Source organism: Dreissena polymorpha, chromosome 2 (genome assembly GCF_020536995.1).
Source record: "Dreissena polymorpha isolate Duluth1 chromosome 2, UMN_Dpol_1.0, whole genome shotgun sequence".
In the NCBI taxonomy this organism is placed as follows: Eukaryota; Metazoa; Mollusca; class Bivalvia; order Myida; family Dreissenidae; genus Dreissena; species Dreissena polymorpha.
Genome location: NC_068356.1, coordinates 1,428,975 through 1,501,063, shown reverse-complemented (window position 1 = coordinate 1,501,063; position 72,089 = coordinate 1,428,975). Strand labels below are relative to the sequence as shown.

Genomic DNA, 72,089 nt, shown 5'->3' with positions numbered 1-72,089 from the left:
TCAACTGGTCTAATTTTTACCGCATTTCAGTTACTCTTGCATAAATACTGCTAATAACACAGCTTAGGTACAACGTTGTCAAGAATTATGGAAGATAAACCCGTTTCATAATTGGAAGAAATGTTTACATTTTTGCAACTAACGTGATGTGTAGCCTCAGAGCGTTGACATATGCTAAAAATAGCCGAAAGAAAATTCAATTTTAATTCTATTTTAACAATTTTTTACCAGCAGAAAGTAACTTATTAGATCACTACAAACGTTTTAACCATTTAGAAAAAACCTACTTTGTGAGTGTTACCGGAAAACGTTAAAAGGCATCGATATATTTTTGGTGACCTGAGTCACTTTCACTTTCTCTTTCGCGAGTAAACAGCGATGTAAATAAACTGATTGTTTGTAAACATAATTGACTTGGAGGACACATTATTTTGAGCTCAAACAAGTTGTATTGCTCATTTTTTTATTATTATGTCCAATAGCATATATATATTGTTTTTTGATAACCTTTATAAATAAAATATGAAAAAAATATTTAAAAATCTGTCAAAAATTACGTATCTTCACCTGTATAGAGCCTTTAAGTGATATTATGGGCATATAACAGTATATTGTAACGAGCCGAGCGGTTCTTTTTTTTCTTTTCCTTATTGCAATGTGATAGCGGGCCTACTCTTGGTGTCAAACCAACTTTTCTTTCATTAAGTTGTATTTAAACATTTTAAATAAAATGGACTATGTTAAAATAAACTGAAGATAATAGCCAGAGTCATTTAATGACTCTCAAATAATAATTATAATAAACAACCAAATAAAGTTCAACAAATTTTTATTCTTAACTAACTTGCATCAATAGTACATCAATGCATTCAACAATTTATCATAAATAATACAATCCTCAAACTCACATTTAAAATGCTCAATCAGTTTTAAAACTGTACGAAAAAATATCCCTATACCTTAGTCTTAAATCATATTCAAAAACTCTATTATATGCAAACATATGTAAAATGTTTCTAACTTGCTTTAAATAAAAATGCCTAAAAATAATATTTGTTAGAGACAAATTTAGTAATGAGAATGTGCCTTTAATTCCAAAAAAACCAGAGTCCTTGACTGTGAAATTAACAGGGTTTATATACTAAGGCTCCGAGCAGGTACGGGCCTTGCGCGGTCATAACATTAATCCGAGCAATAACTCAACTGCGCACCATCCGCGCATCTTCCGAGAGTAATCGATCACCTCAAAATAAACAGAGTTACCGCCTAAAGTTTAAACAATAAAAACTTCATTAAAATTACTGGAATTGTTTCTTAAAGTATAATAATAAGGTTTAGAACATATACTGTACATGCACATGACTGTAATTATTTGACAAAAATCAAACGTCCGCATGATGAAGAAAATGTACTGCGAAAATGAAAGATTAAACCGTCTGCTACAAGTTTGACAGAGGTCGTCAATGTACACTGCCCATAATTCAACAAAAAGGTCAAAAGTCACTTCCTTTTAATATGGCGTCTATCTAAACATGTGATTGTAATCACCAACAAAAATGGATTTTACATGGATATGAACCGTAAAAATGGTAAATTAAGCATAGTAGATATTGATAATAAGATGTTTAGTTTTGAAGGCAATAAGAAATTACACTTGACATAGAGTTAAAATGTAAAACATGGTCATAAAAACAAACATGTACTCATGACCTATTTAATAAAAATGTCAACATGGGGTCATGACATTACCCCCTCCTTAACATAAAGGTTCCTCTTAAAGTAACATTACTGCTCAAAATCAACGATAATTTCGTACAATTGTTCGTTACATAAACTTAACCAATTAAAAATCAGTGTTCCTTATGGCAATTGCCGAAGTTTCAACGCCAGATGTGGTATGGTAAAATAGACGTTTGTAGATACACAATGCTCGTTTTTATTATTGTTTTGCATATCTATTCATACGACACATGAACACTAAAATGGTGTTCGTGTGTCGTATGAATAGATATAATCGCGGGAATTAATTGTGGCCACAAATAAATAAAAACGAGCATTTTGTATCTACAAAAATCTATGTAATCATACCACATCTAGCGTTGAAATTTTGGCTATTGCTATAAGGAACACTGATTGTAAAGGTGTTAACTTTATTTTACGAAATACTTGACGAAATTGTCGTTGATTTTTAGCGTTATAGAGACTTTAAATTTAATGCCTAAAAACATTTAAAGTCTCTATAACGCTCAAAACCAACGAAAATTTCGTTACGTATTTCGTAAAATAAAGTTAACACCTTATTAATAAGTGTTGCTTAAAGCAATAGCCAAAATTTCAACGCTAGAGGTGGTATGATTACCTAGATTTATGTAGATACACAATGCTCCTTTTTATTTATTTGTGGCCACAATTAATTCCCGCGAATATATCTATTCATACGACACACGAACACCATTTTAGTGTTATGTGTCATATGAATAGATATGCAAAACAATAATAAAAAGAGCATTTTGTATCTACAAATATCTTTTTTACAAGGCCACATCTGACGTTGAAATTTCGGCAATTGCCATAAGGAACACTGATTTTAATTGGTAATTGTACGAAATGTTCGTTGATTTTGAATAGTAATGTTACTTTAAACTCATGGTTACACACAAACACATGTATAACAATCTTTAAACTTTAACAACAAAGTTCAACATCTTTAATATATTTACAAAAATGTCAGCACCAACTTTGTGCACTTAAAGAATTAGATTTTCATTTGAGCATCTTTAAATTTACAATGCAATTATAATACTTATTATCTTTTCGATATAAAGGAGATCATTAATAAATGCACAGGATACAAATCCATTAGATATTAGTGTAGTATATAGCAATGTCTGTGATAAAATTTACAAAGTTAAGTTTTATTATTATTTATATTTATAAATTACTGTGATGCTATTTAACTATTTAATTGTGCCTTAACACTGACTGTGATAAAACTATAAACTATAAATCTTCTATTTCCGGTGCAATGGACTGCGATCCCGGCGGTGGTAGTGGTTGTTGTTCTCCTTGTGCCACTGTGGCCGTCTGTTTTCTTTGTGGTCCTGATGGCGACCGCGTTCCCTGATTCCTTCTTCTACTCTCCGCTGTGGGGCCTCTGTCTGCATTGTAGGCTGTGTCACGGGAACGGCAGGAGGCATCTGCGCAGGCTGTGTCCGCATAGAGGTAATGGCTCCCGCGAGATTGACCATAGTCATGGCCAACTGCTGGTTCGTGTTACCCTGCGTCTCGAGCTGGCTTTTAATACTTTGCAGCTTGATGCTTTCCATCTCCTACATTATTTGGCGACAGCCTTCACATGAGGTGTTGTTTGAAGAGAATGATGACGATGAGGAAGAGGAAACTGAATTATTCCACTTCAGCTTTCTGCACTCCTCGATAGTTGGGAGGCTGTCCAGGATTGCTGGAGATGGTGCTGCATTGTATACTAATGATGGCGTACTTGCCTTTGGCCTTGATGTTTCCAGCCTTGCTGCTGATGTTTCAGGGGTGTAAGGTCCTGGTATACATTGCTGTGCCTCCATCATGTTGTCCAGAAAGTCCAATCCGTCTGGGAATGTGATTTCCACTGCCCGTGACAGCGTGTCTTCAGCCACTGCAGCAACATCCCTTGGTCCCACGGTGTATGGGTTGGGATTCCTTACAAGGTAGCTTTCGCTATCCTCCACCCCCTACTCTCGCAGCAACATCCTGTGCCGAGGAAAATTGGTGACATGCCGCTGCAAATCCTCAAGCTGGAAGCAGCGGAACAGGCACAGCTTGCAATGGAAAGGCGCCTTATCCAGCGAAAGGTGCTGGCGTAGAAAATGGTCCATGATCCGGTACCGGGAACCAACTTTCTCCTCACCAGTCACGTGGTAGCAGCGTAAACACTGATACCGTTTCCGGTCGCTCCAGCCATGGCCTGACTTCGTCTGCTCTTCCATGATTCTAAAACAGAAGATTGAATTTACTCTAACCCCTGTGTACTTACATTTTGCATTAAGTCTGTTACATTTGCAGTATCTGGACGGAATAGTTGCTCGCTCTTTAAGTCCTTTCTCTTCTCTCTCTCTCTGTACTCCTTCCAATTTTCTCACCCCGTTTGCAACAGCAAACATCCTGTCGGCTACTCCTTATAATATTAATACCAATACTCTCATACTGCTCTCCGCCATACTATACTCTTCCCCAAACATATACAATTTCCTATTTATCTCGCCAAATATCATTGTATCACAGGATTCTTGTTTTCTACTTTTCACAAGTGCCTTCATAACAGCTTTACATTAGTTATATTTTGAAGTATTGGTCCCTTATATGCAAGTTATAACATCTGATTGAGCATTGTTTACAGAATTAAAATACATAATCAATGGCGCAATAACATAATATAGTTGCAGCAAACACATATCTTCTAAAGTACACATCAAAATATGAAATGACATTTCCATCACATACTGGTATTTATCAATGTCTTCATGTGATTGTGGAGAAACTTCATTGTAAATGCCATCCATGAAACGGCAAGTTGAAAATCTTGTACATATTGCATCTGTAAACTCACATGAATTTTGTAGAACCAATATTCATATACAATACAAAAAATGTCAAGTAATTGAACATTAAGTTGATATAAGACTTGACTACACAAAGTAATGAACTCACAAAATCACACTATTCCTTATTCATCTTGAGTTTTCTTCTTTCAGTTTGCAGGTGCGTTGGTTCCCTCATACGGTTTCAACTTGTTGTGATTGGCGATCCTACAGTATTCTGAAGTTGACGTTCGACAGCGACTGCATTACAACAAAAGGACCTTCATAAGACATCTCCAGTTTATGAGGAATCCCAGGTTTCATTGACTCTTCAAGCAGCCATACAAAGTCTCCAGGCTCGTATGAATGCATACATTGTCTTTTGTCGTATATTTCTTTCTGTCTCTTGGTTGCTAAAGATAAGTGTTCCCTTGCCACCTGGTGGGCGTGGTGCATCTTCTCTTTAAGTGCCGCAACATAGTCACCATATGACGTGGTTTCTTTGCTGTTGGGGTTCATGCTGAATACTAGCTCGGACGGGAGTCTTACTTCTCTTCCCATCATCAAAAGGTTTGGTGTCATGCCAGTTGATTCATGGGGTGTTGACCGGTAGGCTGCAGCTAGACATCCTAAGTTTTTGTCCCACTGGTCCTGCTCACCACAGAGGTATGCCTTGATCATTCTTACCAGAGTTCTGTTGAACCTTTCTGCTTATCCGTTGCACTTGTGGTTCTTTGGGCTGGTTCGTATCTTCATTATCTCGAGGATTTTGCACAACTCTCTGAAAACTAAACTTTCGTAGTACCGCCCCTGGACACTAAGTATTGATAATGGGCATCCCCACCTAGAAATAAAATCATTGAGTATCCTTGATGCACAAGTTTCTGCTGTTTGATCAGGAACAGCTAAAATGTCTACGTACTTAGAGAAATGATCTGTCAAAACCAGAATATATCGGTTTCCCTGACTTATCTGTGGGAAAGGGCCCAGGTAGTCTGTTTCTATAATATCCATTGGAGCGCCTACTTTAATTGTACCAAGAGGTGCTCTGGGTGTCTTGGTTGGTTTCTTGTCTGATGCACATGTATCACATTGACGAACATATAGCTCAATATCCCCTTTCATCCCGTGCCAATAGAAATTATGTTTGATGCGTTCACACGTTTTCTTAACTCCCAAGTGCCCTGCTATTATTGAATCATGGTTCTCAAATAAGACTTCCTTCCTGAGACTGTGTGGTACTATGAGCTGCCAAAATTCCCCAGTTTTATTCTGTTTTACAAATCGTTTATACAGTAATCCGTCTCTAACTTCCAATGTGTCCAACAGCAACGAATATTGTCTTGTGGCAGGGCTCATTGATAGCAACTCTTCCCTTGTGATTTTGGTGTCTTTACTTTTCGCTTGTAGTATAGGGCCAATGTATCTTTGTTTTGTAACTGATTTAATTGGTTTGTTGACCGCCTTCCTATTGATGCAAAAGATAACACTTGAAAATGTATTCTCTCTCTTTTACTTGTATCGTCTGGTGTTTTAGAGGTTCTTGGTAGATTATCTTGGTCATTGTTGACTGCTCTAATTGTATTGGACTCTTTGCAATCATCGTTTGGTGCCAGTGTACTCTCTTTTCCTAAGATTTTTGCATACACCTCCAATGCAATCATGTTGTGTGAGCGCCGGATACACTTTTTACATGGTCCACATTTTAAAATCTCAATAGTGTCCTGCTCCGGACATGAACAATCTTTCGGGTTTTCACACCTAGACAAAGCATCGCAGTGTCCATGCTTATTTCCGGGTCTGTACTCTATTGTAAAATCATAGCAGGAGAGAATTTCGATCCATCTAGCTATCTTGTCCCGAGGTTCTTTGAGTTTGAACAACCATGTTAAAGCCTGATGGTCAATCCTAACTAAGAAATGTCGGCCTAGTTGATACTGCCTGAAATATTCAACAAAAAAACGTATGGCTAATAATTCTTTTTCTGTAATGCAGTAGTTTTTCTCGGCTTTGTTTAAAGCCCTACTAGCATACGCTATCACTCTTTCTCTGTCTCCTTGTAATAGATGTAAGACTGCCCCAATTCCAAGATCAATGGCATTAACATCTAGTCGAAATTCTCCGCCATCATTCATTTGGTACCCCATGATTTCTGGGCTAATCAGTTCTCTCTTGAGTTCTTCAAATGACTGTTGACACTTGTCATCCCACTTGAACTTCTTGTCTTTTTTTGTCAATTCCGACATCGGCCTAACTTTGCTCGCAAAATCTTTCACAAACCTCCTGTAGTATGAACCCATTTGTATGAACTGCCTTAATTCTTTTGCATTCTTTGGTACTGGCAATTCTACTATTTTTGCGATGTTTGCAGGGTTTGGCAGAATTCCCTCTTTTGAGACAATGTGTCTCAAGAATACCACTTCCTCTTTCAACATCTCACATTTGTCTGGGCGCAGTTTGAGTCCTGCTGCCTCCATTCTACCTAGAACTTGTTGAACTCTTTCCATATGTTGCCTGAAGTCAGAGCCAAATACGAGTATATCATCAATATAGATCAGACAGGTTTCCCATTGCAATCCTTGTTATGCTAGTTCCATAGTTCTTTGAAAAGTACTATCCGCGGATTTTAGACCGAATGTCAGTCGGAGCATTTCAAATTGTCCATACTTGCACACAAAGGCACTCTTTGGGATGTCCTCTTCCTTAAGTGGGATTTGGAAATATCCACTTGTGAGGTCAAAAGTACTGAATAAAGTGGCATTTGAAACTGCATCTAAGCAATCTTGTACCCGGGGGATAGGAAACCCATCTGGTTTGACTAGTTCATTGACCTTTCTGTAGTCCACGCACGGTCGTATTGCCCCATTTTTCTTCTTGACAAGTACTATTGGGCTTGCCCATGGAGATGTGCTTTCTCTGATAACTCCCTTGTCTAGAAGCTCTTGCATAGCTTTCTTTTCCGCATCGGCAAATGTTATTGGCACGCGTCTTGGTTGCTGTCTTATAGGTGCTACATTTCCTGTATTTATTGAATGTTCTGTTAGGTGGCTTACACCGAGGTCAAGGTCATCTTTGAAGCGGCAAAGTATCTTTGCAATTTCTAACTTTTCTTCATGACTTCTAATTGTGCATGCGTTTTCATACATACTTTGTAAGTGGCTTGGCACCTCAAAACTCTCCTTGATGTTCATCTCCGTGGCTCTTATTATTGTAGGCTCATCTTGTTTGATAGTAACTCTTCGTACGCTTATAAAATGGTTTTCCTCGTCACTATGCTCTTTTCTACCACTGTCCCTTTAATATGATCTATCTTCTCTGCTTGCCCGTCAATGGTGTCTTGTTTTATTGACCAACTTGTTGGAAAAGGGTTCATTATCCTGATTTTGCATGTTGGTGCATTATTGATGTCAGCCAAAACTGATGCCATGTGCAGAGGGTAGGTCTCTTTGAAGTGATTTGTTGCCTCTATAATGAATTCTGTGTCTTACATGAGGCCGTCGCTTTCTAATCTGTCTACCATGACATCTATTATGACCTCGCTCTGTCCTGGTATGGTATAATTATCTGCAGCCCGAACTTTTCTGATTTCTTCTTTCAGGCCCACTTGAATACATGGTATTTCTATCCCTTGAAAAAGCATCACTCCTCTTGACAGTAATAGGTCTGCTGGCCCTCCTTAATCATTTTGTAAGATGTCAATTCCTAGCAATGCATCATCTTCTATTTCTGCTACTATGATTTCTCTTGTCAAGCTGATGTCCCCCAACATAATGTTAAAGTTTGCCTTTCCAAATTATTTTAATCTAGTTCCCCCTGCCCCTATTAATCAAGCTGTTTTCTTAATTCCGGCCTCTTCTTGGGATCAATCTTGTTGTAAATTCTGTCGGAAATTATTGTTCTTGTGGCTCCTGTGTCGGCCGTAAAGGTCAAATTTATCCCTTGTATACTTCCTTTGACATATACCCCACTACTATCAGGCTTTCTTCTTCTAATGATTTTCTCTTCTTTCTTTTGTTGATCTAGGCCATTATCTTCTATTGGGACCTCCCCCCCGTCCATTTGGTTGGGTCCTTTGTAGTTTATAGGTTGTTGAAAAGTCTGTGCATTTGGGTTCAATGGCTGATTGCTTTGTTTCGGGTTTGGATAGAGGATATTTCTGTTGTTAGGGCCGCAACTGTGGTATAATGGTCTGTTTACTTGATGGTGTTTATATGGACACTCTTGCAAAGTGGTTCTCTCCGTTGCAGTTGTAACATCTCACCACGCTTCTGTGGTTGTTATCTTTTGTTTATTTATTATTTGCCGTCTTCACCTTCTTGCTTAGTTCTTCTATTTTCTGTATCAAAGCTTGTATCACATCATCCTTGACCGTTGTATTGGTCTGAGCCTGATTGACATTTGTTTTCCTTACTGTTTGATTTTCTTTTCTCTTGGTTTCAGTCTTTTCACGACGCTTGACTTGTCTCTTGTTTGCACCCTGAATGCATAGTCAACTATGTCCAAGTCGCTTTCATTTTCACTGTCTCTTTCATCTGTCTCTGTTCCACCTGTCCGGCGCACGGGTCGTTGTCTCCGATTAGAGCCTATAAGATGTCGCTTCCTAGTTTGAATGTAGTTAACTACGTGATAAACTGCCTCATCGATATCCCTGGGCTCTTTCACATACTCTACTTCCCACCTTACATCTTCATCTCGCAGTCCGTCAAGGAACCTTCTTACCAAATCTTCTTTTCTTGTTGCTCCATCCCGACGCTTGTGCGCTCGAGTATACAGCTTTTTGAGTTCAGCGGCGTAGTCTTCTGCTGTTTAATTTTGTTTCTGGTCTCGTTGACTATATTTGGCTGCAAACGTTCTGAGAGTTTCTATTATTCTAAATCTGTTGTTGATTTCCCCTACTAGTTCATCATAATTCTCTAAGGTCTCTTTGTGTAGTTGTGTGAAAACAATTCCCCTGCTGATTCTTGTAGTTTTGGTAGAAGATGGTCTAGCTTTTCTTCATCATTCCATCCTTGTCTATTTGCAATAGTTTCAAACCTGTTTAACCATACGTTCCATTCATCCTTTCCATTGAAAGGAGGGATTTTAGTGCTGTTATTACATTTATGATTGGAGCAGCTTATGCTTGACCTAGGTAATATGTTGTGCTGTATGGCAGGTTCTCCTCCAAAATCATTGTTTCTATGAAGAGAGGGGAGATCATTTTGTTGTTGAATGTTTCTATTTTGCCTTTGAATGCTTGATATCATCTTATTGACTTCTTCGAGTGTTTCATCCATTTGTCCTTGCATGTGTACTAATTTTCCAAACGCTGCCTTTAACCGGTGATCATCCTGTTAAGTAGGTTCTTGTTCTTCGTGGACTTGGTTCTCATCGTTATGGCTAGCTGTTCTTTCCCTTTGCTGTAATTAATCTTTGAAGAAAATTTCATTTTCTTGATCTGTGTCAGTATCTAACATTTTCTTTTGAGGTGTGAAGTCAATCACTGGATGTTACTTTATCCCGCAGCTGCCACCATAAATATGTAACGAGCCGAGCGGTTCTTCTTTTTCTTTTCCTTATTGCAATGTGATAGCGGCCCTACTCTTGGTGTCAAACCAAATTTATTTCATTAAGTTGTATTAAAACATTTTAAATAAAATTGACTATGTTAAAATAAACTGAAGATAATAGCCTGAGTCATTTAATGACTCTCAAATAATAATTATAATAAACAACCAAATAAAGTTCAACAATTTTTTTTTTCTTAACTAACTTGCATCAATAGTACATCAATGCATTCAACAATTTATCATAAATAATACAATCCTCAAACTCACATTTACAATGCTCAATCAGTCTTAAAACTGTACGATAAAATATCTCTATACCTTAGTCTTAAATCTTATTCAAAAACTCTATTATATGCAAAAATATGTAAAATGTTTCTAACATACTTTTAATAAAAATGGCTAAAAATAATATTCATTAGAGAAAAATTTAGAAATGAGAATGTGCCTTAAATTCCAAAAAAATCAGAGTCCTTGACTGTGAAATGAACAGGGTTTATATACTAAGGCTCCGAGCAGGTCTGAGCCTTGCGCGGTCATAACATTAATCCGAGCAATAACTCAACCGCGCACCATCCGCGCATCTTCCGAGCGTAACTGATCACCTAAAACTAAACAGAGTTACCGCATAAAGTTTAAAAAATAAAAACTGCATTAAAATGACTGGAAATGTTTCTTTAAGTATAATAATAAGGTTTAGAACATATAAATGCACATGACTGTAATTATTTGATAAAAATCAAACGTCCGCATAATGAAGAAAATGTACTGCGAAAATGAAAGATTAAACCGTCTGCTGACAAGTTTGACAGAGGTCGTCAATGTACACTACCCATAATTCAACAAAAAGGTCAAAAGTCACTTCCTTTAAATATGGCGTCTATCCAAACATGTGATTGTAATCACCAATAAAAATGGTTTTTACATGGATATGAACCGTTCAAATGGTAAATTAAGCATAGTAGATATTGATAATAAGATGTTTAATTTTGAATGCAATAAGAAATTACACTTGACATAGAGTTAAAATGTTAAACATGGTCATAAAAACAAACATGTACTCATGACCTATTTAATAAAAATGTCAACATGGGGTCATGACAATATTCTATGTTTTTAGGTGTCTATCGCATCTCTTGTTTATTTTTGGTGTTTTCACTTCATAGACACTTATATTTGTTAATGCAGCACAAACATACTAAAACAATATTCCGGAAATAGAAAAATAATGCATACGAAAATCAACCGTTCTTTCGTTTTGACATTGACGACAGAAATGATTCGATGTACGATGTTAGTCTAAATGTAGATTCGTTCATACGACACAAAGACACAATGTTGTTTTACGGATCGTTTCGGTTTAGAGGACTGGGTGAGTCATGTAAAATATCGAATATAATATATATATTTTATAAACAACTGGTAGCAAGATGAGTTGTAGATAATTGGTCAGTTACCACATTTTAGCTAACTATTTTGACCTGTTAATTCTTTTCAGCACTATTCAACAGTGAAAAATGCGCATAATATCACTTATCACCTATTGGTTCGTGAAAATAGTCGGACATATATTTTATTGCGCTATGCACACTGTTCGCACGTCCCTATTTTAAGATAAGGGACGATGCAGAAAAGAAATGTCGAATCGCTGCAAAAACGATAAATGACACTCGATTGTACAAAGGACATCATGTAACTAATAGAAATCAATAAAACGCTGTGTCCATTAAAGCGGGTATATACGATCTTGTGAAATATCTATTTATTAATATAAAATGTGTAAAAATTTATTATACATATATTTCAATATGAACTAAAATAAAAGTTAAGAAGAACATGTGTCGAAAAATGCTAAATAAGCCAGATATTTAATTCTGAAATCGAAAAAGGCTGTACAGCCGAATTCGCCAGCATGTATATCATGCATGTACGATGTGAATCTAAATTTAGTTTAACGGTTCATTTGAAATTCCTGCAGCGATATCGATTCATACGACACACAAACACTTACTAAAAAGACGAATGCATCGGTTATTGTAGGAAAATAATTACGAATTATCTTCGTCACAATCGGCTCAGGGCCCTAATTTGTATTTGCTGTATTTTATGAAGTTCGTCTTAAATGTATCATTTTTCTTGCATATTGTGTGTTATTATAACATATTTGTATCAATATTTTACAATTCAGCACATATAAAAATCGTATATACCCGCTTTAACAATAGTGAATACATTTAATATAGAAACAACACCTATTTATTTCAAATTTATTTAATAAATGTGGGTCATTGAAACAACAGTGCTTGTAAATTTCAATTCAAGACAATCGCGAAGAATAAAAACTCGCCTTTTCAATATATTATCGTATAGAAGTGGAAAGAAAGACATGGTTCTATTATTTATGCCTCAGTCACAAATAATCCGTTCGCCGGCCGATGTGCCCGATCTCCAGGCATCGGAAGGACTGGACACGTCGGAGCCGTCCGCCGTCCTATGAGTGACAAAGTTTAATACCTTATACCTCAGTCACAAATAGACACCGATCACCGTCCGATCAGCGGCCGATGTATTTTTCCGCTCATCGGGCTTGCGACCGGCCGATTATCGCACGGAAACCGGGTCAATTTGTAGCATCGGGTGGCTTACGGATTAATTTTTACTTTCATATTTTGTTTAATCGACATCAGGCCCGGGAAGGAATAGATTCGATATCGGACGATCAACGCACCGTTATCGCCAGGCGTGCGCCCTACATCGGATTCAATGTACGTTTATCATAACGATCGCCGTCTGGCGTCCGTCGGTCATCGTGCGGAGGCAGGCCCTCTGGCAATCAGACGGTCGCCAGCCGATGTGTATGACCCTTGGAAATACCTTTACTTTTGCCGATTCACGTTCAATGTATCCGATGTCGGGTTATCGCCGGGCGATAACCGTGCTTTAATCGTCCGATCTTTTTTCGATCTCAACTCGAATCCTTCCCGGGCCCGGAGTAAATACTCACCTTTCCCTGTTTTTTTCCTTATAAAAAAGCCATGACTGTACCCCCCCCCCCCCCTCCCCCAAGTTGGAAAACCAAACCAACTTTATTGCCAACAAGTACGCTAATAGTCTAAATAATAATCGTTAAGTAGCGCATGAAAAAGCCTACGGGACTAGTCATGCAAAGAGAAGTGGTATCGGGTTCTAAAAGCGGTGTAAGGTATGTGTTATAAATACCTATTTGATGTCCTATGCGATCTGTTAGTGCCGCAAAATGCCCCACCGTCTGTAAGAAATCCGATAGCCCGCCTTGATTGCGACATAGATAACGTCCTCTCATCGATAATGATCTGAAAATGGTCATGAAGGTGTCCGCGTATGCGCTTTGGGATCTATGGCGTACCATTTGGGTCGAAAGTCTGTGTAGCCTTTTAGGTAAACATAAATTTGTACTTCGAAGAACATATTGTACTTCGACGTACATGTTTGTACTTCGACGTACACATTTTCTGAACAGCCAATCAAAACACTCGTGTCTTGAGCCGCTTTTCCTTCAGATTTATTCATAATGAATGTTTAAAATCTCATTTTTAATTGTGGACAAAATGAATAAAAATATCAAAATTGAAAAAACAACAACAAAGAAGTTTCAGGTATTTAATTAATTGAAATAGATTATATACCAATTTGAAAAAGATTCTAGGTCACCTTTTTAAAATTAAAATTATCAAGCATATTGTGAGTAGTTATTGGCCATGCGGGCAGAGTATCACGGTCCAGCGCATTACTGTGTAGGAAATTCCCAACGGTAGCCAAACAGTAACCAAACGATTACGGGATTAAAAATGTATAATAACCTCCCTCGTTTGGTCGTTTTTTGTGATAACCATTAATTGCATACGTCAGAGGTTAATTCCGCCACGCCTGGTCAATAAATACGCACAATATCTATGAGTTAGCGGTCGATAGTCGCATAATTTGGTATAAATAATAATATTAGTAATGTTCAACAAATACGCACAATATATATGAATTAGCGGTCGATAGTCGCATAAATTGGTATCAGGCCCGTAGCCAGAGTTTTGAAAAGGGGGTGCGAATTTTTGCCGGCGAAGTGGGTGTGCGGGAAGGGATGTCCCCCTTCTGCAATCGGGGGCTTTGGAGGTCCTCCCCCTAGAAAATTTCAATAATGAAACATCATTTTATACGGTGTTTAACCCGACACTGGTATGCGCGCACACATTTTGTTTACATATGCAACAACAAATTTATAGAATGTTAAATCAACAATAAGGACGGTATAAAATATCATTATTTATTGGAATCTTGGAATCTAAGATAAAATTGGTGTGTTTTATCATTCCAGCATTCTACCATTTTAAATCGAGCAAATCCAATGAAAATGTTTGCCTTATTTTACAAAACAATTGTTTGTCTGCTGCTGTGGATAGTACCAGAGGCATAGCTTTGCTCTAAACGTGCTTATAGTGTATTGTACAACAAACACTGATTAACAAAACTGGGTCTTCTCTAATCTGCACCAATACTTAAAATAAATCAAAATGGTACAACTGGTTACTTTAATTTTTTTTTATAACTATTTTTAACAAATTAGTTATCTTTTTTCTAAACGTATTTCAGAAACATATAACACTTAAGGCTTCAGTAAGACCCAATAACCACAAACTACTGGCCCTATGGTCTCAAAGTCCTTAACAATGTATACCAGGACGTTGAAGAAAAAAGATGTACTTATTTGCCCATTATATGCTCAAGATCCGTCACAGTTGATGAACATTTAACGTTGACGTCCACCTGATCATATGTTATAACGTTTTAAATTCATTATAACAACTGTTTAAGGGTAGAACATGCCTAGTGTCAAGTTTGACATTAAGTGTTGGTTTACTACAAAAAAGCTACATTGCTTTGTAGAAATGATTTGTTTTCTTGTCATTCAACAAAAAATTTTCCTGTCTTGACCATAGCTGATATTTTTGTTGCTGGAAACCCATTTAGGGGATCCGAAAATGGTTGTACGGTGATATAACAAAAAGACAACGCATTTTGTCGGAAATGCTGTGCACCATGTGTAATTGTTATAAATCGTGGTAAAATCAAAGTTATTAACCAGTGACTCATTAGTCTTCGGCAATAGTCATAGGGTGTCCTTTGATTTCAGTCATTTTCGAAAGCTGACATAACATTCCATTAATAATCAGCTTAAATGTATTTTCATTTTCATAGGATTATTTATTTAAGTAAATCAAATTGTTTTTAGATAATTGTCGAAAAAGGTTATTGGACTGGGATTTCAACCCACAATAAGTAGGCTTCATCATTGTGTTATGATATCTGTTAAAGTTATAGCTTTTATGCAGACATTAATAACGATGACAAAAGTTACAAAACAATCATTCAGTATCAAATATCCTTAAATAAATATCGATTTTATTACGGATTAGGGTGTAATAATTTTTTATTATACAGAAAACAAATATCCATTTATAACAAAGATTCAAATTCCATTTCTCGCGGACCGGCTTCTTAGATCTTCTCAAATTTTGCTGTCAAAACTTCTGTTGATTTCAAAAATTCTACGTTTAAAAAATGTAAATAAAAATCATGCGCTATATAGGAAATGACTTAATTGAGATATGAATTATATGGTGACCTGTCGGTTGCATATTGAATACATTATTTTAACGCTTAAATACGAAGACTCACTGGGTTCCTGGAAAAATAAATAACCGTTTTTGCGTCAAATAAAGTTGTGTGCAACTTAAAGTACAATTTTTTTACTTGTCAAAAAAAGATTGGGTGCGAACGCACCCAACGCACCCCCCTGGCTACGGGTATGGGTATAAATAATAATAATAATGTTCAATGTCATATATCTCAAAAGCAACATATGTAAGGCGTCTTCTGATTGACTAACACTCAAGGGTCGGTAAAAACTGTACCTCGAAGTATAATTTTGTACGTCGAAGTACAAACGTACATATTGTACGTCGAAGTAAATTTCTCTTTTTGAACTAGGTCTTGTTGGCTTTCGACCCAAATGATACGCCATTGGGATCAGCTGGAATAACTGGTGTCCCCCTCGATCCATTTTAAGAGGCGCATGTATCGGTAGTCTTTGATAATCACTTTTTATCAAACTAGGGTCACACAATGCAAAAATTTGAAGCAAATATACATTTCAATTTAAACTCAAAACACACTGCATAAATAGTGCATAAGCTTTTGGGGCAGCTGGGGGGGGGGGGGGGGGGGGGGGGGGGGGGGGGCATGTACCCCCTATTGGTAAAGCCGTGCCTGTAGTCTGTTACAATACGAACAAACAGCAATTAACAGTTGCGACGGTTTAACAAAGCATTTTGTTTGGCAATATCGATATATATTTCAAAAGTTAATAGCAGTAAATACTTTTAAATTTAAGAAAAACTGTAAGTCAGAGAGAATATATATACATACTAGCACTAAACTAAACACATGGTTTGACTATATTTCCAGCTTTAAATGTGGCACTTGACAAGCCCGCGAACCAGACCGACACCGCAGGCGGAAGTGATCCGTCTTTTGCCGTGGATGGAAATACGTCCACGTGTTCGGAGACAGCGTCTTCTGCAGCAGCAGAATGGATGCTAGATCTGACGAATTATTACGTCATAGAGGAGGTGTCGATACACACGGGTATGACTTGACTGGTATAACGTCAGCATGGCTAATAGAAGCAGATTGCATGTACTTATAACAAAAAAAACATTACTAAGACTGGGCATGAACGTATAACATTTGACCAAATACAATTATAGAATGTGCTACCGTTGTTTAAAACCAACTCTAAATTGTTTGCGTCATTGTTAGAAACTGTTGTGTTCCCGTGTTGTGTTATCTTGAAACCAGTTTGTTCAGCTTCAGGAATGGTCTCACAATGGGTGACATCTGCTTTTGCAGATTTAGGGGGTGGAGGGAAACCAAGAACACTTGAAGAGTAAGGATATAGTAATCGTATAACTATTTTTCATTGAGGACACAAACCAACTTATGATCAAATCTTAGCATTATTTGTGTTCCGTTGCACTTTGTATTGAAATAACGATGTTCAGATCATATATGTTGATTTCGGTATAAAAAAAAATCAAGAAGAAAACGTATAGGGTATTAAAATACTTTTATCACATATAAAATACATAATCGATAAAAACAAACCATTGTATTGCACGTTTAAACTTATGTTGACCAAACACGTTTTAGTGGCTGATAACTTTAATAAACGAATACTATATTTATAAAGCATTAATACATATATAATGCAGTTCATCACAGTGTCGGATCACACATAATTTACAATCCGTGTCGTTAAAGTGGCCTTTTCACAGATTTTGGCATATTTTGAAGTTTGTCATTAAATGCTTTATATTGATTATGTAAACATTGGATCTTAAAAGCTCCAGTAAAAAATCAAGAATAAAATTTAAAAAAGGAAACAAAGTAGCCGGTACCAGGGCTCGAACCAGTGACCCCTGGAGTCCTGGAGTTAGTCTGAAGTAAAAACGCATTATTCGCTATTCGGCTATTCCGCCGGGTATACACAGTTTAAGTATTTTATACCTTATATAAGCAATCTTCGTAGTTTCGTAAATTTAAACGACAACAACAGAACTCTCCAAATTATTCAATCGTTTCGCGTTGCAACGCTTTATAATTTTTAGGTTTTCAAATCGTCAAAAGATACATATAATGGCTATATTGGACTATGGTAAATGTTCAGTAATACTGTTTCCTCACAAATATCATAACTAAAACGAAAATTTGCGAATCTGAAACAACTTTTTTCAATTTTGTCAATTTACCAAACCGTGAAAAGATCCCTTTAAATGTATTTTAATAATTGTGTAGGAGGAACAGTCTATACGTTTAATCTATGCTATAGATGTTGTTCTGTATACTATAAACACATATGATTTAAGTTGCTTTATTGACAATCGTGCACTTTAATGTATTGTGTTTATCTTTTATGAGGAACAGTTTATTCATTTGATTCAATTGATCTATGTCAGCGTTGCTGTTCTAAATAACAAAAGTGGTTTAAGTTTCTTAACTCTTTCAGTGCTGGAACCGAATTTTAAAGGCCTTTGCAAACAGTTTGGATCCAGATGAGACACCACAGACAGTGCCCCAGATAAGCTGCGTATCTGCGTCTTTCACCCTATTAAAATGTCTAAAAACGCAAAGAAATTCAATAACATGCGTATTGAAAGCGCAACCATTTTGATTTGTACGCAAATTCGTCAAATTCGATGCGTACGACACAATAGCTTCAATCGAAAATGCTTTGCTCATTTTCGGCATTTTCTTTTTGAAATTATTATCGTCACGCGTCTTTATTAAGCAAGCGCCTGGATGACGGAGCATGAAAACAGTCAAGCTTTATTAAAACTCGCTGCGTTCTAGATTTCATAGTTAAATAAAGCGTCTGATCAACTTATTTTCCTCGACATACATGCGTTTTCAATCTGACTTTATCCGTCGCTCATTGTGCATGTATTTATAAAGCGCCTGTACTTTAAGTTTCTATAACGATGCGAAATAAAAATGTCTAATAGAGGTTTAAAGACGTCCGCTATTGTTGCGCAAAATATCAGTCGATCGCAAAGTGTTCGAACCAAGAAAGCAAGAGCCAAACGATCATTCGTGTTATCGATTATTTTTGTTTTAAGTTTATATTAAGGACAGTTTCAATGATTAAAGATGTTATGAAACATCAGTTTATTCAAGTTAATTATGATAGTTTATTGAATCAATACAAGTGAGCATCTTCCACAGAAGTAAAACATCAATGATATAAAGGTATGCATTTTTATAAATCATTTCACCCTATTTCAAGAAGGAAATCACCCTATTTTTGAAAATCAATGGGTGAAAACCCTATTTCTCAAATAATTATCTGGGGCACTGCACAGAAGGTGGCGTCTCATCAGGATCCAAACTGTTTGCTATTCTGATAGTATTCTTTGAAAAAATTCGAACAAATGCTAATTTTAGAAATTCAGCAGACAACATTTTAGCAGACGACAAATTTCCCAGCATGCAAAGGGTTAATTGACAATCATAGCCAGAAAGCAGAATACTCGGAAGTCGAACTGTGCATCCTCTTCTAGCCCGCCGATGTCGATGCGCGCCACGATATTTGTTATAATACAAACACTTAACCCATTTATGCCTAGTGGACTCTCCCATCCTTCTATATTGGATCAAATTATTTCCAAAATTAGGGATGTCTAGTATATTTATTTGTATAGATTTAGAATAATTCTTACAGAAATTCCTTAAATCAAACAGCGCAGACCCTGATGAGACACCGCATCATGCGGCGTCTCATCTGGGTCTACGCTATTTGCCAATGCCTTTTTTCAAGACGCTAGGCATAAAAGTGTTAAATACATGTAAATGGTTTAAATAGTATATTTTTTATTATAAATTTAGCTTATGCAATTTGCTTCTGACGCATCAATGGAGATTTTCAACCTTCAAATTAAAGTAATATTATCCAAAAACCAAGCTTTACAAATATACACTATACTCGCTAAGTATTGAGACATTCGAATAATTGATTTAATAGTTTAAGTATAAATCGTGTGCGATAATTCATCCTTATACATTTATGTCAATATATTTAGGTACGATCTCGACGCCCTTGCCCGCGTAGACGACATATAAGTGGGGTGGCTAGCATGGATATAAGTACGTATCACCAAATATATTTGTGTTGTCAGGGTCGTAATAAAATTCACAAGCATATTTGTTTGTTTTTTTCAATTGCATGCACAAATGATCTCCCGTTCAGTTGTGCGTGTAGCTTACGTTTTAATTCGTAAATGCGCAAATTTGATTTGATAAATTTGTATTTTTTCAAGGTGGAGTTTGCCAAGAAAGTGATGGTATCAAGGGTAGATATTTACGAATACGTCTATCATTCAAATGGAGGTACTGGAGTTGCACATATAAAAGTATACGTTGACGTTGGTTGGGAAACTGTCTGAAGCGCGACCTCAACACAATCTCATAGTGGACCGCGAATAATATCTCAAAGCCTGGTAGGATTCTTTTTTTCAGGGATGCTGGGGGTTGAGAAGTTGGTATGTGCTTTTTTATCAATCATGGCTGTGAGTTTTTGGGTGGGGATACACTTGTATGCATACTAGTGTGCGTGCTTGCGTACGTGCTTGTGTGGCGTGTGTTCGGTTGGGTGATTATAAGTATGCAAAAATGTACATATGGTAGAACTATTTCAAATAAGAATGTAGCTTTTTTTTCTGTTGCAGTCGAAATCATGCTTTTCCAATCGTATCCGCCTGGAGGGTACAATGAGTACAGACGCTGTTAATTTACATGGACGCGAGGGTGAGTAACCACAATTAACGAACCTATTTATGAGCCCAGTAAATCATTCCATATGAGACAATGTAATTATCGTCTATATATATTAGACATTGCTCGTATATTTTATGTCCAAAATAACAAAAGTAGTAATAAAAGTAGTGGATAAAAAACAATGTATCTCATGTGAGACTTTCTGGAGTATAATTGCCTGCTATTCTATGTGACCACTGTTGAAATGATGATATGGGCATACAACAAAATAAACACATATCGACTACACATTATTACGAGCTTATCCGGTTTAACCTTTTAACATATTACTACATGGCGGAAAAGAGAAATAATAAAAAAATGTTAATCTCATCTTAGTTGATACCCGATATTCGTCCACTCCTGATCATAGAAAACAAATATTTTCTGCAGCCAAATGGATCATCGTGCTTAAAGGCGCACTCACTTAAAAGCGAATCCATTCTACGCATTTAGAGTCATTCGGTTAATTTGTTGAATTTTACGCATTTCTGTCGAACATTGTGTTGAATTGCTTCGAATATAAAAAAAATCAAAAACGTATATTAAATAATTGTAAATAATGATTACCGAGTGCAACACACGGGTGAATGTTAGGATGCTTTGTTAGCGCAACCAATATTTGTTCTTTCCTTTAGAGATTAATTATGCGACCATGCACACATAAACTTAAGTATCTTAATGCTGACGAAAGTGTGCGAAGTGTTCCGCACTATGAAAAATAAAATTTTCTTAGAATAATATAGTTCCTATCATTGGTTATTGTCAAATAACTCATCGACATGGCTATTATAACTTGTTCTAAAATACTATTGATTCGCCTTTGTGATTTTATTCATGTGAATCTATAGTTCTGGCTTTAGGTATTTCGATAGCAAATTAGAATAGAAAATACTAATTGTTACATTAATTGAACTGTATTTTATTTTTACTTAAGTACATGCAACGAAAAATTATTATGATATTGAATAACATATGGTCTTTTTTATGTAACCCGGTCTGTGCGTATTTCAGCAACAAATAATAAAAAAGGCATGCATTTTTTCTTAAGATAGAAAAGCTGTGCATGCGCTATGTTTATTATGCTACAGTAAGATTTGAATATCATGATTTTTTATATTACTACAGGCGTCATTTAGAATTGGTCGAAAATACAGGGAACATCTCTATTTGACAGAAAACGGTGGTTTAACAATCATTGCTTCATACACTCTACAACATTATTTTACCCACCGAAACGAAGTGTATGTCTGTCAGTGTGTCTGTCCTTAGACCAAAACTTGTCCGGAGGCGTTCTCCGGCACTTAAAATTTCTTACTTTTCAACTTATGGCATTCAAACATGTAGTCATGGTTTCTCTTGATTTGAAGTTGTGTACGTGAGATTATACGCACCCTACGTTTAACATTACACCAGTTATGCACCTTTTAACTAAGACGTTATATAAGACCATGTCCTTAAAAAAAATTGGTATCAATTCGAAACTCGATAGGTAGCTAGATCTCGTGGGGGGGGGGGGGGGGTTAAGGCAGTGCAAAATAACTAAAACTCCTTTTCCATATGTGTTAAGGTATTTCTCTTTTTATATTTCGGTACTGAAATTTCGTGCGGTTCAAATCTTGGAAACCATATTTTTTTTGGGATTTGAAATTTTAAAAGCCGTAACTCTTGTTCCTATGTCTAAGACTTAATTCCCTTTAGTAATTTCTGTTCGATTTTTTCCACAGCATATATACTGAAAACGATAATCGGTATCAGTTTTGAACTTAACTGTGTGTGTATATATATATATATATATATATATATATATATTATATATGACTGAAAGTGAGTGGCATAAAAACACGACTCCTGCTTTCACAATTTCACTGGTGTCCCTATGTTTGTGTTCATGCTGAAATTTAGTTTAGAGCATACCTTTACTATTATATTGGGTATCAAGATGAAACTTGTTTTTGAAATACTGAGGATATACTGAAATAATGATAATACTTGAGGTTGCAGTATTGTAGTGGATATGGTGTCCGCATAGCGATCGGAATGTCACGGGTTCGATCCCCAACGTGGAAGCGTTGTTTAGATTCCCCCCACAGACACCAAGTACTGGTTCTAGTCCCAGGAAACGAGACTCGAGAGCGTTTCAAATAAGCCGTAGGATTTCTATGCAATCGAGCTAAAATAAATCGGTTTAAACTAATGACAACATGTGTCCTTTCAAATGATGCAATAAGGAAATTTGAATAAATCATTTTGTTTTTATTGGGGCATTATGGAAATTAAATAGAAATTAATCGGAACTGCTGATTATCCGGAACTGGTTGACAAACTGTACGTAGTAGAAAACAACGATAAAGCGCAGTCGATAATAATGTTATGTATAGTCACCACCAAAAGAAAATGTGACCTCCCAAATGGTAAATCATGCGTACCGGTATTCTATGAAGTCGAAAAAAAAACACAACTTTAAGACAGTTTAAAGTGATATTATGGGCATCTAACAGTTTATAGTTGTCTATCGCAACCGTTGTTTATTTTTGGTGTTTTCACTTCATATACACTTGTATTTGTTAATGCAGCATCAACATACTAAAACATTATCCCGAAAAGAGAAAAATAATCAATTTGAATATCAACCGTACTGATCATGCATGTACGATGTGATACTAAATTAAGTTTTAGTGCAGATTCGTTCATACGACACAATTGTGTTTTACGGATCATTTCGGCTTACAGGACTGGGTGGGTCACGTAAGAATATCGAATATAAAATATATTTTTATAAACAACTGGTAGCAAGATGAGTTGCAGATAATTGGTCAGTAACCACATGTTAACTTACTCTTTTGACCTGTTAATTCTTTTCAGCTCAATTCAACAGTGAAAAATGCCCATAATATCACTTTTAGTGTTTTCGATATGAAAACACATCTCTCGCAAAGAAAATATACATAATCCGGGTTAGGGATCACACTTTATTGCATTTTTCGATCACTTTGTGTATTTTTTTCCAAACAGCGCACGCACGTGCGTATTTGCGTATGCCCAGCTACGCCCCTGCTTGCAACAGAAAAAGTTTCGGCTAGCCCTGTGAACGTAAGCTTCGCGTTGATGTGCTATGAATCAAGCAAATAAGAAAAAAAATACGCAAGTAATTGCGGGTAAGACTGCCGGTAAAACACATGCACATCTTATTTATATGACAGTGTATGAAGAGCATATTTTCATTCCGTCAAACATTTCTTGTCACATTATATGGCATTTTGTCAAACATATCTTTTCATTTTGCAAATATTTGCTTGGCAGTTGAAAACGTGTTTTGAAGCTAAACTAATACCTAACATTTTGGATCACGAAAAACGCATGTAGAAATATAGTTCGGATTACTAACATGTTTTTGTGCAAGACTGCCTTTAATATTTATATAAACTGGCTTAAGATAAATTCAATTTAATTTAGCTTGTATTGATATGTATGTGTGTCTATTGATAGCAGTGATAGATTGATTCACTGTTATAAATCCCTTTGCTTGCGTTTAAGACCTATTAAGTCGGAATGGACTAACACACGTAAAGAATGATGTAATGAGCGAATTTTGATAAATAAAATTGAGTACGCTCGGTGGGAACCAGGAAAACGCTCGGCTAGTCCCTCTTACCTAGCCTTTACGTTGGTGCGCTAAGCTTCAAACATTACAGAAAAACGTTTACATGTAATTACAATCACGGGCTAAGCCGTGCCACGTCCATCTACATCATATGGCATTATGGCTTGCATTACCAGTCATTTTGTCTCTTATGAAATTGCATTCTGTCAATTAAGTCCTAAAATTTCAAAATATTACATCGGCAGTTGTGCGCGTAGCTTGAAAATAAAGAAAGCCCAACAATTTGCATCACAAGCATTGCGTTTATGAAAATAAGTAGGAGTTTGTACTTGTTTCGGAAGACCGCATTGAACATTAAGTTACACTGGCTTAAAATATACAATATCATCATACACTGGTGTTCAACATAGAACTCGTTGTCCATTATTCAACGTCTATTGTAAGTGTTTATAGGTTGATTCACTGGTATAAGTTTCCCTTATTTTAATGCAGTTGTTGCTAATTCCTACAAAATCGAAATGGGACTGATACGTAAGAAGAACGAGACAGAGAGCATCATGAACCTATCTGCAAACAGAACGGCTACGTGGAGTCCCGATGACAAGGGTCCTTACAGATTTGTCAGACTACAGGCGAATCCACCTAATGAAACCATGAAACTCTGCTAAGTCCAACTGAAAGGATTTTTCCAACCAAGGACACCTTGTAAGAATGTACTGTATGATAATGCTACACAGATCTCTCTGATCAATTACTAGTTATTTGTTATTCAACATATATGGTACAAGTATTGGTTTGATAGTCAAACATTCTGTCATGATACCAGTTTATGATTTTCATATTAAGGTTTTGCAGCAGGTACCAGAATAGTTGATTAATTATTTAGAAACAATATGAATATCATGAAAACCAAACACATATTCTAGATAAAGGCCCATTCATTTCAGGCTAATAACGTTAACCCCTGTGTGTTATAGCTTTCCGGATTGTCACTGGCATCGACATGTCGAATCCTGCTGTCAGGACAGTCTTGAATGTTGAGAGCAACATCGCGTGCGCGTCCATCTGTGTGCGTCAAACGGAACCAGCATGTGTGACCGCGCAGATCGATAAGGGGACGCAGAATTGCGCGTTGTTCAGTGGATTCGAGCACACCCATGACCCCAGTAATGAAACAACAACCATTTTGTTCAAGTTTGCTGCTCGTTTCTTTGAAAAATAGAATTGATTTGATTGTCATTTTCAAAAATAAGTTTCATTGTAATGTCATACCCTTAGATAACCACTAAATTAGACACTTGACACAAAATTAGATACACAAAATATATATAACCCATTTATGTCAAGCGTCTAGAAAAAAAGGCATTGGCAAACAGCGTAGACCCATATGGGTGTAAACTTTTTGCTTAAAGGAATTTCTGTAAGAGATATTCTAAATATAGAAATAAATATACAACAACAACAACAACATGTATTCATCAATAAAGCTTACAATAAAGCTTCTAGCCTACATAAGTGAATACAAATATACTTCTGGTTCAGATGATTGCATTTAGTATCTGATAGAGGAGGAAGAAAACTTTTTATCGATTGCTTTGGTGTTTCATTCATTGGAGTATAAAGGTGAAAAGATCGTTAAGGGAGGAAAGCCAGCAAGTCCCGATGTGTTCATATATCGCGATTGCTTCCCCTAGACTGTTAGTTCGTATATAATAAATGACATCTGTATAAATGAGCGCAGGAAATTTTCTTTTCTTTCATTTGAATATAGTCTGAAATCTGAAAAATGTCAGTGTTTATGTATTAATTGATTGGATGTAAAACCTGTAATGTGGATATGATTCTGACATATTGAAAAAAAGCTAAAAGATTTAATCAACAATTTTAACAAAGTAAGAGTTAGTGTGATAAAGTTCTCATTGAATAATACATGCGTGAAACAAATAATGTACATGTTCTTTTTATTATATATATATATATGATGAGTGAATTCATTAATCGATTAATCACTTACAAGTTCTTCTCTTAAATTGTTTGCGTGATATATGTATTTTGCAATGTTTATCAGTTCACTTTTATTGTTTATGGACATAAGGATTTTAATTTTTTTATCGTTGGCCATCTGCAATAGTATGGTTTTAAGTATTTTCTTCTTATGTGAAGTTATAAGGGACACGTTAGGATAAAATGATATTCGATTTCAACTAAATGTGAATTACAGATTTTGCATTTTCTGTCTTCTCTATTTATATTATAATAACGCCCTTGTTCAATTTCCAGTTTGTGTGAAGATAGTCTGAATCTACTTAATGCTATTCTATATTTATTTTGTTTTATGATTTTTAGGTATGGTTCGAATTCAAAATTACTTTTGAATGTACAATACGCGCTAAGCTTTCCAGATTGATTAATATTACTTTTCCAGTTCTGTTTGAATTGATCTAGTATCCTGAGTTTGATGGTATCTAGTGATGGTTTAGCAATGCTTTGGTTTATCCATAACTCCGCAAGGCCCATATGTTCCAACATTTCTTTTATTTGTGATGTCTTAGTTATTTTTATTGTAATTGACTCCATTTTCTGAGTCCATTTTTAGCACGAGATAAACCTTTTTTATTATGTTATTTTCCTGTAAGTTTAAATTTTTTATCCAGTATCGAAACATAATAATTTTTCGGTGTTCATTCAAAGGGATTCTTCCAAGTTCGCCATACAGACCCATTAGATTAGTTGATGTTTTTACGCATAGTAATTTTCTTTAATATATATATATATAATATATATATAATATATAAATATACTCGACATTTCTTATTTTGGAAATAGATTGGTCCAATTTAGAAGGATGGGAGAGTCCACTAGGCATAAATGGGTTAATGTAAAGATAAACCTTTCCTGAAATATTAACAACGGATACAAACACTGATTATTCAATAAGGTACTTCGAATGTTTTGCAGTTGAATGGCAACCACACATAACAATGCTTCAATATTAAGTTTATGTGGATAATGTTTAGTGAAATTCTGTGTTCCCGATCTTACGCCTGTATAACTTGTAGCAAAATAGAAATGTTCCACGAAAATAAGACTAATGAATATACAATTTCGTTGGCAGTGTAAAATGATGGCCTGGCAAGTTTTGGAAGTCTCCGCTTAAAGTTGCATACTCAGTACAAGTTTTAATAGATTTCACTAGCATTTCTTCAATCAATTCAATTAGATGTTACTGGAATTCCGTGTAAAAAGCTGTAATTAAAACATCATATTGCGAAGGAGATATAGGTTGATTAACATTAGCACGACCAGTTGTCGTGTTCAGATTACATTCAATACAATTGAACGTTATAAAATAATATGTAAAATTTTAAGCGTTAAATATTGCATCGGTTTTTTAATTCTACATTAGAATTAGTTTACGCAAATTCATGTTTCGATTTTAAAATTGACTATGTCTTTAGCCGATATAGCAACAATTATTGATAATAGTATACTTTAAGCTTTGTAAGTATTACAGTGTTTTTTTTCTTGTTCCATTGATTGCTTTTACTTGAAAGTTTATATTTAATCCACTTAGATTGATGTTCCATTATTATTCAATGTTGGCGTACAATTGATTGGGAGATTCAATGTTTTTATTAGCAAACCTTGCATTTTTAGCATATTGTTGTGTTAACATATTGATAGTTTGAAAATTAAAAAAATGGCGATTATGATTACGGAAACAATGGTATCGATTCCTTTTCGATAATGATATGTGTTGCTTGTCATAAACACACGAGGGAATGCTGTGCTGTTGTTCTTTTCTGTTGCTATACTATTTCACTTGCGTTATGTATTGATGTAAACGAACACATTATTTTGCTTACAATTAATTCAACAATAAAATGTTTTTTTCTTGTATTTAGTAAGTATGCAAAGAATTACTCAAAATATCAAAGTCATTATATGCCGCAGAAATATTGTTTCACGCTTTTTGAATTCTTTAACAATTGTACAATCTGCATAAAGAAAGGGTAGGCTTTTATTTTTTTTAATCGGGTTTACTAAACATGTAATAAAATGGCGCACTACATTTTGATTTCAAATCCGACAAAGCAAAAATTAGTATCACACCTATGTAATATGAATTTACGAAAGCAAACACTTTATAATATTTGTCAGAATAAAATTGTGTCTTGCATAAATTCGTGTAAATACAGAGTAGACATGTGTGGGCGTGTGTGTGTGTGTGTGTTTTGTTTGAAACCGATGTTTACTGATGTCAATGATATCTATATCTATATATATCTATATCTATATATATATATATAATATCTGTTATAAGTTAGTGCTGAAGTTCAATTATATAAAAGTTGACTGATGTCGTGGTTCCTTAATGGCATCTATACCAACGCTTATGGATGTGAGGGGTTCCTCTATGCTTTTGATAAAAAAGGTTAACGGGTCTCTATGCCTTTGGTCAGTGGTTTCTATATGTATACCAATGTTAACGGAAGTCAGTGGTTCCTATATATGTATTTATACCAATTTCGACAGGTGTCAGTGGTTCCTATATGTGTCTTACGCAAATGTTAACGGATGTCACTATATTTGTTCATACCAAACCTTTACAGATATCAGTGATTCCTACATGTATTCAAAACCAACTATGTATCTAAATGTCTCCTTTTTGTCAGTGCTTTCTATATATTGTTATACCAATGTAAAAGGATGACATTAGTCCCATTAGTCAGGTACAGAAAGTTTAAGCGATAAGAGGGTTCCAATATGTCTTTCATAACAATGTAAACTCATGCCCGTTGTTGCTTAACGACTTTTATACCAATCTTCACGGATTTAAACAAATGTTTAAGGATTTCATTTGTTCCAATGTGTTTTTCATAGCAATATTTACTGTTATAAGTGATCATATTATGCATTTTGTACTAATGTGAACGGATGCAAGTATTTCCAATAGGTCCTTCGTATCAATATTTTGTTTATACAAAGGTGATGTGTCGTTTATACACATACTACATTAATTGATTTAAGTAGTGGCACTGTCGTCGGATCTATTTCAACTGATATCCGAGGTAGCTATGTCGTCGTGATCTATATTAAGTGATCGCATTAGTGGAAATGTCGTCGTGATCTATTTTGATTAAATTCAGTAGCCATGTCCTCTTTATCTATATTTACTGATTTCAGAATTGGCTATTTCATCGTTATATATTTTAACAAATTCCAGTGGTTATGCCGCTGTTATCTATATAACGCGATCTCATTATTATGTCGTTGTTATTTTAACCCATTTATGCCTCGTGGAATCTCCCATCCTTCTAAATTGGATCAATTTATTTCCAAAATTAGGGATGTGTGATATATTTATTTCTATATTTAGAATATTTCTCACAGAAATTCCTTTAAGCAATCAGCGCAGACTATGTGGGTCTACGCTGTTTGCCAATGCCTTTTTTCTAGACGCTAGGCATAAATGGGTTAAAGCGGGTATATACGATCTTGTCAAATATTTATTGATTAATATAAAATGTGTAAAAAACTTATTATACATATATTTCAATATAAACTAAAATAAAAGTTAAGAAGAACATGTGTCGAAAAATGCTAAATAAGCCAGATATTTAATTCTGAAATCGAAAAAGGCTGTACAGCCGAATTCACCAGCATGTATATCATGCATGTACGATGTGAATCTAAATTTAGTTTAACGGTTCATTTGAAATTCCTGCAGCGATATCGATTCATACGACACATGAACACTTACTAAAAAGACGAATGCATCGGTTATTGTAGGAAAATAATTACGAATTATCTTCGTCACAATCGGCTCGGGGCGCTAATTTGTATTTGCTGTATTTTATAAAATTCGTCTTAAATGTATCATTTTTCTTGCATATTGTGTGTTATTATAACATATTTGTATCAATATTTTACAATTCAGCACATATAAAAATCGTATATACCCGCTTTAAGTCAATTCTTGCAAAAAGTGGCTGATCCTTCAAAAAACGTGACATGTTTTCCATGTTAAATGATTTGTGAGCCAAACTATTTTAAATGAATAATATTCCGTTTAGATATAGAATTTAATAGTTGTAGTGTCTATATTAATAAATCCCCGCTGCCGTCCGTGAAACAAAAAAAACTAAACAAATAACGAATTTCATTTCTTGTCTAACCGATATCGATTCGGCCAACCGGGGAGTATTTATATAAGCAATTCGACTTAGAATTTATTCAAGTTTCAAGAATGTGTACAAGTACATATTCGTGTGTGAGCGGTGCGGTATCGCCTGTCGAACTGTTAGCCCGACTGCTGCTTGCAGACACAAAACGTGCAGTCGTCTGGGTCAACGAGGAATCCGCCCGCACCACACTTGTTGGTGCACAGCGCATGCGCGGTATTGCAAATATCCACGGTGGTGGAGGGGGCCGCCGTGGGAGCTGCGGTTGTGCGGGCGGTGGTCACATGCGCTGAAAACAAAATATTCATATTGCAGATTTAAAAAAAAGAAAAAAGGAAATAAGCTTATTAGTATATAGGATGGGTATGTTTCTTACTACTTATAGATGCTTACATAAAAACAAACAGTGTGAGGTGTTTCAACAGAAAAAGGTCAAGCCTTTATTAAACGCTGCGCCTTACATGTTGGGTCTGTTAGTACTGATCCGGGCGTGACGTGGTCATGACTGCACTGACAGAAGTCACATCCCATGGGACCCTTGAGGTACCCCGAGGGGCAGTTTAAATCACAGTGCGACTGCTGGGGCGTGCACGGATGGTAGTTAGTAGATCCGCCGCCAAAGCTGCCAGGGCCGCCACCGCCGCCTGCCCACAATAACAGAAATACAGCAACCAACTAGTGTTGGTTGGACACATGTTAACATGTAAAATATTTTAAGGATAAACAAATATTAAAAGTATCCAATCTTTATTTTAATTAAAAACAACAACTCTGTAATCAATTCAGCGTTTATACCTAAATAAGTCCAAACGAGATACTTGCAAAGCGTTTCTACGATATTACAAATTGAGTCAGTGTCAAAAAAAATAGTATAAATGGCATTTTCTTCAGAAAGTGTCTGAATGCATCGATCTGGTCTTAACTGTGAAACAAAGTTAAGGGAAAATGTTTTGACTAGTTGTAAGTTATAATGACATTAGAAAGTGTATTGGTAAATACTCTTGCGCATTTTAAACCCATTTATGCATAGCGTCTAGAAAAAAGGCCTTGGCAAACAGCGTAGACCCAGATGAGACGTCGCCCGATGCGGCGTCTCATCAGGGTCTGCGCTGTTTGCTTAAAGGAATTTCTGTAAGAAATATTCTAATTAAGAAATAAATATACTAGACATCCCTAATTTTGGAAATAAATTGATCCAATTTAGAAGGATGAGAGAGTCCACTAGGCATAAATGGGTTAAGTTTTATGAACGCCTTACCAATAGGGTATATGAAACGTTTCTCTGCGTTTGCTGAAAAATAAACACACGTATGAAAACGTTACTCGTAGATATTAAACTACACGTAACCGGTAAATATTAACTACGCGTAACTCGTAGATATTAAACTACACGTAACTCGTAGAAATTAACTACGCGTAACTCGTAGATATTAACTACGCGTTACTCGTAGATATTAACTACGCGTAACTAGTAGATATTAAACTACACGTAACTAGTAGATATTAAACTACACGTAACTCGTAGATATTAACTACGAGTAACTGGTAGAAATTAAGCTACACGTAACTCGTAGATATTAAACTACGCGTAACTCGTAGATATTAAACTACACGTAACTCGTAGATATTAAACTACACGTAACTCGTAGATATTAAACTACACGTAACTCGTACATAACTACATATAAAACTACACGTAACTCGTAGATATTAAACTACACATAACTCGTTGATATTTAACTACAAGTAATTCGTAGATATAAAACTACACGTTACTCGTTGATATTAAACTACACGTAACTCGTAGATATTAAACTACACGTAATTCGTAGATATTAAACCACACGTTACTCATTGATATTAAACTGCACGTAACTCGTAGATATTAAACTACACATAACTCGTACATATTAAACTACACGTAACTCGTACATATTAAACTACACGTAATTCGTAGATATTAAACTACACGATACTTGTAGATATTAAACTACACGTTACTCGTAGATATTAAACTACAAGTAACTCGTATATATTAAACTACACGTAACTCGTAGATATTAAACTACACGTAACTCGTAGATATTAAACTACACGTACCTCGTAGATATTAAAATTATTGCATATGATTAAATATATGTTGTCGGAATAAGTTTATACTGATTTGTATGGGAAATGGACTGTCGTGTAGGATATAATAATGTTGAAGATATGGACTGTCATGAAATATGTTAAGTGTTTATATGTTATGTCGCTGTAGAATATGATGTAGTGAAAAGGCATTGTAGCGTAGGATGGGAGATTATAGGAAATGATAGTAAGTTTAGGATATGTGCTGTAGTGTATGATGGAAGGTATCGGAAATGAATTGTCGTGTAGGATAGGTGGTAAAGGAAATGGACTGTTATGTAGGATATGCGTTAAAGAAAATGGACTGTTATGTAGAATATGCGTTAAAGGAAAGGACTGTTATGTATTATAAGCAGGTAAAGCAAATAGACTGCCATGTACATGTAGTATAGGTTTATAGTACATTGACTAGCATGTTTTGTAGGAGAACTTGGAAATGAACTGCCGTGAAGAAAATAATGGATTTGAAATAGGCCGTCATGTAGAATAAGAAGTATTAAAGGGTACAGTCATGTAGTCGGAAAATAATTCTTATGATGGATAGGAGGTAAATGAAACTGACTGTCATGGAGAATTAGAGACGTAAAACTGTGATGTAGAATATGAGTTATTGAAAATGTAACTGTCATGTGAAGTGTCTTCCTATAAAAAGGACTGTCATGTACGTTTTGAGGTAAAAGAAATTGAGCGGCATTTATTGTAGGAGGTATGGAAAAGGGAATTTTAGCTAGATAAGCGGGCATATGAAATATATTGTCATGTAGCGTAGGAGGCATTTGAAATGGACCCTCCTGTAGGATATGAGTATTAAAAATACGATTATGCAGGGGATTAGGAGATGGACTTTTATGAAGGATATTAGGTTAAGAAATCGAACTGTGAGGTAGGATATGGGGCATATGAAACAGACTGTCATGTAGGATAAGGGGTGTAAGAAATGGATTTTCTAAAAGGAACGGAAAGGTGGGAAGACTGCCGTACGGTATAGCAGATATAAGATACGAACTGGCATGTAGGGTAGAAGGTTAACCCTTTGCCTAGTGGACTCTCACATCCTTCTAAATTGAATTTATTTCCAAAATAAGGGATGTCTAGTATATTTATCTCTTTATTTAGAATATTTCTTACAGAAATTCCTTTAAAGCGAGATTATACGATTTTTTATTTGTGTTAAATTGTAATGTAATGTATTGATAAAATATGTTGCAATAACACAATATAGGCAAAAAAAAATTAAACATTGAAGACGAATTTCATAAAATGCAGCAAAGACAAATAAGCGCCCGAGCCGATTGTGACGAAGATATTTCGTACATATTTTCCAACAACAACCAAAGCATTCGTCTTTTTTGTTAGTGTTCGTGTGTCGTATGAATAGATACCGTTGCAGGAATTTAAAACGAACCGTTAAACTAAATTTAGATTTGCATCGTACATGCATGATTTACATGATGGCAAATTCGACTGTACAGCCTTTTTCGATTTCAGAATTAAATATCTGGCTTATTTCGCATTTTTCGACACATGTACTTCTTAACTTTTATTTAATTTATATTGAAATATATGTTTAATAAGTTTTTTAAACATTTTATATAAATTAATAAATATTTGACACAATCGTATAATCTCGCTTTAAGCAAACAGCGCAGACACTGACGAGACGCCGCATCATGGGCTGTTTGCCAAGACCCTTTTTCTAGACGCTAGGCATAAATGGGTTAAGGAAATAAATTATCATTTTTGAAAGAACTGTGTTTTTTAAAGCGGGTATATGCGATTTTTTATATGTGTTTAATTGTAATATATTGATAAAATATGTTACAATAACACAGAATAGGCAAGAAAAATTATACATTAAAGCCGAATTTCATAAAATGCAGCAAAGACAAATTAGCGCCCCGAGCCGATAGTGACGTACATATTTTCCTACAATAACCGAAGCATTCGTCTTTGTATTAGGATCGGAGATAGTGTTCGTGTGTCGTATGAATAGATATCGTTGCAGGAATTCAAATAAACCGTTAAACTAAGTTTAGATGCACATCGTACATGTATGGTATACATGCTGGCGAATTCGGCTGTACAGCCGTTTTCAATTTCAGAATTAAATATCTGGCTTATTTCGCATTTTTCGACATATGTTCTTCTTAACTTTTATTTTAATTTATATTGAAATATATATATGATAAGTTTTTTACACAGTTTATATAAATTCATAAATATTTGACAAAATCGTATATACCCGCTTTAAAGCATGTATACCATACATGTACGATGTGCATCTAAACTTAGTTTAACGGTTTATTTGAATTCCTGCAACGATATCTATTCATACGACACACGAACACTATCTCCGATCCTAATACAAAGACGAATGCTTCGGTTATTGTAGGAAAATATGTACGTCACTATCGGCTCGGGGCGCTAATTTGTCTTTGCTGCATTTTATGAAATTCGGCTTTAATGTATAATTTTTCTTGCCTATTCTGTGTTATTGTAACATATTTTATCAAAATATTACAATTAAACACATATAAAAAATCGTATATACCCGCTTTAAGGGAATGTGCAGTAGGATATAAAGCTCTGGGAACATACCATGTTGGATAAAAGGAATTAAAATCGAATTTCATGTTTGGTTTGATGGATTGAAAAGGAAATGTCATTTTGGAGAGTGGATATTGTAAAAGGAATGACATGTGGGATATGGCGGATTTAATGAGTCGTGTTCTATGAAAACTGGGCATAATGCATGTGCGTAAAGTGTCGTCCCAGATTAGCCTGTGCAGTCCGCACAGGCTAATCAGGGATGTCACTTTCCGCTTTCTGACTTTTTTCGTTTAGATGAAGTCTCTTCTTAGCACAAATCCAATTTAAACGGAAAGTGTCGTACCTGATTAGCCTGTGCGGACTGCACAGGCTAATCAGGGACGACACTTTACGCACATGCATTATGCCCAGTTTTTTTCAGAACACGGCACAAATGATCATGTATTTTATAAAGAATTGAATTGGAAATTTATTTGGGATAGAAAGGGTTGAAAAGGGAATGCCATGTTGGATAGAAATGACTGAAAACGGTAAGTCATGTACGGTAGCAATAAATGGGGAAAAAATAATACATGTGAATTACATATAGGATATGAGGAACCGAAAAGGGTACGTCACGCAGGACAAATGGTATGGCAAAGGAAACACCCTATTTAGCATGGAACTCAAAGTTCATGTTGGATATGATAATTGTAAATGGAACATGAAACATAGTATAGGTCGTGTAGACAATGTCATGAAAGATAGGATGAATTGAAAAAGAAATACCGTGTAGCACAGGAGGTTTTTAAGAGGTTACTTCCGGTACTATTGGATGGAATGAAAATAGAATGAGATTAAGTCATGTTGTAAATCATTATAGTAAATTGAATGTCATGCAATATGTACAATGTAAATGGGATTTCTTGCACGACATTAAATCTTGCAAAGCGTCTGTCATGTAAGACCGTGCATATCAGCAAATGCCATGTACGACACGAGGTTTATCAAATGTTTCTGTTTCTGATGTCGGGTTTTAACATAGGACACATAGACCACATTGTCACATAGGTTTTACGCATGGCAGACATAATGTCATGGAAAGATTTTATTTTTTTTGGGAATATAAGGAAAGGGGTTTTCTTGCTAATTTTAACGTAGAGTGGTATGATGATCTGACTCATATTGGGGTTTGTCATACAGAATGAACAAATGTACATGAAAACGATTGTCATGTATGTAATATCGTAAAGAAAAATGGATCGGCATATCATTTGTTATATGTAAAGAATGGAAAGAATTGTTATCCAGGATTATGGTATTGGAACATGTTTGTCCATGTAGTATATGGTAAGTATGTGTTTGGTGTTTGGTTCGCTAAATAAGTTATAGTTTTAAAGACATTACAACAAAGAATACATAGGACTTTGCAAAGTCAATATGGAATCAGTAATATCCTATTTACGTACAAATTATGTGTTGGTCGGATTGTTCGCAATATACACATCTTTGTGGAATTTCTTGTAACTTATTGTTTGTGCCACGCATGCAAATTTTGCCGGATACACGATTATTTCAACCAAAGAGCATTTTTAGTTACTTTTTTGTCAAGTTAGTGTAAATCAGCATATTTCTAATTTGTTTAGCGACCACTGCTTCGGACTATCAAATATCGCATGAATGGTTTTAACATGAAAATATGCAATTAAAATTCGTCGCATTAAGAAAAGCACCAACATAACGTGCACAAGAATGTATTTTATACTAATCATGATACTCTGCAGAGGTTTTCTGGAAATGGCTGTAGATTGCAGCTCTGGTTTGTTTTCTGGAAATGGCTGTAGATTGCAGCTCTGGTTTGTTTTCTGGAAATGGCTGTAGATTGCAGCTCTGGTTTGTCGGCAAAGAGTGCTGATGATAGGCCTCGAGTTATTTAAAAGGACAGAGCGAAAAAACTGGTTGAAGAACTAAAACCTGCTCTAAGGTAATGATTGACATAAGGCATTAAACACTAATGACAATATTCATTGACATTCACTTGAACGCGCTGATTCTGATTAGAAGTCATTATTGGAAATATATAAAGCTATGATCGTGTGTGGAAGATATATTTCATTTATATGGACAAAATAACGGGATTTTTAATGTACGCTTTTCACTCTCCTCTACTTATTGTGAAAGTAAAATACAAATAAGCCGCGCTCTGTGAAAAAGGGATTTAATGCATATGCGTAAAGTATCGTCCCAGATCAGTCTGTGCAGTGCGCACAGACTAATCAGGGACCACACTTTCCACTTTCATGATTTTTTTCGTTTTAAGAAAAAAAGTCTCTTTTTAGCAAAAATCCAGTTAAGGCGGAAAGTGTCGTACTTAATTAGCCTGTGTGGACTGCACAGGCTATTCTGGGCATGTGACACTTTACACACATGAATCAAACCCCCTTTTCACTGAGCACGCCCCAAATATAATAATGTTTATTTCGCCCGCGCGCTCCCTTCTTGGCCAAATTCAGTACAGCGACATATCATCCGTGAATAATAGTGGTCAAGGACAGACAGGTTTTACAATTGTCATTGTATTATCGATGGGTAAATACAATTATGCATTACTAATAGAATGAGAGCTCAGTCTATAATAAGATCAGTTTGGTATGGCTCAACTATCGTGACGAGATGACGTTAACTGCGTTCTTTACTGAAAATTGACACGAACTTAAAGACATCGTCAATGCAGTGTAAATTTTGTATTAAATCATGCAATGAACAAACACAGTATTTGTTAAATATACAACAACGAAAAGAATCATACCAGAAATTATGGCAGCGATCACAAGAATCAGCGTCTTCATTTTCCGACGATGAGTGAACGATGTTTGTAGACAGAGCCACGTGATTTTGTTCCAGTTATATGAACAGACAATCTTCACCAGATTGTGAACTGTTGTCGAGTGCCACACTGTCACGAACGTAGAGGAATGCAATCTGCAGCTTTGATCAATAAATAAATGTAGATTATGTTTACGATAAGCTATAAATTACAAATGTGTAATTTATAAAAGTTATTTATTTAGGAAACAGCCTTCCGCTGGAAAGCCGTGCAATTCGATCGAGCGTCTGGGGGCGCGTTCCGGCCATGCCATGCCAGAGTCTGGGGGGCGTTACGGCCATGCCGAGAGCATTATCAGGTCACCTGTCTGCGATAACAAGGTGAACGAAGTTCACAGGATTGACACGCACTTCCCTGTTTAGACTGCTTTAGGCATCACCAATGGCAAGACTGGAACAATTAGTCCGCGCTTGTTCTAAAAACTCGCTGAAATTAAATATGAAAAACTATTTAGATATTTTTGATTTGACATTGTTCTGTACACTTTAAGATAGAGATTCAATTATTCAATGTTCTAAAAGCATGCTAAAGATTAACGTGTCATATACCAATTTCAAGGGTAAATATTATATAAAAGTGTTTTCAAAATGTAAAAGGCACATTAGTCAAATATAGGAGAAGTTGAAATCGAAGTGTGAAATATTCGCATCTTAAGAATAAAAGAAGTATATTGGAATCAAAACGAACGTCTGTCCGTAAATGCAAGTTCGCCCGCAGGCGTTTTCCGTAACTATTCAACATACAACCTTTCTTATGAAATGAAGTTGTGCATGAGCGATACTTTTTTTATTTTTCCACGTCACAAATTACAAACGTTAAGCACCTTTTTCAGCTTTAATTTGATGTTAACATTCCCATAGACATGCTCATACACTTTTCATTTTTCAACATTCAAAGTTTGTGGCAGTTTAATATTCAAAGCTTGTGGCATTTTTCCCTTTTATATTAAGCTGTGTGTGTGCTACATCATAAGTTACAAACGTCCAGCTTCTTTTTCTACTTACAAGTTCTGTAACATCATATTTGCTACTTACGACATTATTATTGTTTGTTATGTGGATGAAACATATTTCTTACTCAAAGATTGTTTGTAAATGATACATCGCTAACAAGTTTAATACCTTTAGTGGATGGACCTTATATCTATGTCTTCTAATAACTTAAAAACTTATCACCTAATCGTTATAAAAGATGTCCGACACATTCGGATACATTCGACAACGGTGCACAAAATTGTGTCTGTAGTCACAGCTGGACACACGCAGAGAGTTAAAAGATAGACAAGCATAGCAAAAAAGTACGTGTCCTCTTTAACCGCATAACATAAAAGTTAAATGTTTGCTTTTATTCGTTGCATTGTTTTTAACTACAAAGGTTGTTTAAAAACGCAGTTGTTTTCCAAACTGGTCACGCCAAAGGATGCATTTCTCTCATTTTTTAAACTTGCAACTTAAAAGTAAATATGCGGTGTCGGGAGGGGGGGGGGGGTTTAGTGACAAGTCCTAGTTATATAAGGTATTTAACCCATTTATGCATCGCGTCTATAAAAAAGGCCTTGACAAACAGCGTAGACCCAGATGAGACGCCACATGATTCGGCGTCTTATCAGGGTCTGCGCTGTTTGCTTAAAGGCACTTCTGTAAAAAAAAAATTCTAAATATAGAAATAAATATACTAGACATCCCTTGTTTGGAAATAAATTGATCCAATTTAGAAGGATGGGAGAGTCCACTAGGCATAAATGGGTTAATGCGTTGTTACCATGTTTAATCGAGAACATTATCTGTCCAGTAACTGACAATTTTCACGTGAACGATTTAACAGTTAAAAGCTTTAAATTACATGTACCACAAATCAACTAATCATATTAATGCAAAACTCAGGTTACGCATGTATTTGTGACAACATGATTAAAACTTAAATGTGAATACAACGTTTTCAAGGGAAATGAAGAGCAAATGTGAAGCAGGATTGGGTAGTGTGCATATTTGATGTCTTAACGTCCATAAAGTTCTGGACAGCTAATTTTACAATCAAAAGTAATCATTACATGGCAAGTTTTTATACACATTTTAAGATGCCACAATCATATTTAATAAACCAAGCATTTATTATTGTTATGTACTGTTTATGATTAGACACTTTATCTAGCCGAACGATAAATGTTTCTTTATACAAATTTAAAGTCCTAGTGAATGACCGTTGCGGTGTTGCTCTAAAAACATAATCCTTTCATATAACGACCTCCATCTTCCTTGGGTGTTTTTACCCGCATTCCTCATTCCCTAATGATTCATGAAGATAACTATGATTAACGTACCTTCTTAAGTAGAGGCCACAACATTCCCAATTGACACTAAAGCTATCTTGATGAATTAAAAGAAGCTGGTTGCCTTATTCATTGTTTTCATCTTCATTTGAATCTACTTTTCTCGACGGATCCAAACATGTGTTAATTTTCACGCCTCTTATTCTATTCTCGAGTAAGCGGCTTTTTCCAAATTCCGTACTTGCACGAAATACGATTTGTGTTGTGTTAATTTATATGTAAACATTCTTCATCTTATGAAAAGTTCTTTCCAGGGCTAAAGTATTTCCTTTTATTTTAACTGCTGTTAGCATTCATTTCCATATATAAGGATATCTCTTACTAAAAGATATCATACATTGTATGGAAGAGGAAATATCGTTTGAAGTATAATGATGGAGACTTACGACGCACGACTTCATGCTACGGTGAGCCATTGTGGTAAGTTGCCATCTGCCTACATCGTGTGTCGTCAATCGTGTGTCGCCATCAATTGGTTTCAAACGACATATCCTTAACCGCAATGCAGATTTTCATGAAACGTCCAGGTATATTATCAGTATAAAACAGCGAAAATTGACTGTCTCACCATGAACGTCGCCATGGGTGACCTTCTTTCACAATTGCTCAAATTGTTCCAGCTTTCTGCATAGCTAAACAAATATTCTGAGAGTGGAAAGTTTAAAGTCTTATCATCTGAAACGACAAGACTCAGCGGTTTAATTATGGGTGTGGACCATCAACAAATATTGTTCAAATCACGCCTATTCGGTCAATCGGGAAATGCCTCATCGTTACATAATATAAAAAGAGTTATATAGTAACTTTAATAATCATTTCCACTGAACCTCCGGCGATTAGGGGTGTAATATTGTTGGTGACATCGTCGTGTGGCCATCTACTAAGAGAGTTCAGGTTATATCCATTGTTTTAAAACCAAGCCCCGGGAGTCATAGGATTTGAAGATACCTAAATAAAAAAAAAACAACTAAAAATTCCTCTCTGAAACCGCAAGTGTCAGAGATTAAATATTTAATTTGTAACTTTGCAAAATAGTCCTCTACAAATTAAGTTTGTTAAAATCATGCCCCTGTTAAAATCATTTCCAAAGATAATATGCCTTTTTGTTCAATCATTTAAATCGGATTTCAATATAACCTGTGACATGTTGTTGGTGTGAAGTTTACACATATTTTATATAAGCCTTATTTTTAAGGAAGTCATAGGCTTAGTGAAACGCTCACGAGTCCGTTTCCTGGTTTGATTGGTGTCTTTGTCTGAGATCTAAGAAACGCCCCCACGGTGTGTATCGAAGCATCGACCCCCGGTCGCTATGCGGACACATTACCCACTACCCCACGACGACCTTTGCTGGTGTTGATGATTCAGAACATGTATAAAACTCGGCATGTTTGCCATTTCAATAAGCTCTATGGTCGGAAACTGGTTTGTGTGTTGATATAGTTTAACTCGGCATGTTTGCCATTTCAATAAGCTCTATGGTCGGAAACTGGTTTGTGTGTTGATATAGTTTAACTCGGCATGTTTGCCATTTCAATAAGCTCTATGGTCGGAAACTGGTCTGTGTGCTGATATAGTTTTGTTAAACATTTGCTTTATTTACTTTGATGTATGGTACATGACTACATATTTAAAGCGATTGAAAGTGTCAATTGGTACAACCCATATTAACATGAGTGCAGAGATATATAAGTACATATGATGCGATTTCCATCAAGGTTGTTTTACTGGAAATGTAAATGTACGAATTTATATTCTATAAATAATGTGCGTTTTTAACGTTTATATAGGTAATAATGTTTCACATTCATATACAACCAACAGTCTGGCATGAATATACAGTGTCCTTTAGTGCTTACACGCGCAGAACATGCAGTCCGCCGGATCTACCATGTATCCCGCCAGGCCGCACTGGGTGGCGCACTGCATCCGGGCAGCCAGGCATCGCTGCGGGCTCACCGTCGTGTGAGACTGTGACGTCACTTCTTTGTGCGTGGTGGTGGCCGGTTGTGTAGTGGAGGTTACCGGCAGACACACACATCCGGTACAGTCGAATGTTTGCCCAAAATATCCCCCTATTGTGGAGCATCGGGTGCTACAGCGTAACTGATTCTGCTCACATGCGTTTATAGTGGTTGGTACGGGTGTAGTGGTTGTGGTGGTTGTGGTGGTTGTGGTCGTTGTGGTGGTGGGTTGCGTCGTTTCTGGGGGTGTGCATAGGCATCCCGTGCAGTCAAACATCTTACTGGTGTATCCGAGGCTACTACACCGTTGGTGGCATTGAATCTTGGCGACGAAGCACTGATCCACCGTTGAGGTCAGCGCAGCCAATGTCGCAACGGATGGCAATGTTTTGCAAACACAGAACGTGCAGTCATGCGGGTCCGCTTCGTAGCCAGCTTCCCCGCAGTGACGGGCGCACTGTAGCTTTGACGCCAGACAGTCTATTGCGTGTGAGGCAGTCGTTGTCGGTGCTGAAATGGCGAAATCAATTAACCCATTTATGCCTAGTGGACTCTCCAATCCTTCTAGATTGAATCAATTTATTTCCAAAACTAGGGATGTCTAGTATATTAATTTCTATGTTTAGAATATTTCTTACAGAAATTCCTTCAAGCAAACAGCGCAGACACTGATGAGACGCCGCATCATGCGGCGTCTCATCTGGGTCTACGCTGTTTGCCAAGGCCATTTTCTAGACGCTAGGCATAAATGGGTTAAATAGCTTATGTTGTAAACGAATTTAGCGTTATCTTTTGTAAATATTTGTAGCAGCGTTTTGTTACCCGGAATCAAGTCGCAACAAACAGATTGCTATCAATCTTTTTATTTGAAATATGTACATTAAACAGCCGTTTTGGAATTGGTGTTACCTCATAAATGGAACAAAACAACATCGCAGCCAAGTATCGAAATGCATCAGTTATAAATATAATTACATTAACCAGCAATGTTTGAACGAGTTTAGAGCTTACTGAAACGATATATCAAATGTCAAATAAACAACTTCATACAATTAAGCCGATACGTGTTCTCTAACGTGCCATGGATTTAAAGTATCCTGTTCAATAATTTATCAATGAGCTCGATTTAAAAAAATATGTATTTATGTGGGAAATGTTTAACGATTAGAACTGATTGCGATTTCGCAGCATCTTTGCAATCTATTGGACTTGTAACTATGTTCGCTGCCCTGTATTTTTCATGAATTCATCAATTTGGCGTAGTTGTTAAAACAAACTAACATTATGAAAAAATGCCTAAGACAGTGACGGATAGTCTATTGAACCACTCATAATCTGAACTGAACATTTAGAGTTCACATGTTTTCATAGCAGACATATGAAGAAACTGCCCCCCCCCCCCCCCCCCCGTCCCTGACAGCAATTATTTCGATGGACCGGAACACTGTTCGATCTCAACGAGTTTTCACTTAAGCCATATGAAGACACACTGCGACCCACCCAAAACCCCCGACAGCCATGTTTTTCAATGGCCAGTTTTGAATCAGATGAGATATTATCAGCAAGCTTTACGATGATTTGTTAAACATGAATCATCTAGATGGTTGAAATAGTTCACTCTAGCCGAAGGTAAACAGACCCACCCTCATAGCCCCACCCCTGCCTGGCAACCGAACTTGAACCATTGTCAAACTCCGCCAATTATATTATTGCATTTAAATTGAAAAAAGAACAAAGAAAAACGATCCTTAGAACAAATGTTTACAGCAAGGTGCATGATGACTGGGAATTCAAAAACTTCTAAAACTGCCCCACACCATGGCGTTCATGCTTGAAAACAAAGCAAAAACGTTTTCGAACTCGTATTTATGATTAGATATCAAGAGTGGTCCAAAAATGTGACTGTTATAGTGTTTAAAATACATGTATATCATTTTAGCCATATATAAGAAAAATTTCCCCTTTACCTGGCGACCATGTTGTTCAATGGACCGGAACCATTTTCAGACTCAGTAGGGATATGATTAGAACAAATGGTCTGAGAAAGTTTCATTAAGATTGGACTACAATATTATGTAACTTTTAAAGTATTTACATGGTTTCATTTTAGCAATGATTGATGAAAACTGCTCCTCCCCAGTGTCGAACATGTTGTCAGTTAACGGACCTGAATCATTTTTGAACCCAGCTGACATTTCATCAGAACATATGTTCTGAGCAATTGTCATGATGCTTTGTCAAAAATTTATAATTTTTAGAGCGTTCACATAATTTTCTTCAAATTTGAACTACCTGCGCAGTTTTGTTTCCTCATTTGACTCAGTTAAAGTAGTCCGAAAGTTCTTTTGGTAAATAATTCTGGCGTTGTTATGAATATTGGCAATAAAGGTCGCTTTTACAAGTGTTCACATGCAAAATGGTGACGACGGTAGACCGGCGAAAGGTCATCGCATAAGCTCACAATTAACACGTTGTTTTCTTGTGGGTTAAAATAGTGGTAGGATTTATGCAAAAAAAAAGGTAACTGTCGATTTTGTTTGAAATTATCAGGCTCGGTACGAATAAAATAACCTTTATCCATATATTTTTAACAGAACTCACGGTGAGTGGTACCCGAGCACTGGCAGTAATCACATCCGGTCACACCCTTTACGTAACCGGAAGGGCAATTGAGCGAGCAAGTGAGCTGCTGTGGACTGCACGCCGTATAGCTGCTGGAGGAGCCACCATTTCCGGAAACTGAACATAGGCACACACATATCCCCATTACAAGACATATATATATCCTCATAAACTGACACACGTGAGCAGCCATCGGGTTGACACATCAAACTACACACATATCCATATGAACAGACATTCAGTTGCATATAAACAAACATGTTATTTACTGTAAACATACATATATTTCCATATAACAAGAAATGCAATATCAATAGGCATACATATATATATATATGAACATACATAATTTCCCATATGATCTGACATACACAGTCATGTATATCCTCATTTAGGCGTACACAACGTTTTTTCCCGTCCATATAAGATCGACCATATTTTATGTACCGACCCTACTCCTTGTATTCCACGTTGTGACTTCGATTCTTTATGTTCAATTCGATAACTTTCGCATAGTTGGGGACGACCGCTTGTTATAACATTCAATACTATCGTAACCTTTTACTCAGAAATGGATTTGCAACTAGCAGGGCATTACCACACGTAAGACTACTCAATAAAATCGAATCATTTACTCTATAATGGACAGATACCGGTCATGGATTGACCGAGATCTAGACTATTCCATACGCTAGTAACCATTTGTTTTGAAATTGACAGCCATCAAAGAGGGATTGATCGCGGTCTTTACTATTCGATACTTAGTTACCATTTGCTCCGGAATGAACTGCCATGATAGAGGGATTGACCGCGATCTAGACTATTAAATACTTGTGTAACCATTTGCTATGAAATGGTCTGCCATCGGAGAGGGATTTATCGCGATCTGTACTATTCAATACTAGTGTTAAGACGTACAGCGGAATTAACTTTCGCCCGACAGGGAATGACGTCCGTGCGACAGGCTATTACTAGACTATTTAATACTAGCGCAAAAAACTGACCCTGTGACTTCCACCGGACAGGGATCGACTACAAATAAGACTATTCAATAATATAGTAATCCCTTACTCTGGAATGGACTGCCACCCGGCACGGAATCAACGATGAAGCGCTGTTTAACGCATAAAGCTGTGCTCACTAAAATATATATGATATATAATAGATGTATTTTCAGTTTCGACTTAAATGATTGATCTGTATAATTATATGTGCATAGAATCTGCATTTTTTTAAACAAATTTTAAATGTTAACTTCCAGACAACTGACAACTCTTAGGCAGCTAGACATATTTACGATTTCTAACATCTTTCTTATCTATAGGTTTTATGTTTACGTCAGCATACTTTAATAATAAAAAAAAATCTTACATGTGCCAATAAGCAAAAAGATCTCCTTCATTTGATTCATGTGTGGATCAGAATTTTAGGACAGTTACAAACAATTCAATGCACACAGACAGGCTACTTTTGCAAAGATAAGAAAACAATGGCGGGGATATGGAAATTAGAACGTAACACATCGCAATTATCGCACAGAATGTAAACAAGCACTAATAGCCGATCGAGATATATGATTAGAAACATTAAAATAATCTAACATAATTTAATGTATGTGTTTGTACATAATAAGCAATAATACATTCTGTTCAAAACACTGACTCCAGTGGCTGAGATTGTCTTATTAAAAGGTTTAATGTGATGATAAAACACAAATGAATACACTTCTTAAACTAGTATTAAATTAACAATTGGTGTGACATTAAGACAAAATTAGTATATTACTATTTGCAAGTTGATTACAACAAAATGTTTGCCATTCACAAATATATCTGACAGATGTGTTCATGCTCACTATAAGTAACTTTATAATTACCGGGGTTATATAAGTTTATGCGCAAGTTTATTTAAGGGCATTTGATCCCATTGTTAAGTAACTTAGTAAATCACTTTTCGTGTATTTACGCTTGATTTATTAATGACATAATAATACTTTATTCCTCACAAGCAACACAATGTGAACGTTGTTCATAAGCGAGCTTAATATCATCGGAAACGAAATAATCGAGAGGCGGAAGAACGATCGGACGGATTTAAGAATATGATGCAAACAATATTGCGAACATGAATTAATCATCGTCATCATCATTATTATTATTGCATCGACCGGTCTGACAATGGAGGGAAATGAGGGAAACACGCCAGTCAGGTCTTTTGTGTGCTGCTGTAAGTAGCTCATCCAGGGGGAGGGACGTCTAGTCTTTCACGCCCTGGAGCACATTGTTGCACAGTGAGTTATGTCTGGTGACGCGTCCAAACCAAACCAGCTTTCGTCGTTTGACGATCGCCAATGGGGAGCGGTGAATTATTGTGGGTCAAAAACTATTGCTGTCGTCTATTTGTGCCATAGTTGGACAGGGCTACTCCCAAGAACTTGGAGCTGGTCACTTCATCCAGCTTTTTGCCATTAATGGTGATGTCTAAAACACGTTTGCTCCTGCTCTTTCAGATAGCCTGTTGGTGAGGTCTCAGAGTTCACTGCCGATGCCATCCATGAGGGATGGGTCTCCCACCGATGGAGAGAGAGGTGTTTTGGCCTTGCAGGGTTTCCTGCATTCTTTTCTCAATTAATGGTTTAACAGGACGGGGAGAGCAGACATACTTTGTGGACGCCTATTGATGTCCTGAAGAAGTCATCCTTCTGCCCATTGAGAAGAGAGGCGCTGCTAGCGTTTCCGTATAGTTGCCGAATGACTTGCACCAGTGCTTCATAATTGTTCAACCTTCTTAGAACCTTCCGTAGGCAATAAGTACACACTCGGTCACACTCTTTAAGTGCGAACGTTTGAATATGCATTTATACAATTTATTATGTGCAATTGATTGGACATCCCAATGCATATAGGTATAACATATTCATAATCAGTATTATATAATAAATAGGCGTAGCTACCGAAGGGTCGTGTAGGCCAACATTTTCATCTAGGAAATCGAACAGAAATGTCCATACATAAAATTTAATAACATCATGTGCGGGATTGAGTGAGAGAACATCGTTTACTCAGAAAGTGGTGTATTGAAACGATAAACCACTAAGCCAATAACTGACGTTTGACTACCATTATCCTTCTCAATGTCGAGAAGAATGAGGTCTGACAGTGTGTCGTCGTTAGCATTGACCTTTGAGCATGGTCATAGGTGTTGATCACGTGCTCAAAGTGGTACCTGCATCCAACCAATGCAGTATACTATAACGCTTCCCTAATTTGACATTGCTCCTACATGCTTCATTGTTTCTTCGTTTAATGTTGCCTGAATGTAGCAATTCGATAAGTACGCTTGTTGTTGTTTTTCTTTTTGTTTTGTTTTTAAGATTTAAAATAATCAATGTTGTAGCGATTATAAAAGGGTCCTCGGATGTTTCGCCCCCAAGACGTTTCCGCCCTGGTCGTTATAAAAGACGCATACAATTGCACTTCTGAAATTTCGTGTAAAGGAGAAAAAACAAAAGAAAGCTTTTCCGATTATCCTTCTGCTGAGTAAATAATAAATTCACATGTACATCGAGTAATTTATATTTAACAAAATACGACAGTGTACATAGACAAACACAATAGTAGCTTAATTGACAAACTGATAAACTCCATATATACAAACCTCGGAAATAAGTTGCATTGTAACCTCAAAGTTCTCTCATTTTGGGCCCTCATTTTCGTCTTTGGGTTTTTACAAAACAAAAACAAATCGAACACACGATACAAGAAAGGCACGAATAAAATGGTAATTTCGTTCGTATCTCCGCGTCTGTATTATTGAATGTATTGTTTCCGAGTTTGTGTTAACGCATTTTTGTGTTTTTCAGGCGAAGTTTTTCAGTCAAAACGACATCGACTGTAAGTAGTAGATCTATTCTCTCTCAATGTTTCGTGTTTTATTATTATTGACCACGCCTTTTTCTTGTTCTTGCCAATTCTACTTCGTACTTCCTACAGTCAATAGCTGACTATTACAGGAAAGACTATTTATTAGTTAACATTATGCATTTTTTCCCAAATTTAAAGTTTGCCTTGCAGCGATTTTCCTTGTCCAATTGGGAAAAGTACCCGTACAGGTCAAATTGGGAAAAATCGAGTCGTGAAAACCTCAAAATTGGGAAAAATCAACTCGTGAAAACCTCAAATTGGGAAGTTGGTGTATTTGATTTTTTGCTCCCAAATACTTTAAAATTGATCACCAAGTGTTTTCAAGCTGTCAATATTATATATACCTAGGTTCAAGCTATAGAGCTGCAAAGGGAAACTAACTAAATGTTGCTTAAAAAAAAAAAAAAAAAAAAAAATTTTTTTTTTTTTTTTTTTTAACCTTTAATTTGGAATTTAAGGACAGCAATTGGGAAATTTGTATTTTTTTCGTAATTGGGAAAGTGCCGTTTACCGGTACTTTATATAGAAGGAGGAAAATCGCTGCCTTGGGATTAGTCCATATAATCGGACTCCCAGAGCCTTTGATAATTTTTGCTATGGCGGCTCTGGTAGTCCATATGCACCCATTCATAAACATGGAAGCAGTCGTCGAAATTCGCACTAGTCCGACAGCAAAAACTAGTACTTTTTCTTTCGGGCTTGTGAGAAATCCAATAATACAAGCCCGACGTGCTTATAAAATTAAGAAAACAGAAAACGTGTTCCACTTTCATTTTCAATAATTGTAAACAAAGTTTTGAGCCGCTTATATCAACTGCCGCCTATGTCTTTAACACATTGCGCACAAGTGCTGCGAAATCAGCCGATAATTGGATTACTGCGCATAAACCGCATATAGTTTTGTGGTTCCCGGATTTCCATTATGTAAAATAAATGTTTTGCATTGTGTTTCGAACACAGTGAGTAATGGCGGAACTGTTGTCATTGAAGTACGTCGCGAGGATGTGTGGGCGAAACTGGGGAAGGGAGAGCCAATGGAAGTTGCTGGCAGGGTTGCGAATGCAAATCTGAGGTAATTGTGATCAACGCATTTGTAATCTGGCTTTTTGTAGAATAACCTGGCACTAAATCGCTTATATATTTTCTGGTGGTTCAGATTTGCTCTCTCTTATACATGGATATATGGGATACAGTTCCGCTTATGGTTTACCTAAACTTTATGTATATATTTAAAATTGTGATTAGATTGTAATCCATGTGTGAAATTAATTTCTTCTTATTTCAGGATCCGAAAGAGGCTGGCTCAGATGACAAGGAAGCTGACGTGGATGAGGATGAAATTAATAAGAGAGTTGTATTGTTTTCTAAAGATTGAATAAATGAATGCTTCTTTGGATGTTTTATATTATTTTTTCTGCATTTTTAACAAAAATGTGTGGGCTAGTAAAATCTGACTTGGGCTAGTACAAATTCCCATATTACTAGCCCAACCTGCTTGTAGATTTAAATCTGAATTTCAATGACTGTGGAAGCAGTTCAGCACACCGAATCCGTGCGCTTCACTAAACAGACGTTGTTGGAGACAAATTGAGGAAAATAATGAGTAAACTTCATAAACATGTTAAATTTACCTGAATGGCAACAAACGGATGTCATCCTTTGCATGCACCCTTTAAAAACACGACGATGTTTCAACACACTTTTCTCGCTGACATGTTTATGTTTAAATTTGAAACAGTGTATTCTGTATAGAATACCACATCGTTATCGACTTTATAGGCTGGAGCACATAACCCGACGTGCAAAATATTGGTGTACTGCAACCTAACCAATATTGGGTCAATTTTCCAATATGGCGGATACAAGTACAAAACAAAACCTAAGTCAATAAAATCAATTATTTCTTGCTTTAATGGTGCCATTTGGATGAGTTTGTGGTTTAGATAGGTAAACTTGTATAAAATCTTGCAGTTTCAGTGTTCCTTAACCCTTGCATTGTTAATAACATTTTGCACCCATGGCCAAGAGAGAGCGCATTGCAACTATCAGCAACCCATTGGGTTATAAAGCTGATAGTTGAATTATTGCAACTAGCCTTGGGATATTTCTATCCCATATTTTCCTTTAGTTTGTCAATAATTTTTACCCCTACACAGGCCCTTTCCACAAATCAAGATAAAAGCCCTGCTGACTCTCAACAAATAAGTGATAAAGCTTTGCTGATGTCTGACTGTAAGATGTTTCCACTCCTTAAGTTCTGCTATTATCATCATATGATAATAACCAATCTTCCTGGCATCCTGGGAATATTTGAACATTTTTTAAGGACTGGTTCCCGTTGATTAAATGTGCTTAAATTATCCTCCAATTACCTTGAGTCGAGCGGTTAAGGAAACTTCTAAAATAATTTCTGAATTAATTCAAACAATGCCGCAATAAACGATGTACCTTTAAAGATTTATTTCATTTCCATTCAACCCATGTCAAAATTGTTTAATTACAGCGTGTTTAACCACACAAAGCCGATAGTTCCATACACACCCGCAAATGACATACACTACATGCGTTGTTTACCTTGAGTCGAGAGGACACATCAGAAAAGCGAAAGTACTCGAAAGCAATAGGCAGGAGGTCAACAAAACATCAAAAATTCGATTCACTGAACAAATTTAGAGAAACTGAAAGATTGATTTGACTTTTTTCATAACTTCTATTTACTGTTTAACAAGTTTCTGTTTTATCGGTCGATCTTCTTTTGAGCAACATTGACACGAAATAGTGCTCAAGAGTTGAACAAGAAATAACATTCGCAATTTGTTCAAAAAAATGTTGGCATATATATATTACTATTAAAAGATTTGATGAAATTATCATCCAATCAGGACAGATTTACCCTCTGAACGTGTGTATATCGTCATGTAACCTATTTTCGCAATGTGCGTGCAACATTTGAAGGGAATCGTGAAAAAATAAAATAATTTTCATTAAAATAAATCAAATACAGAGAAAAAGGTGGAGTTAGCGTCTCTTGGGTATGTCAATCATTGTTATAAAAACACGTTTTACCGAGACACTAATCAATTGTTTTGACAGTCAGATAAAAAGTACAAAGATTGGATTACAGTGATAATATTGTTTCATCGGATTAAAAGCTGAAAATGGTTGTGGATAATTACTAGCGTAGATTATTGAGTGCAACCATTTATTAATTAGATAAACACAAACACAACTAAGGACTTACGATAAATCTTTGAAAATGCCTGGCAAACGCAAACGCCAGGCTTATGACGATACATTTAAAATATGTGTGATAGAGTTTGCGGAGAATTTAAACAACAACAGTGCTGCTGAAGGTGAGTTTGTTATAAGTGAGAATCTAGTGCGTGATTGGCGTAAGAATAAGGACACAATTGTGAGTGGACCAATGCTTTGCTCGTCTTTATTGAAAAATATTATTTTCCATTTCCACAATAAATCGTATTGAATATATTAAACGAAATTTAGAATACATGTGTTGGCTTTGCCTACGTTCAACAGTTCCACAGTGACGTCATGTGCAATGTATAGAATACTACCGCAACTTCGTGTACATTTAAAATGGCGTCTGTTAATGAAATTTGTAAACAGAAAATTTCTGACTCGACTTATGAAGCTAACATACTCAAAATCTCCAATTTTGGTACCAAAGTATACCCCCCGACTTATGAGCCGGGTAGACTTATGACTGCGTTTTTACGGTAAGTTTAAACTAGGGCAGTGGTCTGCAATTTATGTGCAAGTTTAATTAAGAGTACTGAAAGCATGCACAAAATAGGCATATATTTGGATTATTTTAGTTGGAGTAAGATTTTTAAGAACAATTAAACTGGTTTTTTCCTTATTTTAGTCGTGTCTGTAATTATTTTCAAGCTAAGTGATATTCTTAAAACAAAATACTCAGAGTGCATGCCTGTGATGTCATCATGAGAGCCGCGTTCTTAATGTAAACAAATTAGGTTATGCTAAAAATTAGCACTGCGGGGAATCACGTGATCACAAAAGTACATCGTACGCACAAAATGGCAGAAAAAGCTCTCGCTTAATGACGAAAATCGAAGTATTCTCATATTTTATAATATCTAAATTAATGATAACTATGCGCAAAGTACCCGCTTAGTCTCCTTATGTACTCTGGTAATTGTCGTTTTTCTGAGATTTCTGTAGTTTTCTCAAACATTCAGACACAATAAACAATTAAAATTGTACATCGTCTGAATATACTTTATTTTGACGCGTTTGCTATTCAAGATGACAAACAAACAAATAAATACAACAGTTTTAGCTTTCTTACATGCTTAGAATATTTCTTACAAAGTTTTCCACGTTGTTTAAGCTTTTTTAGATCTGTGGCGAGGGATTCGGAAAATAGTACATCGTCTGAATGTTTTTTGTTGGAGTACATCATCTGAACGGTTTTGAGTACATCATCTGAACTGCTTCTGTTTTTACTTTAAATGCGACGTTTATCATAATAAAATTGTAATAACATCTGTGATCAGCCAAGCAATTTTTGGTCCAAATGACGTTCCGTTCTATGATCAGAAAACACAAAATCCTGCGTTAGTTTTACATGTTTACATAGTGTTTAATTTTATTAAATTAAATTAATTCAATTAAATACAAGTCATGTTCGAAAAAGGTTGTTATTTATATATATAAAAGCAGGAAAAAATGCTATAGGAGGTATGTCACGTGATTCCCCGCAGTGATCAGGGAATCATACAATATCTGCAAATTTTAGGTTACCTTTTTACAACCGTAAGGGTGAACATTTTGGATGCCCTTTTGTTCACTGTGCATGATGATAAAACTTATCAATAAAACATCTGTACCTAAACTGCTGGGCTTATGTTCACAAAATTTCAATGGAATAATTCTTGGGCGATCCTCTTTCAAAGTTATTCAAATTTCCAGTACTGTGCATATGAAGGTAAACATCTCAAATAGCTGGAAAAAAAAGATGAAAAATGAAAAAATCTTTTGAAACTGAAACATTGTGTTTTGGTCTTCTACAAAGTTTATTCTAATCAGGTAACATGGGTCTTAACTGGCTTCACCACCAGGGTCACATAACTCTATGATTTTTAGCTCGACTATTATATATGAAATATATATAGTGGAGCTATCCTACTCACCCCGGCGTTTCCGTTAGCGTGCAAATGATGTTAAAGTTTTCGTACTACCCCAATTATTTTCTTTGTCCCTTGACATATTGCTTTCATATTTTGCATACTTGTTTACCAACATGACCCCAACCTATAAAGAAGAGCAGACAACTCTATTAAGCATTTTGTCATAATTATTGCCCCTTTTATACTTAGAATATGCATATTATTGATAAATCTATGGTAAAGTTTGCGTACTACCCCAAATATTTCCTATATCCTTTGACAAATTGCTTTTATATGTTGCATACTTGTTTACCAACATGACCCCAACCTATAAACAAGACCACTGTTTCAAGCATTTTGACATAATTATGGCCCCTTTTACACTTAGATAATTACACATTTTGCTTAAATTGCCATAACGTCTTTATTTATGATAACATTTTATTATTACTTTGACAAAACAACACTTACCTGAATACCACAATGGATTCCACCCAAACAATACCCCACACCCCTACCCAGAATCCTTCCCCCCCCCCCATCCTCCCCCCCATCCTCCCTTCAAATCAATGCCCTGGAGTAACATTTGGTCCTGACCTATTGGAGATTTATTTTGATTTACAATAAGCTTTCAAAATCTTTTTTAAAATCAAAAAACTTTGATACAGAACAGAACAGAATAGAATTCTTAATTTGTACATAAAGGCCTCCGGCCCAAAATACATGTCATTAATACAGTTGTAAGAGTTTAAGTTGTGTCAAACTTCAATGTTCATGAGATATCAATAGCATCAAGTGGTACACATAAAGAGAGATTATCCTTACAATATCAGCATCCTGAGAATACATCAGTACATAGAAATCTTGAGGATCAGTACCATGTGTTTACCAGTTAAACAAATATGAATTTCTAACATCATCATATTTATGACATTAAAAAAGGCATGAAATTCACAATCAATAACTAATGTGTTTAAATTTTGTAGGCAATAACTACATATACGGTTTTCTTTCAATTTACCACTATGTCTACAGAGTTCAATATTTAATTTATGATTTGATAATCTAAATCTGGACATGGCTGCACGGTATTTGAAATAAATATCTAATGACAAGTATTTCTCAACATTCAAAAGACTTGAAAGTGCCTATAGTGATAACATCTACTTGAATTTTCAACAGAAGCGTGCCAGTTTTGCGTACAGCAGTCGATAACACGCTGTCTAAATATTCTAATAAAGCTATTTATGTTTCCGACATCTTGACTTATCCATATGAACCCAAAGACGTATTTGTATGAGAGAGTTTTAACATTGGTTACCCAACATTTTCTGCCTACATCGTCAAGCGATTTTAACATATTGTAACATTGTTTTGGATATCTGTGTGATGGCATGGTTAATAAAGTACACCAGTATCGAATACAATTGATAAAGTATGTCGTACATAAAGGTAATCTACCACAGTCCCCTAGAACCATACACGTGTTTGTGGTTTTTGCAACATGTAGTAAATTTATGAAATATTTGTTTTGAACAGTTTCAATAGAATCAACGTATTCATAGTCCCAAATTTGGGACGCATAACAAAGAATTGGCTTCACCATAGAGTCAACTTTTTTAAATGAGTCTGGAGTTGAAAAATAGCCAAAAGGTCTTTGAAATGTTTTGATCGAAAATAGAGCTCTTTGAGCTTGTGATACTAGTTTTGAGTGGGCAGACGACCATGAGAGACCTGATGATAGCAATATACCTAAATATTTATAAACAGAAGATACTTTGATTTTATTTCCACGATAAAACCAGTGTTCGTATTTGCGCACAGGACCACCATCTCAAAAAACGCTTATCTCAGTTTTGTCAAAATTAATTTCCATACCAGATTCATAACAAAATTGGTCAATAATATTGATTTGCTGTTGAAGTTTTGCAGCAGTTTCAGCACATCCGGCCACATCGTCTGCAAACATCAAACAAAGAATGTCTGGGATATCGTCAGTAATAAATATACCAGTACTACACCTGTTGCGTAAAAGGGCAGAATGAATAGATTAAAGATGGTTGAAATTGATTTGTCACCTTGACGCGTTCCGATGTTACACGGGAAAAACTCAGTGATATGGTTTTGAATTTTGATACATGACTTGAGATTTGCATAGAGAGCTTTAAGGATTCGAAGAAAGTTACCATGCACGCCTTTCTTCTCTAAGGAGATAAATAACTTGCTATGATTGATTTTATCAAATGCCTTACGAAAATCCACATAGATACAGTGGATATATGGTATGTGTCATCAGATGATGGGTCCTCTACAAAGATTGTTCTTTTAATGACCCTGGGTTTCAAAATGAGCACGCCCAATTAAACAGTTTTGCAATTGAATGCCATTTAAGCGCTCATGTTAAGCACCTGTAATTCTAGTATACTCAGTTTTCATCTGGTTTTCAGTAAACTTCAATATCGAAATATCTTTTGTCCACTCTATGTGAAATTTGATAGGTGTTGTTATAAAATCCTAGTTGAATTTGACAACCAAATAACATTTCAGGAACTGCTGAGTTATGTCCTACGTGTAAGCATAAAATGGCTGTAAAGAGTATCTACGCCGTATATCTCACAATTTTTATACAAATTTGATTTTTGGCTAGTGTTGGCCACTTAGAAAACTATGTTAAAAAACTCAGTTTTAAAGAGACAATAAATGCATGGAAGTGATTGTTTGTTTCAGTGTTCAAGGAGTGTTTCTTCTTCATTGCCAAGCGAGGGTACACCCAGAGTGACCAGGAACTGGGTCAGATAATGAGGTCCCTGGCCTACAGTCCGACAGAGGAAGAAGTGCACACATACTTCAGCAAATATGTCAAAGGTGGGTCATTGTCTGTATACACACACCCTTAGTTGGTAGGGATTGCTATATAGCAAAAACTTAAGTCATTGGTTGGCTACCTAAAAGGTAGCTCCACTAGTCAAACTGGCGTGTTACTCCTCAAGGCAACTGTCATCTCACTTTCCTTAAGTGCCACTCTTGATGCTGTTCCAAATCCAAGTGTCATGTCACTGATCTCTAGTCCAGACAGTATGTCTCTCACTCTCTGTCCTCAAGTTAAACTGTCCTGGGAATATAGCCTATTTTGGAAGAAAGACTACTTTATTCTGTGTTTTATATATTAAAGACTCTGCCTTGTTTTGTTTGTCGGATGGGAATATAGACTTTCCCTATTTTTGTGTGAATTGTTCTATGTTTCAGATGAGAAGATAAACTCTGTCTAATTTTGTATGAATTGTTCTATGTTTCTGATGGGAAGATAGACTGTCTAACTTTGTGTAAATTGCTATATTTTTAAGATGAGAAGAAAGACTATGTCAAGTGTTGTATGAATTTTTCTATGTTTCAGATGGGAAGATAGATTCTGTCTAAGTTTGTGTGAATTGTTCTTTGTTTCAGATGGGAAGATAGATTCTATCCAAGTTTGTGTGATTTGTTCTATGTTTCAGATGGGAAGATAGACTTTGCCTCATTTCTAGAGGTGATGCACACTCACAACATGAAGGAGAAGGCTGTGAAGGAGATTGTGCAGGGATTCAAGGCCCACGACTCTGAGGGGCGGGGCTATGTGCAGACCAACGAGGTGAAGAATATACTGCTAAACCTTGGGGAGCAGCTGAAACGCAATGAAGGTAAGGTGGCTGGTAATGAGAAGCTCACAGTGAAGGGTGAATACAAAAGTTCATATAAGTATAATGATATGTACAAGGGTTTGATGAATATTACTTTTCCTGCATAGGCTGTCATCCAGATGATGAAGAAGAGTTCAAGAGTGGGGAATGACATTTAACTTACAGTAAATGAAAGTACAGAAAACTTTCAATATTCTACACAGATTCTGCTGACTTGATTTTGAACATTTGCTCAGCAGATTAAGTCTAAATATCAAGAAATCTTTCAGTTTGTGATGCAAGCACCAAATTTGGCACATATACTGTTCAGTTACTATAGATTTGATAAAGCACGTTAGCCAATAGAAAATTTCAAAATGGCGTCCATTTTCAAGATGGCCGCCATCAGGATTGAAAAATGAAAAAAAAGAAACAAATTCTCTGAAAGGTTTTACTGCTGTGAATATTACTTGATTTTGTAATAGTGCCTTCATCATGCATCTGCTTCATGAATACAGTTCATCTCAGCCTCACATGATGTGTCTATAGCGTACTCTCAAATTGCCTGAGCGATCTGAGGCTTATCTGCTGTACACAGTATGTTCTTGGTTTCAAAGAAAACAGCAGGATGGGAGCTCAGTTCAAAGGACAAAACGACTGCAAGGGAAGGATCTCCAGATTTTGACACCACCATGAAACGCTGGAACAGAAGAGCAGGATAAAAAGCACGGTCGGAAGCGATCTTATCAGCCAGGCTATTCCCAATAGCTTTGGCTCTGTATTTTCTCATGAATTTATAAGCAAAGACCGACTTTCCTATGATATCTCTTATGATCGTTTTTCCAACGGCCTCAACTGCATGAACATTCACATCTGACCCAGCCACTATCTTATTGACCATGTTTCTCAGAGAAGGGTTAGCTGTGTATGGAGAGCTGGTTGTAATCTGTGTCTGCATTTTCTATAGAACAAAAGAATCCCCTTTGATGCACGCCTCAGTTAAATCTTTGTGTTGTGAAATTGAAGTATATGTCAGATCTGTGAAATCCTGCATCCCACTGTAGTGCTCGGATGATGCAGATAGGGTCCAAGGGGTTTGTGTTTCTTCGGCCATTTCACTGCCGCGAGTAAGACCACATGTGCTCTATAAACACATCATCAATGTGTGCTCAATTAAAAGATCACGTCCTAGCCCAGCATAGCAATGATGGCTCCTACGAACAACATGAAAACCAATACTGAACTTTCGATAAACGTCTGGGTGCGTTTCCTCTAGGTCGCTTATTTGCAGCAAAGATGAATAGCAAATCGGGCACTGCCTGCTAATGCATCAGCCAACACCCAGTACGATATGCTTTAATCAACACCATTGAATTGTTAATCATAAGCTGATAATTCAGCCATACTATGCTTGTCTTTGAGGTCTGGGCAAGTTCATGTTTCTTCTTCTCTGTAGCCCTCTCGGGTTTGATATAAATCGCATAACATATCATCTGCTAGCGTCATTTTGCCCCTAAGAAGGGAGGAGTACAAATCCTTTGCATGATCCAGCAGTATCTGAATGTCTGGATCTTCCTGGGCCATTTCAAGTGTAAGCTGGCTGTGTATGCACTTTTCAACAAGAAGATGGTCCCGTGAAGCCCCTTTGACAGTTTTTCAGGTCACAATGTGCACAATTGTGCGCATTTTCTCTATAGACTGCTTAAAGTATGTTTTTGAGAGTGGTTTCCACCATGAGGGATCCTTTGCCCCCCCCCACCCGCAAGTTCATACGATTATGAAACATCCCGAATTCTAATCAACACTTTAAACTACTTTGTGGCGCAGCAGTGATTATTTTGGCAGCCTTCCAATACAAGGGTTGGTCAAACGTTACAATGGTGTGAAGGTTGGGGCATGGTTGCAAACTAAGGCTTATGTTGACAGAATGCATGCTTTTTCCCCATTGTACATATTAATCATAGGCAAGAATTTGAATGACAATTGCAGCCCAGGGTACTGTATTTTCTGGTGCATGATACGCATCATTCCCTGCAAATTCAGTGTTGCCTGAAGCTGAAAAATATTGATCCTCTTGTCAAAATAAAAAAATCACGGCAGGTCCAAACTATGGTGTTTCACATAACAAGCATCACGTCAAAAGTAATGGACTTGTGGTCCTTCGTATTGTGTCGTTTGACGCCATGTGAGATTTCTGTGTAACATAATACATTTAAACTATGTCTGACAATCGTAATGTGTTCTTTTTGCTCCTGAAAACCTCGGTATAGACACCAAAATCATCAATTGTGAGTGGAAAGTTACAAAGTTATGATCATTAATAGATTTTGGTGGCCATCTTGGAGGCCATTTTGGACGCCATGTTGGATTTGTGTGTAATATAATAAACTTAAACTATGTCTGATGATCTTATTGTGTTCTTTGCCCCTTGAAACCTATGTATAGCCACCAAAATAATCAAATTTGAGTGGATATTTACATAGTTATGATCATTAATAGGGTTTGGCGGCCATCTTGGCGGCCATTTTAGACGCAATGTTGGATTTGTGTGTACTTTTGTAAACTTAAACAATGTCTGATGATCTTTATGTGTTCTTTGCCCCTTGAAACTTAGGTATAGACAACACATTCATCTAATTTGATTGTATAGTTACATAGTTATAATCATTTATAGGTAATTGGCAGCCATCTTGAAAAAAAACAACTTTCCGGAGGTCTGATTGTGTGTTTTGATATGTTTTAAAGAACCTTCTACCCTACCAGGATCAGTTAAAATACCCTTTGTCACAATGTTTTGGTGGTTGAAGGTATTTTTTTCATATATTGACCCTACTAGTACTTCTTGCTAAAAACAGAGTATTGGCGGCCATCATGAAAAAAAATGCCGCCATTTTGAATTTTCAAGTGGCTAACGTGCTTTTTAAAGAAAGGGGTACCTAAAGGTAATTTATGCCAAATTTCATGCTTGCATCACTAAGTGAAAGATTTTTTCAATAATAAGCGCAGCTACATGAACGGTCACATAAATATTCTGTCAATGATCACTATCAAATTTTTCTGAATCATTTTTATTTGCTTAAAAAGTGCAAAGATTGTTAAGCTCACAAGCTCATGATAAGATGTTGAAAGGTTATAGTCACTGTTAAGTTTAAGAGTTAGTTTGTGGTTTTTGTGATCAATGCCATTGATAAGATAGACTGCTTTTGCAGTTTGCAGTCATGCAGTAGTTTGTGTGTGATTATCAAAGATATGTGATTTTTACAGGTTTTATTGTTCTTTCAATTGAAAACATTGTGAGTCTGAAAATTGTTCCGGTAGTTTAAACAAACTTTGTCCAAAATATTAACAATTGAGTAATAAAAAACAACAATAAATCACATTTTTAAGAAGCACAGAACACTGTTTGGTTAAATAGCTATGATGTTTTGGCAGCTGTTTTTGCAAAAATAATGCATGCATATGCTTAATATTTGTGTGCATTTAAATTAAAAATAGTTTGACAGTTGTTTTGATATGATCAATTTTCCGTGTATATTTACAGATAATCATGTGCACAAATTTCAAACATTTTATGTGCTAACTGTCTCTTGCTAAATGCAACACAAATTGTTTGAAAACTGTTCCCTTTGAGGCCTTGACAGAGTGTATCCTGCTGTTTCAGTTGATGACCTTTTCCGTGATGGTGGAGTGAACGGAGCCCAGATCCGATACCAAGAATTTATAAACAATGTCACCCAACCTGTGCCAGATTACTAGGGAACGTCATAACCAATGTCACTAATTCTGTACCTGATTACTTACTAGAGAACTTTATAAAGAACCTAAGCCAACCTGCACCGCATTGCTAGTGCACTTCATGAACAAACTGTATGGAATTTCTTTTGTATTTAAAAAAATGTTACCCAACATGCACCAGATTACTATTGTATTTTATAAACAACATCACCCATTCTGTTCATGATCACTTTTGTTCTTTAAGCTTACCTGAGCACATCCCAGTGGTCACAATATTGATATAGATTAAAAATGTCAATAATTTTATCAATCTTCTTTTAATGAACGGTAAGGGTCAGGGGTTAATTTGATGTGAAAATAGTCTTGTGGTCCTCTACAAAGATTGCTCAAATCATACCTTCTTGATTACTTAGATAACATAGTAGATTGTGGAGGCAGGTTTTGTATGAAATACTATCTTAATGAATTGTTCTGATTGCATGCTAAAATGTCGTATCTTGTGAACCTCACCAATGGACACATGAAACAATTCCTGACTGGGTGTTTATTGAATCCTCATTAATGTGCACACATTCCCAATAGTTGTTTTTGTTATATTACTATGCTTGCTTACGACATTGCTATCAAGTTTGCGCATTGCATAATCAATTACGCTGAACAATATGTATCTTGTATTTGTAAAGATTGTTAATGTCTTATGGTCTTAACAGATAAAACAAACTAAGATTGGTTTACCAAATACTGATTTCCAAGTTTGATCAGACTTGTTCACATTATTACATGAACAAACTAAGGTAATGTATGTGTTTTCAAAGTCCTTTCACTGCTTGGTGAATTTCGCCCAAATGTGAACAATTAGTTTTAAAATAAAATTCATCTGCACTGAATGCTGGCATTTTAATATTATTAGCGAGGCTGTTTTCGGAGAAAACCCGAGCTATTGTCATAGCCAGCTCGTCGTCCGCTGAAGGCGTCGTGCTAAAATCTTAACATTTGCCATCACTTTTTAAATATCGAAGATAGCATCTTGATATTTGGAATGCATGTGTATCTCAAGGAGCTGCACATTTTGAGTGGTAAAATTTCAAGGTGAACATCATCCTTCTAGGTCTAGGGTCGAAAAAACAAAGTCAAGGGAAGTAATAAGCTTTAAATGGACAAAGTTATCTGACCTGCCCACGTATATATTTTTGTTAAATAAATCAAAGCGGCGCAGTAGGCGTCATTGTGTTTCTGACAAACACATTGTGGTAAAAGGTCAAGGTCATCCTTTATGGTCTATGGTAAACAATACAGATTTAAGGGAGAAAATTATTCAATATTGAACATAGCCACTTTATATATTTGGCATGCATGTGTATCTCATGGAGCTGCATATTTTGAGTGGTGAATCTACAGTCACAGTATAGTGGCTTTGAATTATTTGCTACTAAAAATAGAGATTTGTTACAGACAATTATTTTCAAGGGAAGTAATTTATATAATTATAAATCTCATATTATATATTTCATTACCAAGAATTGAAGTTCTTTTCACAGTTACTGTACAGATTTATTATTTTGATTATTTATAACCCAAATGATTGATTTTTCAAAGTTTTTTTAAATTATATAATTTCTTTGATGATCATTACATACCTGTGGACTTATGTCCATAGAAACATGATCAACTCGGGTTATGATCTCTTTTAAACCACAGGCCTTGTTTGTCAGTGATGTCTGACATGGTCGTAATTGACTGTGAGACCCTCCCCCCCCCCCCCCCTCCCCCCCCCGGTTGGATTGGACAAAATTCAAGGGAAGTAATAACCTTTAAAGGGAGATGATTTCTATACCTGCTAAATGATAAATAAAATTGTTATTTCAATGCGGCGCAGTAGGGGGCATTGTGTTTCTGACAAACACATCTCTTGTTGGGTCACTAGGTCAAAGGTCAAAGTCACTGTGACCTCTAAAAAAAAAATTCTGACAAGCTTTCGCAGCCGAGCGTGGCACCCGTTATGTGGTGCTCTTGTTAAGCAAGCTGTATTGTTTTTGTTGAGACGAACATAAATTTACTGTACATGACTCTGCATTGTTTATGGTTGTAAATGTTTGTGTGAATTTTATGTATAATGAAGATGTATTTATTACATTTAATATTTAATAATAAAATATATTTGGAAGATAATGTTTAAATTATGTTAGCGTTAATCTCCCGAGTATATCCAGTGTGCTTTTCTGCCAGCTCAAACTAAACAGCTAATACGTTTGTTAGACCTGCGCTAGTTTCATCAGTTTATTGACTATCGGTGAGATTCATACTGAAATCATTGAAGTCGTGCTTATGCTCTGACAACGGGTAGAGGATTCCTGTTTTGTCTGTGACAAAGCTTTTGTATGCCACTAGTTGGTACTTAGCTAGAATTACGATTTAGCTTGACTTTTGGTTTTCAACAAATATGTGAACTTTCTTACTCCCCTAGTGTCAGCGTCTGCATCCGTGGTAGATGTTCGGTTTTAAGCTCGACTACTGTTATTTAAGTTGTCCTACTGGTACTGGCAACAGTGTCATGATATGGTCAAGTTCCTTATCAGTTCCAAACTACACATTAGCTTGATTGACAATAGTGCCTATGAATAGTGTACATTTTGACAGAATAACATCCTTTTTAAGTTCACTACCAGTGTTTCACCAGAGGGGATAACAGGTTTGCCCTTTCATCCAATCTTGTCTGTGTCACATTAGTTTGTATTAATGTTAATTCCTCTTTTATCATGTATATATAATTCTATACTCGCATCGAAAGATCACCTTATAGAGACGGTTACCGCGGTAGTCCACATAGTCCCTACCTCCATGGTTTCAGATGGTCACACTTGGAGCTCAATGTTCATTTCTCTGATAATGTAAGAGATATCTGAGTGAAGATAGTGTGTCGCGAGCAACCCGTGTGTCGCTATGGGCATAACCAAATGTCGAATACGGGCATACTTCAGCTAGTCTGGATTAGCGGATTGTAATTTCGTCGAAAATCAGTAAACATTAAAACAACTTGCATTAAATGATTACTGTGTAGGGACGGCTAGAACACTTCCGTTCCTAGCTCCAAGGTCAAATTGTGAATACATAGATTTGTAGAAGAAAGTTAATTGTCCGCACCAATATGATACCCGATCTTTATTTTAATACGCCATGTTAAAGATCTAACAACAACAATTTCTCCTGCGGCAACACCGGTTTTACACTTTATTGGGACATAACGTTGTTTTATTTGAATAAATTTAACGAGTTAGCAATTATTTGATAACGTACAAATAAGTATCGTGTATATAATTATTTATCACTTGTATGTTATTGACTATTAAAAAATTATAAAGAATATAAAACAATATTATCAGGGGCGAATTCAGGATTTCTGGTTGGGGGGGGGGGGGTATTGACAGATTTGCTGGTGGGTTAAGGGCAAAGCCCTGCTAGCGGGCCCCACGGAAGCTCCACGATTTTAGTGATTTTGAAGGCTTGACAACCACTTCTCGAGCATGTCACGCCTTATGTTCTTTCAAAAACCGGGCGACAGAGAGTCTAAAGTTAAAACAATTAAGAGATTGTCTGTGATTAGTGGGAAATGTTGTGAACGAAAAGAAGTAAAATGAGTTTAAATAGGTTATCTAGATCTAGTTAAGTGTGAAAATCAAATGAATTGACTTTACTTTGGCGATTATAGGGGGTCGTACTCCGCGTCCGCCCCCCCCCCTTGGATCCGCCTATGATTATATTTGTATTTGTGTTTTTTTTTCAAATCAATATTTTAAATCAATATCTGGTGATAAATTATAAATTTATTATTATATGTTATGAACCATATTGTAAATTGCCGATAGGCTTTCAACTTCTGTTAGGCTTCCGTCTTGCTACAGTATGTAATAGGATTGAAATACGAGTCCCGGCAGAAATGCGAACAATCAATTTATTATTGATTAGCAGAAGAATTCATGCTGCGCCATGTACGTGTTATTGTGCTTGAAAAATCCATTCAACGCATATCTTCTATTTTATCAAAGCCAGTCCCAAAAATCTTTAAACAAACGGTCCAATCTCAATAATAAAAAAATTGACAATATAATCGGGACATGTCAGTTTAGTTACCTTGTCAAATATGCTTAAGCTATGTGAATGCTATCACGCTACGCTGTTAAATGCGGTTGTTAAATTTTATAATAGAATAATACTCAAGTGTATAAAATATACTAGTGTATGAAACCTCAAAAGACGTTAGTTAGAATACCAATCGCGAAGTCTTTTAAAAGTGCGGTCCTTACACGAACGTATACGTGTAAATGTCATGATCCGTTTTTTGCGTTATGAGTCGTAACGGAATGCACGAATTAAGACACGTGCGACTCATCTGTTTACACAAAAGAAAAATCTTGGTAAAACAAAACGCAATTCTAGTTTAAAAGTGAAGGTATTTATTTATATGTATCGTCATGAGACGTCGACCCAGCATACACAATCCTGCATTTGAATAAAAGATGACTTAAGGTCTTCTGGTAATAACCATTTCATAAATAACCGGCTGTTTGTAGCAAACTATAAGGAGCGAATCGCGTTCCTTGTTGTAAGCGACAGCGTTTGCGTTCGTGATCTTGTGAAAATACTTGCGTAAAACCGGAATCCCATGTTTCGTCAGCACACGAATTTCTCCACTGAAACCAATTATATAAATGAAGCCATGTACGTCAGCGACCGAGCATTTAGGCTCATCAAATGAGTGACAGAAGATCTCGTTGCCGTCAGCGTCAAAACTGACTACGTCATTTTTCTCCTCCCGACATTCTAGAAGACACGGTACCCCTTCTGTTACATCTACACATCTGATGTTGTAGCCGTTGATAATGGACCGTGTGATTGCACGTACCTGTGTGAACTGACCGTCTTTCGTTTCTCTCATTTGAACCACTTGCCAAGTCTGATGTCTGCCCTTTAACGACACCACGAAGTCTGTACTCGACACGGCCGAAATACACTTCGGATGCCAGGCAAATGAAAACGTCGAGGTTATGTTCATTTTGGAATCTTCATCTACGTGCAATGATACCAATCTGCTTTGTCCTTTTACACATACCAGCACCTTTTCGGTGGTCAGGGCGGTCATTTTACCCGGTGTGAGTTGTGGTCTTTTATGTGATAGTACTATGAAATTCGCCGAGCACACTATTAGCATGTTGCTGTGGGTTTCGGACAACAGAATTCTGTTGTTAGGCAAGCAGACGATGTCGTCAATCCACCTGACGTGAACACCGGTTGCTACTGGAGAGTCAACTTCGTACGTAACCGCGTGATCCACGTCCATCTTTGGCATGGTAACCTCTGGCCGGTTGTCTTGGTCATGGTCAGATGCATCACACGCTATGTCGGATGCCAGCAACGCTTCTCGTTCCCTTGTACTTTTATAGTTTATTGTGAGGGTACTTTGACCTTCTGAACAAATGTCGGCCTTGGCGGACGCAATCTCATCTGAACCATTACAGACTTGATTGTTTGAAGTGTTTAAGTGCGTTTCAACGAATGACTTCAGTTGCTGTGTAGTGGTCTTCATATCGGGCATTGCTGGGAAAGCCATCGGTTCCTGTTCACAGTCAAGTCCAATACTTCCAGTCGGGGATCCCAGGTCGCGACCATACAACGAAAACTTTGTGATTGTCAAGTCTTTAAGCAGCATTTCAGTGCGCTCTTTGTACGCCTGATTTTGTTGCGCGATTGCTGCGATAGCTGGATACATCGCACTGGTTGTGGAGCCTGGGTTTTGCTCCAGGTACACCGTGGCCCGAGACAGCGCGTCGCGTACTTTCCGGACCTCGTCCACTGCTCGTTGGAACACTGCTGCCTTCTCATTCACGCTCGCATCTAATTCGCCCAGTACCTGTTTTTCTTGTTCGTTTATGATATCCAAGGCACGACTCCGCAAAATGTCAAAATCTCGCTCGATGTTCTTTCTTTGACTCTTCATCGTCTGCAGACCCAGTCTGACGTTTTTCTCGACACTCTCACAGTGCCCCGCTATGCCCCGCACGTCCCCCACTAAGCTTCGGTCCAGCCCGGCGGCTACGAGCCGGGCACCAATGTCGCCAAAGTCCCCATAGTAACGACAATGGGCATGCAGGCTGTCGTCAAGGATACACTCTTTGCAGAAAAATATGTCGTGATCACGGCAGCAGAACTCTACCTGGCGGTCCGGGTGCCGAACACACATCGTGCGTGTTTCCACACCGTCACAAGCCGCGCTATGCATGATTATACACACACACACACACACACTAAATCCCGCTAATTAACCTGGCGCCCTGGCGGCTGTCAATTCCTATCATGTGGAAAGTTATTATTTTAGTAATTTAAAATTAATTTCATTTACTAAGTATTCCATTTCCGCACAGCTTAAATTTCGACAAGTAATCTGCCCTATCCAAGCTTCATCCGTACTTTACAATAGTTTTTGCAAAAGATAATAAACCTCATTTTGTTCCTTATGCATTGTTATGTGTACATGTTCTTACGATTGTGCGATAATGCAATCGTTAAGTTTGCAATGTTATCAAGCTTGCATTGAATGCTATCACGGTGTGAACGCAGTGAAATGTGTTGGTATCATATTTTTTCTGTATTGACTTGCATTCAGGTTGACGATTTGCCATAGAAAATGCCACAACTTAATCGATAATCATACGCACTATAGTGATTTGATATCCTTTTCCCTGGTTCTAGTTCTATTCAAACATTAAAGTTGCACTGTAAGTAACTATGGCCCACTTTAAGATTTATAAATTATCTTTATTTGTGTTCAAACCCACAAAAAAAGTCGACTATTCTGCTTCTGCTACTACTATTGCTACTACTATTGCTACTGCTACTGCTACTACTACTACTACTACTACTACTACTACTACTACTACTACTGCTGCTGCTGCTGCTGCTGCTGCTGCTGCTGCTGCTGCTGCTACTGCTACTGCTACAACTAATGCTGCTACTGCAACTGCTACTACTACTACTACTACTACTACTACTACTACTACTACTACTACTACTACTACTACTACTACTACTACTTCTACTACTACTACTACTACTACTACTACTACTACTACTACTACTACTACTACTACTACTACTACTACTACTACTACTACTACTACTACTACTACTACTACTACTACTACTACTACTACTACTACTACTACTACTACTACTACTACTACTACTACTACTACTACTACTACTACTACCACTACTACTACAACTACTACTACTACTACTACTACTACTACTACTACTACTACTACTACTACTACTGCTACTACTGCTACTACTACTATTACTACTACTACTACTACTACTACTTCTACTACTACTACTTCTACTACTACTACTATTACTACTACTACTACTACTACTACTACTAGTACTACTACTACTACTACTACAACAACTACTACTACTACTACTACTACTACTACTACTACTACTACTACTACTACTACTACTATTAATACTACTACTACTTCTACTGCTGCTGCTACTACTTCTTCTACTAATAATATTTAACCTGTTATTCGTGTCAGTGATTCGAGTTGTTGAATATTTAGAAACAGCGCGATTTCCTTGTGTCTTAGGTCAGTAATCCGGTAGTCAGTGCAATATCCTATAGGTTAGTGTGGTAATCTATCCGAAGACTTATCGGAGGAATGGTTCGTGATGTATGTATATCAGGAGTTTATTTACAGGTCATCAATGCGTCTTCACGACGTCTTTATGGTCCGACCTGTCCCTGTGACCTTTCAGGGAAAGATATACTAGTATAATTTTGAGCCAAAGTAGGTCAAATTTACCCCGGCTATACCCGGGTATTCGCCAAAGACATAATTTTGATCCAAAAAGATCAGTGCACGATGGCCAATGAGACCTTATTAATGTGCACTGGTAGACAATTTAAAGACAATTCATGTCTGGTTGCCCTTAAAAGGACAATGTTATTCAGCCATTTTAGGGAGTGCTGACAATTTGGCAAAGATGCTCTTTCTGCTCAAAGCGCGCTGCGCCGCCTTTATGGCCACCCCTGTCGCCAACAGCCGTCGACCGAATCCCTAGGACGGTTTCCCCAGTACGTTGAGCGTACTGAGTACCGCCGCCCCGGGGCACTTCCATAAGGCCACCCCTTCGAAGTTCTGGACTGCATTGCGGCTCCAGGTCCGCCCGTCCGTCTTCTACGCTGGTAAATCCACTGTCCCGCTGCTCCCGTCCCACTCCTTGCGAGTTTAGTGGCAACCCTTTAACCACTATCTCTTCATCCCCTACGAACAACAAGTGCGTTCCGCTTGTGGCCCCGATCATCTAGTTCTGTGAGACAGCGAAGTCCCGTCCAACTCCTGGCGATTACAGTGGCCAACCCTACACCACTTTATCCCCTACGGATATACAGTTTGGGAAACCCCGATCTTGGAGTTCTTGGAGACAGCGAACCTAGCAGTAGAGAAGACGTCCGGCTCGATGGTGACGGACTCAGCTGGACAAGCAGAGCCGCCCGCAGAAGTTAACCTTCCGACAAGAAAATCTTCTGCGGTAGACACTCGCCCCGGTCGCGATGCGCACGCTCCAGCTGCTGACCGAGGAATGGTTCGTGAACATTAAAATAGTGCATAGGGTAAATTGAGCATGAAAACATTGACAAGGTGTAAACAACATAATGAAGCCAGTGATTGGTCTCGCTACTATTGGATATACATCAGAGGCCCGATAACACAAAGAAGCAAAGTTGTGCTACATATCTTAAGAGGCCCCCCACTGGTGCATCCAGATAGCATTAAAAGCTCGATTGGTCATTGTCGGCTCGGGTACTACTTACATGTACCCCGGGTACTCTAAAGTATACTTACATGTACCCCGGGTACGGTAAATATACTCAAACGTACCCGACATTTTTTCACGCTAAATCGGTCGTTGTCGGCTTTTTTTTTTAATTAATGTATGTCAATTATCTGTTAAATGGCCTCTATATTATCGAAACTCATATTCAAAAAGCATGTTGATGCAGTTTTTTTAAAGAGAAGTTTGTTTAAGATAAACAATTTCGCTTTAAGGTAATCGGTAGCGCGTTTTACGACATCGGATTTTGTGCGGGAATACAACTCCGGCACAGTCTAATATCGACCGGGTGGTATAGTACCAGAAAGACCGTTTACCAAAGAGGCCTTCCCAAAAAGGCCGCATAAGTGAACCAAAAAGGCCTCATGGTATACCAGAAAGGCCATACAATATTTTTATTATCATTTAATAGTTATGCTGAATATAATTATCAAATCTATTAAATAGTCTTAACTTTTTTATTAGTCTACTTAAAAACCGTTAATTTTATAATCAAAGTCGGCAAAATTATCGCACATTATCGCAAATAGTATGAATTGTTCGTTAGTCACAATATTTTCCTTTAGTAATAGCTGTTTCAGTTTTTTTTTATTAAAAGCGGTTAATTTTGTAATCAAAGTCGGCATAATTATCGCCAATTAGCACGTAGGAATTATCCGTTTAAGAAAATTTTATTTTTCTCTTTCTTCTGTTTGCATCTAAAAGTGTAATTATATAAGAAGACGTAGAACGTTTTATTCAAATCCGATATAATACATAATTATCTACAATGCGTTAGGTCAAAATGACCCATGAGCGTTGTTATAATCGTATAACATAGTCAATGTAGTCAAAAAAGTAACATTCACAATATATAGTGTACAACGTTTTTCTTAATTACTAAGTAAAACAATAAAATAAATTAAATAAAATGTACGCATATTGATTAGTGACTGCTAAAAGACAAATATTTAATATATTTAACAAATATAATTAAATACATAATATATTATTATAAACAACGTATTATTAATTTCCTCTTAAACTATTTTTGCAATGTATTAATATAAGATGTTGAAAGAATTTGAATGTAAAAAAAACCTCGCTAATAATACCGGGTATCCAAGTGTCCAAGTGTCAAGGGTCATTCACAGTTTGCGGCATCTGTTTTGATAACGGATTGGTAGATAGCCCACATTTGGTGTAAAATGACACTTACTGGCGCTCCATTGGTCATTGTCGGCTCGGGTACTACTTACGTGTACCCCGGGTACTCTTAAGTATACTTACATATTCCCCGGGTACGGTAAATATACTTAATCGTACCCGGTCGATATAAGACTGTACCCGAGTTGTATTCCCGCCTAAATTCCTATGTCATGCTTTATGAGTATGAGTTTCGATAATGTAGAGGCCATTTTACAGAAAATTAACAAAAATGTGAATATATTTAATTTAAAAAAAATAGCCGACAACGACCGATTATGCTTTAAATTTCCCGGGTACGTTTTAGTATATTTACCGTACCCGGGGTACATGTAAGTATATTTAAGAGTACCCGGGGTACATGTAAGTAGTACCCGAGCCGACAATGACCAATCGAGCCTTACTGGCACCTATTGATAATTACTTGCGCAATTTAAAATAGTTTCTAAACTTTTAACGATATAAAATTAGCTACATTTAATTCGGAAGACTTAAACCGAAAGAAATAAAATTGCTTTATTCTATGTGATATTATTAAAAATTATATCTGATAGTCTATATTATTACGTATTTGATTAGCATTAAAAATATATTTAGCAGGGTTTATAATGTCTTTTGTATTAGCCGACTGCATTAGAATGTCAAATTTATTTAACGTTGGCCACCTTTGAAAATATGGTTTTAAATGTTCCTTTTTTAATTCCTCTTTGTAGAGGACAAACAAGTAAAAAGTGATACTCGTTTTCTTAAGCGTGTCCGTTGCAAAACTAA

At 36.5% G+C, this 72,089-nt stretch overlaps 3 protein-coding genes across 3 annotated transcripts; 1 reads left to right on the top strand and 2 right to left on the bottom strand.

The window, feature by feature from the left end:
• Positions 1-30,345: 30,345 nt before the first annotated feature.
• On the bottom strand, positions 30,346-38,109 carry LOC127865597 (uncharacterized). Its single transcript, XM_052405455.1, has 4 exons — positions 37,779-38,109; positions 31,569-31,601; positions 30,772-30,954; positions 30,346-30,599 (listed from the first exon to the last, which is right to left on the bottom strand). Exons 1-4 carry the CDS (start codon positions 37,816-37,818, stop codon positions 30,430-30,432), a joined length of 426 nt encoding a protein of 141 aa, XP_052261415.1. The 5' UTR covers positions 37,819-38,109; the 3' UTR covers positions 30,346-30,429.
• A 3,844-nt stretch (positions 38,110-41,953) lies between these two features.
• On the bottom strand, positions 41,954-46,295 carry LOC127865592 (integumentary mucin C.1-like). The gene is made up of 4 exons (XM_052405449.1): positions 46,143-46,295; positions 45,843-45,911; positions 44,751-44,888; positions 41,954-42,659 (listed from the first exon to the last, which is right to left on the bottom strand). Exons 1-4 carry the CDS (start codon positions 46,180-46,182, stop codon positions 42,034-42,036), a joined length of 873 nt encoding a protein of 290 aa, XP_052261409.1. The 5' UTR covers positions 46,183-46,295; the 3' UTR covers positions 41,954-42,033.
• A 2,131-nt stretch (positions 46,296-48,426) lies between these two features.
• LOC127865596 (calmodulin-like protein 4) lies at positions 48,427-63,404 on the top strand. The gene is made up of 5 exons (XM_052405454.1): positions 48,427-48,551; positions 48,634-48,664; positions 56,572-56,709; positions 57,339-57,521; positions 61,162-63,404. The coding sequence occupies exons 1-5, from the start codon at positions 48,549-48,551 to the stop codon at positions 61,254-61,256; spliced, it is 450 nt and encodes a 149-aa protein (XP_052261414.1). The 5' UTR covers positions 48,427-48,548; the 3' UTR covers positions 61,257-63,404.
• Positions 63,405-72,089: the final 8,685 nt, after the last annotated feature.

What these genes read in the sequence shown, in the direction of transcription:
- LOC127865596 (XM_052405454.1), top strand. An exon ending in CAGTCAAAACGACATCGACT is followed by an intron (nt 48,665 to 56,571) that starts GTAAGTAGTAGA and finishes TGTTTGTTTCAG; the next exon opens with TGTTCAAGGAGTGTTTCTTC. An exon ending in GCAGCTGAAACGCAATGAAG is followed by an intron (nt 57,522 to 61,161) that starts GTAAGGTGGCTG and finishes CTGCTGTTTCAG; the next exon opens with TTGATGACCTTTTCCGTGAT.
- LOC127865592 (XM_052405449.1), bottom strand. Translation starts at nt 46,182, where the DNA reads ATGAATCAAATGAAGGAGATCTTTTTGCTTATTGGCACAT. An exon ending in CTTTTTGCTTATTGGCACAT is followed by an intron (nt 45,912 to 46,142) that starts GTAAGATTTTTT and finishes TATATATTTTAG; the next exon opens with TGAGCACAGCTTTATGCGTT. An exon ending in GTGCTCGGGTACCACTCACC is followed by an intron (nt 42,660 to 44,750) that starts GTGAGTTCTGTT and finishes TCGCCATTTCAG; the next exon opens with CACCGACAACGACTGCCTCA.
- LOC127865597 (XM_052405455.1), bottom strand. Translation starts at nt 37,818, where the DNA reads ATGAAGACGCTGATTCTTGTGATCGCTGCCATAATTTCTG. An exon ending in ACGTTTCATATACCCTATTG is followed by an intron (nt 30,955 to 31,568) that starts GTAAGGCGTTCA and finishes TATTGTGGGCAG; the next exon opens with GCGGCGGTGGCGGCCCTGGC. An exon ending in AGTACTAACAGACCCAACAT is followed by an intron (nt 30,600 to 30,771) that starts GTAAGGCGCAGC and finishes TTTTGTTTTCAG; the next exon opens with CGCATGTGACCACCGCCCGC.